The 72,089-nt window shown below is 35.7% G+C and overlaps 3 protein-coding genes across 3 annotated transcripts in view; 1 reads left to right on the top strand and 2 right to left on the bottom strand.

Annotated features, from left to right (window-relative positions):
• Nucleotides 1-14,489: 14,489 nt before the first annotated feature.
• On the top strand, nt 14,490-26,527 carry tmem175 (transmembrane protein 175). The gene is made up of 10 exons (XM_056458282.1): nt 14,490-15,000; nt 15,200-15,238; nt 17,369-17,466; nt 17,565-17,616; nt 17,701-17,736; nt 17,870-17,953; nt 18,039-18,203; nt 21,191-21,272; nt 23,941-24,076; nt 24,154-26,527. The coding sequence occupies exons 1-10, from the start codon at nt 14,800-14,802 to the stop codon at nt 24,821-24,823; spliced, it is 1,563 nt and encodes a 520-aa protein (XP_056314257.1). The 5' UTR covers nt 14,490-14,799; the 3' UTR covers nt 24,824-26,527.
• A 1,298-nt stretch (nt 26,528-27,825) lies between these two features.
• Nucleotides 27,826-63,886, bottom strand: cds1 (CDP-diacylglycerol synthase (phosphatidate cytidylyltransferase) 1). The gene is made up of 13 exons (XM_056458281.1): nt 63,580-63,886; nt 47,300-47,448; nt 45,821-45,917; nt 43,087-43,184; nt 42,570-42,709; nt 39,723-39,781; nt 38,348-38,430; nt 37,379-37,466; nt 37,185-37,253; nt 35,680-35,832; nt 33,683-33,802; nt 33,474-33,577; nt 27,826-31,401 (listed from the first exon to the last, which is right to left on the bottom strand). Exons 1-13 carry the CDS (start codon nt 63,640-63,642, stop codon nt 31,266-31,268), a joined length of 1,359 nt encoding a protein of 452 aa, XP_056314256.1. The 5' UTR covers nt 63,643-63,886; the 3' UTR covers nt 27,826-31,265.
• A 6,599-nt stretch (nt 63,887-70,485) lies between these two features.
• The window catches only part of LOC130229462 (WD repeat and FYVE domain-containing protein 3-like), a 46,396-nt gene continuing 44,792 nt past the window's right edge, over nt 70,486-72,089 (bottom strand). The window contains 1 exon segment of the mRNA XM_056458280.1: nt 70,486-72,089. This exon segment is cut by the window's right edge and continues 2,272 nt beyond it. The gene's annotated coding sequence lies outside the window, so the exon portion shown is untranslated.

Genomic DNA, 72,089 nt, shown 5'->3' with positions numbered 1-72,089 from the left:
AACTCAAATTAGGTTACTGATCCAAGCCAATAAAATAAATACATTAGTGACCCTGGAGCACAAACCAGTTGCTCAAGAATATTTTTAGCAATAGCCAGAAATACATTTTATGTATCGTTGATTTTTCTTTTATGAAAACAATCATTAGAACATTAAGTAAAGAAGATCATGTTTCTTGATTTTTATTTGCAAATTTCTACTGTAAATCGATCAAAACTCAGTTTTTGCAACTCGCATGTTAAATAACTTATTTAGACAGCTTTAAAGGCAATTTTGAACCTTCAGATTGTAGATGTAGAACCTTACAGATTGTAGAACCTTCAGATTGTAGACGATTGTAGTTCAAATAATTTTATCTCAGCCAAATATTGTCCTATCCTAACAGATCCTACATCAATGGAAAGAGTGAAACCAGAATGCTGGACAGAGTGACACAGCATTAACCTGTTTCAGCTCATTTTTTCTACCTGAATTTTAGGTGCATGCCTACAATTTAGCTTTAATCTAATTAAACACACCTGCTCAAACTAATTAAGTCTTTCAGACTTGTTTGAAACCTATAGGTAGGTGTGTTGGAGCAGGGTTGTAACTAAATCCAGGACCTGAGTTTGACACAGCTGCTCTAATACTGATCTAAAAGATCACACAGATGATGATAAAAGATGAAAAGGTAACATTCTGCTGTTATAGTGTTTTGTATAAACTACAGTACTAGTGCACAAACATTTTTTTCAATACACATGCGTTCCACCCTCCTGGCCAAAACAGTATTGCTGATAGTGAGAATGCACATTAATGTGTAGACAATTAATGTATGTCTATATCTTTCCCGCAGTACTGCAGCAAAATGTGAAGTCCAGCTACTCCCAGCAGAAAGACCCTGAATGACACCATGAGAAAATACATTAGACAAACTGTTACTTCAATATTATCCAAAGTGTGAAATATGTTTTGTGCGCCCACTTATCCTAGTTTAATGTGCAGACAACTTCAAAAGATTAAAATTACGTTTTTCTCTAGAAAAAAAGCCAGCACTAAAAATAATAATCATTTGATTTCTATTTTAAAATGTGTCCTGACTGTTTCTTTTCAGATTTAATTTAGATTGTTGTTATAGATATTTTGTATACATTTATAATGAGTGACATAACCCTAACTCTGTCACATGTAAAGTATGTCTTCTCATGCACAACAACATTGGCACTACTATAAATTACACTGTAGTATGTGGTCCTGCATCTTTACATAAGCGATTAGCACAGTTTGTTTATTATGTAGGTAAAGTACAGTATATTACTCTTTTTTTATAATCACAATTAACTTGTTTTCAGTGTAAATATGCAACCATACAGTATCCTGATGCATCTAAATTCTATTGACTATTAGTGTAAATAGTGTATATAGTGTAAATAGTGTATATTAGTGTAAATAGTGTATATAGTGTAAATAGTGTATATTAGTGTAAATAGCATCTACCTTCTTATAAACACAATGTAAATAGCATCTGTTGTAATATACAGACAAATCTGAGGGTTTAATGGTTTATCTATGTTAAATTCATGTTTCTTGTTTCTAAGCAAATTCAAATAAAAGGTGAACAATTATTTGTACTGGTCTTATTTCTAAAATAATACAGAGCTCTAAAGGATGAGGTTTTAACTTTTCTTTCGTGAGCAGTTTTTCTAAGGGTTTTAAATATTGTTTATATCTATATCAGAATTATAGAATATTGATGGAAATAAAAAATTGTCATATCATCCAGCCCCACTACAAAATATGCAGATTTCATATTTGGCCCAGGCGGGTAATTAAATAACATCTCTCAAACATGAAGGGAAAAAAATCTGTTTTGAAAGTACCTGATACACTCGGTGACTCGACTAGCACTGAAGCAAATCCAGTCAACGGTCCTTCAGTCGTTGATGGCCCTGGAACGGGCTCAGTGTCCTGATTTTCTGTCATGGCTATAAATAGATGCACAATGTGGTTATCTGTACATTATGATATATTCATAATATAAAGACTTATAAAAATAACAAACATTTATACAATAATAGTTATACAAAATACAACTGATATTTGATCATACTTTCATGAACCATTTCAGCTTCTCTCACAAAGACAAAGAGAGTCATTTTGACAGTTCAACATAAAACTGTACTCTACAAACTAAGGCTGAACAATAACTCACTATCAGATTATCTAACAAGATGTTTTTCAATAACAGTGATATAGGATTTTAAATATATATCTGATATTTCAACATAGTAGGTAGGATACATTAAAACATTTGACAGTCAATTGGTGCAATCGTAGACTTAAAGAATTGAGTTTTCTTTAAAAAAATGTTCATTGTCTGTGTTTTTGGCAGTCTTTCAGAGGCTTTTTGACCCCCTTTTGTGGTCTTAATTTGTCCTATAAGCAGCAAAAAGGACTAGTCTTCACTAAACCACTAAAAAGAGCAAATTTAATTACAGTCCTCAAAACTATTTTACATGACAAGACAACATCATTCATCACAAGCTATGTGAATGTCTAGGTTTGGTTTTCACTGATCAGTGTGCAGTATTCCATCAATATTATCAGTATATACAACAGAATCAGCGAGCTCCACTCTTATTTTATTACTAAAGTAAATGATCATATTTTCTAGTGCTATAGGGACCTGCATATGTGTAAAAAACATTTAATGTTATCTGCTGTTAAAATGGTCACGAGTCATTTTTGATGCTTAAGTCAACAGGAGGATTAAATATTGTTTATATCAATATCAGAATTATATTATTTTAACAGAAACTTAGAAATATATTGTGATAAAGATTTTGGACATATTGTCCAGACCCACAAATAGAATTTTTTTTTTCTAAAACATGGAGGGAAAAAATCTATTTTGAAAGTACCTGATACACTCGATGACTCGACTGGCATTGAAGCAAATTCAGTCAACGGTCCTTCAGTCATTGATGGCTCTGGAACAGGCTCTGTGTCTTGATTTTCTGTCATAGCTGTAAATAAATGCACAATGTGGTTATCTGTACATTATGATATATTCATAATATAAAGACTTATAAAAATAACATTTATACAATAATGGTTAAACAAAATTCGAGTAATATTTGATCATACTTTCATTAACCATTTCAGCTTCTCTCACAAAGACAAAGAGAGTCATTTTGACAGTTGAACATAAAACTGTACTCTACAAACTAAGGCTGAACAATAATTCATTATCAGATTATCTAACAAGATGTTTTTCAATAACAGTGATATAGGATTTTAAATATATATCTGATATTTCAACATAGTAGGATACATTAAAGCATTTGACAGTCAATTGGTGCAATCGTAGACTTAAAGAATTGAGTTTTCTTTAAAAAAATATTAATTGTCTGTGTTTTTGGCAGTCTTTCAGAGGCTTTTTGACCCCCTTTTGTGGTCTTAGTTTGTCCTAAATGCGTCAAAAAGGACCAGCCTTCACTAAACCACAAAAAAAGAGCAAATTTAATTACAATCCTCAAATCTATTTTGCATGACGAAACAACTTAATCATTCATCTCAAACTAGGCTATGTCCAGGTATTTAATTAGTGGGCATCACTTGCAGAGGTGTAAAAAATAGCGTGACAGTAGCGCAAGAGAGTTACATTTTGTTTATCAATATCGGAATTGGGAAATTCCTACTATTCAGTGGCATTTGTGTCTGCAAGGCATTATATGGTACAGAATAATTAAAAATGAAATAAAAAAAGTCTTTAAAGCTTGTCTGATTATCCCATTTACACAACAGGACACAATGGCAAGTGCTCAAAATTAAATTAAATTTAAACTAATTACTCCAATTTTAGTGACAGTAGCTGAATTGCCATGTCCCAGGTCATGTATGCTCATGTTACTAATATAACTTAGAAAAATCTACTAAATACTGGATTTTTTTTTTATCTTGTATTGTCACATATATATAATGCATCTCACCGAACGCATTTTTTTAATAATTAAAAAATATTAATAAAATCTGTATTTAAATGTGTGTCCCTGAAATGAATGTCCCCGTTATTTTAATTATTATCCCTATAAAAAGCCCCCCGACTGCTCCTCTAGTCACATGATTCTCAGGAATTCCACGTCCACCCTGTTACCTATTTTATAGGGGAAACAATACTTTTTTTGGTAATTTTGAGAAATACAGTTAGTAAACGTGTTTCAAATCTTCCTCGGGTCATCATGTGCTAGCTCGTTGTTCACCATATAAGTAGTAATGCCTGAGTTTTGCAAAAAATGTCACTCCTGTTACTGTCCACCTTGTTACTGTTTTGCACTGCGTCCATTGTAAGTCTCCCAAACGAACAACAACAACAACAACAATAATAATAATAAAAATAAAATAAATAATAATAGTTTCTTCTTTAGCAGATCATGATAGTAGAATATCTGAAAGATTGCGTGAAACTGAAGATTAATCTTGCTTAAATTCAGCTTTACTCACAAAACAACTAATGTTTTTTCTTTAAACTACATTCAATAAAATGACAGTTATATAATATTGCAATAACATGTAATAATTTCACTATTTTCCCTGTACAATCTGTATAAAATGTAAATATTGCTGTTCAATAACCATAAGTTTGTTCTTGATAATCGAATGAGGGTGTAATAATGTAAATATTACAGTAACTACTTTAAACACCTTTAAAAGATACGAGAATGTTCTGTAACAGGGGGACATTTGTCCTGTGTTTCATGTGAAAACTCAGTAAAAAAGGCTAAACCGTAATATCCTGAGCTGGACCTCAATATTTTTTATAGTTTAATTAGTACTCCTTCAACTCAAATGATAAAATCTTGTAAGATTGTATATTTTTTCAGGGACATATACTAACCTGAAACAGCACCGAATAGTAGGAATGACCCAATTAACGTTAGGCCTAAATTATATCGAGCAGAATTATAAAATGATTTTAATATGTATAAAATACTATTTCAAATACCAGTAATTCTTCCAACTGATGTTGAAGCTGGTCCGACAATTGGAGGTTCAGTTGCTGAAGAATTCATAAGTGGAAATTTTTCAAAAAACAAGTCAAAGATTTAACTGTGTTGTAAAAACTCTGGAGGTCTGTCGAGATACAACTGACTTTCTTGCTAGTTCAACAACAACTGAGAAAATGCCTTCGCGCGTTCTAATATATGGAATTAGTTCTATAAGCTGTGACGTCACGGCCCACAGACAAATGTTTATATTTGATTTTCATGAGAAAGATGTTGATAAAAGTCACATTTCTGTGTTAAATCTCTTACATTTAGGCAAGTTTTAAACAAACAAATGCAAATGGACCTAAAGGAGACTCGATATCTTCCCTTTCAATGCTCATTTAAAGATTATTTTAAAACCCTTAAAGGACTTTCAACTTTACGATGTGGATGTCATAATTACAAGACTTTGTTATAGTTTGACTGTTAAATATACGGCACACAGTAATCATTTTAAAACAATTATGTTATTTGATGTTCGGAATTTAAAATCAATTTTAAAACTATTTGCAAAAAGAAACGTGGGAGGTCTAGAAAAAAATCAAATAAAAAATGATTAAGTAAATAATTAAATAAATAAATATTATTATTATTTTAAGTATTAATTAACCCCATAATGGTTTATTCCAATTTAAATGCATAATCGCGCCCAGCAGCAGGAATGAGGGAAAATATTCAGTCAGCAGTCTAAAATTCTTAATAATTATTTTTCAGTTTTGACAATAACATTGTTCTAAAGTTGTTATCATTTTAGAATTTATCATTCAATTTAAATTAATGAAAATAATAATAACAAATTATTATTATTCATCTCTCCGCCAAAGCGGTTAACCTTGGTTAAATCTAGAGAGGATACAGCTGCGGATACGCACGTCAATATATCATAATTTTTGTAAGACTGTATAGCCATATTTAATATTTTACAGTACTGTGACGGTTGGGTTTAGGGTTGGGGTAGGTGTAGACGATAATAAAATACAATTTATTGGGTACTTTAATAAATAAATCTCGTTAACTTCCGGCCGCAACCGTATCTGATCTATCAACAACCGCCAAAGCGGTTAACCATGGGAAAATGGAGGGAAAGCAACAGGTGGACAAAGGGCACAGAAAAATAAAGCGTTTAAAGAGGAAAAGAAGCGAAATGTTGCTAAATTATCATTCTGTCCAGCGCTTCATGTACAGGTCAGTTGTTCATCTGTAAATAGGCCTACTGTAGTTTTTCTCTCTTTATATCTAACATATAGCTAATATCTGCTGAAGTATGCAGTAGCGCCCACACTGTCATCACATAAAATACTACACGTTGATATTAATAATTGTAAAGTTACATGAGTGTTTCAAGACAGATAAAATATTCACATTAAATACTTTGGAAGGTATAGCAGGGCAATGGAGCTGTAGTGTATAACATATTAATGACAAATGCAATCACGTTTAATGATTTTCCTTAAAAAAACAGCCTCATTAGTAATTATTGAACTGATGTAGAGGTTTTAGGAAATTTTGTTGGCCAATTTATGAGGTTTAAAGCTTGTAAAAGTAGCACTAAGTTAGCTCTGGTGGTGCCGTAAACACATTAGATACAGCCAGGGGGCTGACATGCAGGCAGAAGCAAAATAGGATCATTTGTCTTAACATCTTGAATAAAATGTATTGTTTGTTAAATGTTGGCTTTAAGCTATTTTATGATTAATAAGTAAATACATGTTTGGTTAAATATGTGTACGTATATCTAATATATGCATCTAAATACAATATGTAAGTGCTCTTATGTCTTTCTTTCTTGTCTCCTATCTCAGAAAACTGATGTGCTGCTGTCCTATAAGATTCAGACGGCCAACAAGCATCAAAAGATCCGACTGGATGAGATTGAGGTGTTGATCCTGTGATCCTGTCGATACTGTGAGGAGACCAGCTGAGGCTGAAGCCTTCAAGATGGAGCAGCTCTCAGAGACATAGAAGTGAGTAACACATTGAGGCCTTGTTTCCACCTGCCATTGTCAAGAATGGTCTGCTGAGATGCTGTATTGCTTATTACTTGTGAATGAATTTTATTGAAATAATCTTCTATGTGTGTATCTCTACATTACTTTCACGGAAGCGCTCGTTACAATCCAGCGGCACTACTAAATTAATAATTTTTGAGCAAGTGGGAAAGTAGTTCATGTGTTTGTTACAATACAGTGAAGAATAAAATCCTTGTGTTTTGATGCTCTTTCTGACAACACACCCTCTAACGGATGCAGAGGAGTATGTGATTGTTTGTGGTCATTCAAACATAATAACTTAGTCTTTACTTAGCTTTCTAAAAAGAAAGCAGATCACTACAAAATGTTTAAAACTCTTTAATAAAATGTGGTTTGATAGGGATTTAGTTGTCTTAATTTATTAATGCACATTTACATAGATTTTTTAAACATTGGAATCGCAAAAATACACACCGGCTACTTTATTAGGTACACCTGTCCAACTGCTCGTTAACAGAAATTTTGAATCAGCCAATCAGATGGCAGCAACTCAATGCATTTAGGCATGTAGACATAGTCAAGACGATCTGCTGCAGTTCAAACAGAGTATCAGAATGTGGAAGAAAGGTGATTTAAGTGACTTTGAACGTGGCATGGTTGTTGGTGCTAGACAGGCTGAGTATTGTCTGTAACTGCTGATATACTGGAATTTTCACAAAGAACTATTTCTAGGGTTTACAGAGAATGGTCCGAAATAGAGAAAAATATCAAGTGAGCAGTGGTTCTGTGGGCACAAATGCCTTGTTGATGCCAGAGGAGAATGGCCAGACTGGTTCGAGCTGATTGAAAGGCAACAGTAACTTAAATAACCACTCGTTACAACCGAGGTAAGCAGAAGAGCATCTTTGAACACACAACATGTCAAACCTTTGCTTTTTTAAATAAGTTACTTTTTTAAATGATTATTTTCATCAGTTTAAAAGAAGTGGGTACAGACTCTGAGTGTTAAGCCCTCTCAATTATTTTGAATAATTTTTAAATATTTTTTGACTGCAGCTTGTCAGACTGTATGAAAGTGATCCTCATGTCACGCTGTGATCTCAGGTGTCATAAAGTCACACCAAACGTCAGTCAGTCCATGACATCATCTATCCATGACCCGTTCATTAGCCTGCATTTTGAAATTATACCTCAAAACAAATATAAAAACAATCTGTAGCGTGAATATTGCAAACATTATTTTGATAATAAATAAATAAATAACATTTCGACATTTCATTGAGGTGGTTTAAAGTTCACCTAAAACATCTCTGTCTAAATAATAAATATCAAAAATAAAACTTAAGTGTGAATAAATGATGAATGACTTCAGTTTTGGGTGAACTATCCTTTTAGCATAATGATCAGGATGTGAAGAGACTTTCAACAACAATCTGCTCCTGATTATGGAAACATTCTTAGAATGTTTAAGCTAGCTGTGTAGTCTTTACCCATCTTAAGACAGGCATTTTGACACTGAATTCTCTCTATTTTTCTTTGGAATAAGATCACTTGACAACATTTAAGAAGATTAAATGGGCCCCTTTAAAAAAACAAAACTCACAATTCTCTGTAATTTTGCTCCGCCATAATACATACACTCATTCATAGACCCTCCTGTCAATAAGATTAGAAAAGTGGTGGAGAAAATGAACAGATGTAAACAACACCAGGTGTAAACAAGAGTGTGTGTCTTTCTTCTACTTATTATGTGATAGCTACTTACTGTTATTATGTAAAGAAATAAACAGAGGCCTGAGGAATTAATTCTGTCCTCTGCTCCTCTCTGTCAGGATAAAGAAAGTGTTGATGGCGCAGAAGGCTGAGGCCTATCAGCAGTATGGGGACTATCCTCATCCTGGAGGCTCTGCCAAAGGTCTGACGTCTGATTTCAAGGCAAATAAGGTAAAATCTTATAGAAGATCATACAGATTATGAAAACATCAACCTGCAGTCATGACACGCTTCCCACACCATTCTTCAAAATGGCGTTTAACTGTCTAGAAATGGATCTCCTAAAAGTGGTAAATGCTTTACTTTTTCAGGGACTTTTCCAAACTCACTAAAAACTGCAGTTATTAAACCCCTCTTGAAAAAGAGCAACATGGATAACACCCTATTGAGCAACTACAGGCCAATTTCAAATCTCCCTTTTATTGACAAATCATTGAAAAGGTAGTTTTTAACCAGGTTAACAAGTTCTTAAACTCCAAGGGATGTTTAGACAATTTTCATTTTATAGGTGCCTATAGGTCAAGGTGGGCACCCATGACATGTGAAGTTTCGCAAGGTTCAGTTTGGCACCTCAACCTTTATATGCTCCCACTGAACCAAATAATGAGAAAAAAAACAATCTCCTACCACAGCTATGCTGATGACACTCAGATCTACTTAGCCTTATTGCCCAATGACCACAGCCCCATTGACACCCTCTGTCAATGCATTGATGAAATGAACAGTCGGATGTGCCAAAACATTCTTCAGTTAAACAAAGAGAAAACTGAAGTCACCGCATTTGGGAACAGAGATGAGGTTCTCAAGGTGAATGCGTACCTTGGCTCTAGGGGTCAAACAGCAAAATAAGGTCAAGAATCTTGGTTAAATTCTGGAGTCAGATCTGAATTTCAGTAGTCATGTCAAAGCAGTAAGTAAATCAGCATACTATCATGTCAAAAACATTGCAAGAATGAGATGCTTTGTTCCCAGTGAGGACTTAAAGAAACTTGTTAATGCTTTTATCACCAGCGGCTCCTCCTGAGGACACTCATCCACTGAGGAGACTAGGGCTGCAGGACGGAGGACAGGAAGACCAGCCGCACTCCTCAGGTGTCGCTCCTCCAGAGAAGTGTCCCAGGTGCAGCTGTAGGTGTGATCCAGCTTAGCCGCCGCTGCGCGCTCCTCAATGGAAAAGACACGCTTCAGCAAGAAGTCCTTGATTGATTGATTGATTGATTTTATTTGACAATTCTAACAAAAATATGCAAACAAGTCCAGTTAGACCAATTCATACATTATTTCAAAAAACTGTCGAGGATAAAGTACACAAAAAAGCCACAGGCTTATTTCCATTGTGGTCCTCGATATTTTTTAAAATTAACGAGCAAATCATAAATGGAATGCAAACATCATCAGCTCAGCAACTCGGCACAATAAAATCCTCAACATCAAATATAAAACAACCATTTTAAAATCACTCTCAATTTGCATCTCTTTAAAAATCGTGGGCAAAGCATTTCCAAACAGCAGAGCTAGTACACAAAAAAGAATTTCTACCTGATTCACTCTTAAATCTATATGGATAAATATCCCTGCTACGTGCTCTTGTAGAATGACAATGTACCTCACTAACTAAAACGTAATAATTAAGAAAATATTTTGGCACCATTTTCTTTAAAATCTTAAAAACCATCACTAATTTTAAAAATTTTACCCTATTCTCAACTTTTAAAATATTACTTTGGCTATAATGTTCATTATTTAAATATGTCAGTGGAGGTACTTTCATAACAATTTTACACAACTTATTTTGGGCCATCTGCAATTTATTTTTCATTTTTTTAGAACTACCGCTGTACCAAAAAGCTGCAGCATAGTCAAAGTATGGCTGCACTAATGCACTTGCTAAAATTTTTAAAGTTTGGGTATCTAGGAACTCAGCCTGTCTTGCTAAAAACCTAATTATAGAACAAGTTTTTGAATGAACTACAACAGCCATCTTTTCACCTGTCAAATTACTATCTAAAACACAACCCAAATATTTCACTTCCTGTTTTGGAGTAATAATTTGATCCCCTACTTTTATCTCTGACCCGACACATTTTCTTAGTTTCGCAGCTGAATCAAATAAAATAAATTCTGTTTTACCCAAATGTAAGGACAATTTATTAAGGCAAAACCATTCAGAGACTTCCTCAATTTGTTTACTCATTTCATTTTCAATAAATTCCCTCCTCTCATGAGACCTTAAGGTGTGCGTGAGGAGTCCTGGTCCTGGTAATCACAAACAACTTCCCAAGGTAGACAGACTGATGAAAGTTAGCCAACTGGAGGTTTGCTGTGGCGTTTTCCTTACACTCTCCCATTAGTGTCTGAAAAAACGAATAATAAAAAATAACTGCAGTGAACTGAACAGCACCACAGCAGCTGTAAAGTTTAACAGTAGTAGAATCTGCAGTACAACTGAAGTAACATTAAATAAACTGAGAGGGCCCGTACAGACAATTACTGCAGTTTAAAAAAAAGAATACTGCACTTTTTAGTTGTACTGCAGTTGTACTGTAGTAGTAATTAAGTTGTATTACAGTAGATGTACTGCAGTTGGTTGTATTGTAGTACTTCAGTTGTAATGCAGTAATACTGCAAAATACGTAACACGTTTTTTTCGTGTCCAAAAAACTGCACTTTTCAGAAGTTAACTAAAGCTGCAGTATCTCTTTAAATAACTGCAGTATTCTTTTTAAAAAAACTGCAGTAATGTTTTGTAAGGGATATTACCTGCATACAACCTCCAACAAGGCCTGGAGATCATACAGGGACTGCTGGAGAAGCTGAACCGGCCTGCTCTGCTAGAGAACGAGCAGCCTGATGGACGTGTGTTCAGCACAAAGGTCAGATCTGGGTCCAGCACTCCTCCTTGAATAATGGTGGACATCAGTGGAAAGCCACTACCCAAGGAGCCCACAAGAATGAAGCCCAGGCACTGAACCATCCTGTAGTAGCAGATGGAGGATCAAGGGCACGTATGTACATACTCTATATATTGTATATACTGTAGTTATAGAGTAAGATTGTAATACATCTAATTTGACTTTTTATTAAGTTTTCATCACATTGCTGGGTGTTTTGGTGATTGTCTGTGCTGTTGACATTCGACTCTTGAGTTGTTGGGTTTATTTAGAAGGTTTTCTGTATGTTGGCATGCATTCAGCAAGTTTTTTTATAGGTGTTTTCTTGCTTGTTGCTGGTCTCCTTTGAGTGGTTTTGGCACATTAGTGGTTGTTAGTGTTGGCTGTTGGGTTAGGGTAGGTTAGGGTCCCTCACACGGTTTGCAGCTTGACGTGCTGTGAGAGCTTGTGTTCATAAGTGATACTTCACAGCTACCGGTAGGGTCACCCCTAGTGGACAGGTCTCAGCTGAGATGCCTGAACTGATGCTCCAGACAGAAGACGTCACCTGAATGACTGGAAGAAACTTCAAAATGACTTCGTAAGTGTAGTGTAGCAGACACCGATGCTAGCTAGAGTTAGCTCTTCTCTGGAACACGCACACACACACACACACACACACACACACACACACACACACACACACACACACGCACACAAAAACGAATAAATCTTGCCTAAAATGTTTTGGTAAAATATTTATTAAAGACCTTAATTAAAGAAAAATTTTTATTTAAAACAAAAAGTTTTCAATCAGAAATGGGTGAGACTACATTCACCAAATGAAATGATTTGATTATTTAGTCTAACTTGCAATACTTACGGAGGGAAAAATACAATTAAATGACCACTTAAAAGTGATTATTGATTATCCTGAATTGAATTAATGCAAATTATTGAGAAAAATTCCATGTTTAATGTTATAATTTTGTCTGAGAAATTACCACGGAAAGAAGATTTCAGGTTATTATTGTGTTATATGTGAAAAGAAGCAAGTAAATATTTACAAAAACATCTACAATACAAATAAATACTTACAGATTTAAATGACACAAAAGTGTGTAAATGATGACAAAATGATTTTGTGTGTGTGAACTCTCCCTTTATTTTAAGAAATGAAGTTTATTGTACTTTATTTCATTATGTATCTTTAAAAGAATGAAAATAATCCTCAAAATAAGAATCTGAAACTTCCAGTAGGTGGTAGTAATGTCTAATGAGTGAGACGATTCGCTCTAACAACTGAATCATTCAACAAAGAAGCAAACCGCTGTCTGGACTGTTTAAAACAAGGAAAATACACACAAAAGATCTTCTGTGGCTTTAAAGGTCATTTTTAAATACAATTCTCAGCACTTTCTTCATTTTTAAACAAGAAAAAAGTACATCTGACCTATTTACAACATGTGCGATCTCAAATGAGCACAAGATCTGAGTTCAGAGTTTTCATCTAGGAATTATTATTGACCTCGTGACCTAGATATTACTGTTACTATATTACTACTGACCTATTGTGTGTGTGCGTGCGTGTGTGTGTGTGACACCCAGTGTTTTATAATTAATACAAAACATTTAAAAATCCAGTTTTCGGAGTCGAGCAGTCAGATGAACTTTTGTTAGAATCAATTGGAAATGGATTAGATTGGATTTAAGACACTTCAGATTTCTCTCTAATAAAATAAAAATATTCTGACTGAATTTCTCCAGATGTAGATGCTCAAAGACATCTTCCTTGTGCTTGATTGTTCATGAGGCAGTTATCAGTACAGCAACACAAATGCTCTTGTGTGCAGGAAGAAGCTCCTCAGACAGGAAGTGGAGAGCAGGACTTTGGGACAGCCTGCTGCTGCTGAGCTTCTAGAGCTCCTGCAGTCCAGATACTGGATCTCTGCTCAGCTGCACTCAACTCAACAGTGACGCAGCACCAGGCGGGTCCTCATTCACTGTCACTCTGTGCTTTTGACAAATAAAAGCGTTTAGTTTCCTTTGAATAAACCTGTTTCTCACATAGCCTACTACATGCCAGGGGCAGATTTTTTCATCCATGTTTGAAATTTTGTGTTATAAAAGTTATTTTAAACCTAAAGAAGACGATTTACTTGCAGATGACTTGCATATTCTTGACAAGCTTGAGTTTGATCCAGAATGGCTGGCCATCTCGACAGCGACAGACAACCTTCAGAAACCATCCCACAGTTTCTGGAACCCTACGCTGGACAACAGACTACACACAGCAGATACAAAACACATGACATTGATCACATTTGCTCATTTTATCATAACGTTCTCATGCCATGTTGACAAAATCGGCTTAAAGGAATAGTTCACTCAAAAGTGAACATTACCCCAAAATCAAGCCAGACTCAGGGTAAATGAATGTTTATAGGATAATGTAGATTTTTGGGTGAACTTTCCCTTTGGCTTGTTCATGACAGTGTAGGTAACACATCTACATGGCATGCACAATGCCATGACAAGGCAAAACAAAGGCAGGTTACTGTATTAATCTGAATCGAGGTCACAAAAGTCAATATTTTAGCTGAAAGACTTTTTATAAATGACTTCATCGTCACTTTTGTTCAATTTAAATATCCTTGTTAAATTATTAATTTAAAAAAGTATTAATTTAAAAAAGTTATTTTTCTTATAAAAAGGTAGGTTATTATTAGTGTTAAAATCACAGAAATTATGAAATTATTTACACTTATGTCACATTTTATTATTGCTTAAAGTACTAAACATTTTATGTATAACTGTCTGACAAATCAATCACGCAAAAGTATTGCTTACCTTATCATTACGAAAAGGAATACTCAAACCATCCTAAACATGCATCAGGTAGAAGTTCATTTCAGTTTGTCCTTTTAAATAACACTATGTTATGTGCATCGAAAACGTTTTAACAAAAAGTAATTTCCAGTCGACGAATCAAATCAACTAATGCATTCAAAAGATCCGACTCAAATGAATCATTCGCTTAAGAATCAGACATCGCTAACTTCCGGTCAGCTGACACTACGTCGTCGGTGTTTGCAAACAAAACTACTGTGTGTTCATGCCTGCTCCGTCCACTGACAGACAGCTCTCTCCACAGCGGTCATGGGGGAAAACGACGAAAGCGAGATAATCGAGCATCACGACGACGAGGAGATGGAGAAGAGACGGCCGCTGCGGACTCACGCGCAGTCGTTTCTGGAGAGCGTGGCGTCGTCGGTGAAGGAGGGACACAGCAGCACTCAGTCCTCACACCGCCTGCTCGCCTACAGTGATGCGCTCATCTCCATCATTGCCACTGTCATGGTGAGGAAAACTCACACTCAGCCTCTGGGACATCTTCTTTATAATAAACGTAAACTGTCGTCCACGTGACCGGGCGCATAATGACAATTCCTTGTTATTCCCTAGACTCACTTGTTTTTTGAGCTCCATTCAAAAGCTTTTCCTATGAAGTACATGTATGATTATGAATTTTAAGAACAGCCTGCTTTTTTGTTTACAGATTTTGCCCGTTGCACATACTAAAATTCAGGAAGATGAGGTAAACCTATCTTCATATCATCTTAAAGTGACAGTTCAACCTGAAAAAGAGAATTGAGTCATCATTTACACACTTTTATGTTGAGCAAAACCTTTGTGACTGTGTGAACACAGAACAGATGTGTTTTTGATCTTCAGTTGCATATGTATATGCAGTATGTGTTACTTGCAGAAAAGAAAGTCGTATGAATTTAAATCAGTGTTTCTCAACCGGGTGTTGGGGGGGAGGATCATTATTCTTTAATGGGCCAGCACACACCCACAAGATGACTTGTAAATTATTTTAAATAAACAGATAAGATATTAGCTAAAACCGATGGAAATCGATATTAACTGTAGCCTGAAATCTCATTAACTGCTATAATTTATTCACTTAGCATCTTTATTTTTTTAGGAACTTAATTTTTGTATGTTTATGCAGCTCTAGTAGTATAAAAGCACAAATATGTCAGATTTTTTCATTAGAATATACAAAAAGCACTCTTTTTGACTTGAAGAATTTGAAGAATGTTCAAATCCGAAGATATAAGCAGTTTTAAATAGTGACATAGATTGTGTCCATTGTTGTCAGACTAATGATGTCATACACCCTCGGTACTTTAATATGCGGTGTGACAGAAAGACTGAAATGTGTTTAGTATGATAAAACTGCATGTTATCAGCGAAACCAGAGGAATACTTTAGCTCATCAATGAACATCATTTCTCCAGGAATCCTTTAGGATGTATTCCACACGTTCATGGCGTCATCAAAATACTGCTTTGTTTGTTGTGAATACACGCTGTATCTGAATACAGTTAGCCTTAAACCATCTTGTGAAACGGTATTCATATCGCAATATTTATGACAAAGAAATAAAATTTCCCAATATCAAATTTTCCAGTATCGTGCAGCCCTATATCACAGGCTCACTGTAGTGATTCAGCAAAAACACGGTTTGAAAAGATTGAACAAACTTATTATATTAAATTTGTTTACTGTGCACAAAAAATAGTATTGCAGTTTTATTTAAATATATTCCACTTAGTTTTTGTAAGTACATTTGAAAGGTCCCATGAAGTACTAAAATGTGCTCTTTTTTTTTTTTTCTTCAATGTTTGACGTAATCTCACCTTGTTAATCTCAAGCGTTTCTTTTTTATTACAGCTCTGCCAGTGAGAGTGGTCAAGATTTGATTAGATATTGAAGTATGAGGTGATGTGAAAAAAAAAAAACGTTGATTGACTAACTGTGCGTTCACACCAAAGGTGGCGAAAGCATCAAAGTTTGCTCTGGCCGCCCTGGCGACACTTTCTGCCTTCACAGCTCCGGTGGCGAGAGCGTCAAAATTCACTAATTTGATCTTGTATTTAAAGGAGCTGGTGCAGCATATCAGCAAATCTGTTACATTCCCACATAAAACATGCTTTCTAGCGTGAAAATGTTGCAAGCTTTTTCTCAGATTTATTTAACAATGCAAGATTAAGTTGTTGCGTGTAGTATGGCTTTGCTCCACTTATCCAATATGTGTCCTTCTCTCTGAAATATTCTGAAATTGTTATAGTTAGCATGAGATTCCCACTTTATTTTAAAGGAAAAAAAAAAATTATATATATATATATATATATATATATATATATATATATATATATATATATATATATATATATATATATATATATATGTATATATATATATATATATATATATATATATATATATATATACATATACATATATATATATATATATATATACATATATATATATGTATATGTATATACCATTAATGCACATCAGAAACTCGCCAGTAACTTTTTATGGTTTGTCTCAGTAGAAACATGGTAAATAATTGGAAATACAGCAACCGCATTAATCAATGTTTATATCAGTTCTATATCTTCTAAATGCAAATGTTGGCATTGTTTTGAAACACACTAGCTAATAGATATCCTTAAAACTAACAGACTGAAACTAACATCTAAAATCTTTAATTTTAATTTCACGGGACCTTTAAAAGTAAGCAGTTTTGCATTAGTATCAGAGACAGCCGGCATCATTGAGGTTGAGAAGTGCAGATGTAGAATGACTCATAGGTAGATAAATATATTTTTTAAGCGTGAGTGGATGACTGTTTATCTCCTGTATTCAGGAACTGAAACAGAGTATTCAGGCTTTGCTCACCACTAAGATTGCCGTCTACTTGATGACATTTTTGATAGTCACTGTTGCCTGGGCTGCTCATATCCGGTGAGAGCACTCAATCTCTACAGTGTCAAATATTACCTTTATTTAACTACTCCTTTGGTTTATTTGCACAGAGATTTCATTTAAACATTTGCCTTTAGGTTGTTTCAAGTCATCGAGCGCATCGATGACACTCTTGCACTGCTTAACTTGGTGAGAGCACCAACAAAACATATCTATTCATCTTGACAGTCAGAATAATAAAAGTGTATAACGACTTGAACATTTTTCTTTCAGGCATGTATGATGCTTATAACCTTTCTCCCATACACAGTGAGTAATAATCCTATCACGCATGCTTTGGAAGATTACTTGTTCTTTTTAATATATCAATATTCAAGAAGAATCCTAAGCTTTCAGCTGTTTGTGATTTACTTTCTATGTTTTATTCGTTGTCATCTCATAGTTCTCTCTGATGGCCACATTTCCGAACAATATTCTTGGGATCTTGCTGTTCTGTGCTTGTGTGATGGTGATTGGTTTAATCCAGGTGAGATCATTTGCATTGTCAGAGTTTTGAGTCGATGCCCTTTCCGTGATCTGGAACACTGTAACGATTTTCTCTGTGTCCTCAGGCCTTGATTGTCTTGTATGGATTCAGCCATCCTTTCCTCCTCAACGACCAGATCCAGATGTCTGACAATCAGGCCTATTACAAGCAGCACATCCTCAAAGTCATCATGAGGGTCCCTATCATGTGCCTCTTTTCCAGCATCTTTTCATTCATCTTCTTCCAGCTGGTTGGTGAATTTACTTATTTACACAAAATGCATATTATAGTTCATATTCATACAGTATATACATATATAGACTGACTGGCCAAAAAAAGTTGCTGGTTGTATTTGATTGGAAATATGAGGCGACATGAAAAAAACGTTGATCTATTTAGGCGGAAGAGACAAACTAAAAGCGTTACATGTTTATATCGGTTTTATGTCTTCTAAACGTGAAGTTTGTCATTGTTTTGTACCACACTAGCTTATAAATATCTTTGAAGACTAACATACTGATACTAACATCTAAAACAATATTTAAATGTGACTGGAACTTTAAGTTGACAAATATTTAAAAGGATAGTTCACCCAAAAATGGATTTTCTAGTTCAGAAACTACTGAGTTTCTGTATTCTGTTGAACAAAAAAAAAAAGATATTTAAAAAATTACTGACACCCATTGGATTCTATTGTATTTGTTTTCTATTATAGAAGTCATTAGCCGCATTTCCACTGTCGGGTCAGTGCGAGCTAGGACTTTACATAGGCCGGACCATGCCAATAGCCCAGAAGTATGAGCAGTGAGGCCGAAATCATGTCGCGAATCCACTGTCTGGCTAGTAGCTCGCAGCGCGTCATGCAAACCCCGCCCCCAGAACGTCTCTCGAATCAAACGTCACACAACCCCACCCAGTTCAGCGGGAATCAGGCAGACAGATAAAGAACACCATCGCATCATCACAAAACGATTAAAATGAAGACAACCAAAACAAACAAATGACACGTTACTCTACAGCATTACATTATATCTATATGCACAGGCCTATGTATTTTCATTCATTATATTTGTTGACTCGCTGACAGACTATTGGCATTGTACATCAAGTGTTTCGAGTATTTATTTCATGTGATTTTATTATTTCCCATATTTGTAATTCTTTAAATGATTTCAATAGGGCTTAGGCTATTTTATCTAGATATGACACTATTGTGTTGAGCCTACAAAACTGGACACTTAATTAAAATTTTATGTCTTTCTGTTGTATCTCCAAAATAAAGAAAGAAAGAAACCCAGCCTTTCACCCGGTCTCTCGTACACATACATCTAATTGTGCATGTTTCATGCAGAAACACGCCTTTTAAACTTGACAAAACTCTGGACAACTGAAAGTTACTGGAGACTGTCTTTAATATAGTGTAAAGATTATTGTGCGTTATTAAAACATCAAGGAGAATGCAGCAAAGAAATACCACTTTAAAATAAAGCTACATTTTTATTTATGCTACACCCTTGCTCTTAAAAGGGAAACATAAGGGCAATCATAAGCAAAAAGACCCCTAGCCTATAAGGGGTTTTATGAAATAGCCTTAAACCTTAAATCTTAAACTGACCAGCTCTTTCTTTTTCTTTCCCTTATTTATGTATTTATTGGCACATGTACTCGTGTGCGATCGGAAAACTAGTGTTATGGCAGCATGCCATCTTTACCAGACTTGGGCAAACTCCGCCTCTGCATTCACTCCGCCACAAAGCTCCAGCTGGCCCTCTTTGGCCCAAGGTATTTCTGCAGGCCGAAAAAGATGTCGGGCTGCTTTTGCCCGATCAGGCCCTGGAAATAACTGGAAACGCGACCCTAGCTCGCCCTGGCACGCTCTCTTTAGGCTCGATAGTGGAAACGTGGATAATGGGTACCAGCAACCAGCATTCTTCAGAATATCTTCTTTTGTAATCTACTGAAGAAAAAACTTTCAACGAAAATGTTTAAAACCACATGAGGGAGAACAAATGATCCATTTTCATTTTGGGGTGAACTATCCCTTTAAATCTGTAAATGGATCTTTATTGCACTATTATGTTCGTCTTAAAATATATTTTAATGAATTTGATTGGAGCAATGCATGCTAATACTTAAAGAAGCATTGCTTATTATCTGCAGTGTCTATGCAGCTGCACAGAAAAACGCATACTCAAAAATATACATTTACAATATACAAAAAACATTATCTAAAAAATAAAAAGAAACTCTTAATTGTGTAAAAATGTTACACAACTGATTTGTCCCAAGTATGATAAGTGGAACTCCACATTACCTATAATTAGGGCCAGACAGAATCTGTGGACATTTTTTGCTATTTCTGCGCAGAATTTTGTAAAAATATCTGGATTTATGTGGAATGATTTTAAGAATATCTTCACATTTATTCATTCATTTTCTTTTCGGCTTAGTCCCTTTATTAATCTGGGGTCGCCACAGCGGAATAAACTGCCAACTTATCCAGCATATGTTTTATGCAGCGGATGCCCTTCCAGCTGCAACCCATCTCTATGAAACATCCATTCACACTCACACACTACGGACAATTTAGCCTACCCGATTCACCTATAGTGCATGTCTTTGGAAAAGACAAATACTAAAAATACCAATACTAACATATATATATATATATATATATATATATATATATATATATATATATATATTATATATATATATATATATATATATATATATATATATATATTATATTATATTATATTATATATATTTTTTTTTTTTCATGGGACCTTTAATGATAGACATAGTACTTTATAATGCTTCAATCTGTTCGCTGTCTTTTAAACTCATTTAAATCAAGCATATTTGATGATTTTTATATTTTCAATTGTCAACAGTTGTTCTTTTTAGACTGTAATGTAATGATAAAGGTTTATTGTCCAGCCATTTTATCACTTTATTATACCATGATTATATACTGTTATAAGATATGAAAACTAATCATTGTATGTAGATATTGTATAGTAGCACCATAAGTGAACAACGGCATTATAAATTTGAAATGTTGTGAATTACATTTTACAGCTTCTTTATATGATTTTTATACTGTAGAATCAAGAGGCTTTGCAAGGATTTGCTTACTTCAATTCTAATAACAACTATATTTTGAGCAACTAATCAATCAATCAGTCAATAAACTTTTCTTTCTCTCTTTTTTAATATATTTTTCCCTGGTAGTCCTACGTCCTTTTGGCTATTGTCATATTCATGCCCTACATCTCTCAGTGTTTAAAATGGATCCGGAGTAAAGCCATTGGTGGTAAGAGCACATTGTTCCTACACTTCACTTTCTATTCTTATATTAGATAAATGTGAAATATGAGATTTATACAGATCTGAAAGCTGAATCAATAAAAATGTTAAATTAGGACAATATCTGGCCAAGACACAATTTTTGGAAAATCTGAATGTTCCAAAAAATGCTGTAATGGCAAATCATTTTCTTCGTCTTCACAGATATGTGAAGACTGAAATTGAATAAAGTCAGACAAAGTTTGTCTTTCAATTGCTTTAATTCTCTGGAGAATGATCAGTTTACACACAGACAGACTGTGAGCAAAAGGATCCCAAGGATGGGCTCACAGGCGTTTTTAAGGACAATGTTACGATGTTTTAGATAAGAATTTCTGCTAAGACTTTATTTTGCTGGCCCCTATTGCACATTTCTGTTGACTAAGAGGTGCATTGCAATTACATGCCGATTAACTCTTATTTGAGTATTAGTAGACTGTCTGCTTAATATGTGCTGACACTGCTCCTTCAACAGACATTTAACAGACTATAAGAAACTTTGCAAGTACATGTCAATTTACACCAACTCTAATCTTAGCCCAAACCCTAATAGTCTACTTATAATCTAATAAGAATTAGTTGGCATGAAGATGCAGTGTAACTTAAATTCAACAAAATGTGTTAAAGGGACCATCAAAATAAAGTGATACGGAATTTCTCTACAGCTCCTTAACACATGGCTGTAACAGCGCAATGATTATAATGCATTTGATCTTTACTTTAGCAAAACCTTAATCAACTTATAATATCAATATATAATTGTCAATCATCAATACAGGACCATCAATATTAAACATTTCCATCCCAATACTTAGCGATGCAAATTACTTATGGAAAATCAAGTTTTGATAGATTTACAGAATTCATTTTATTAATAATAAAGCAGCAAGACTTGAAGAGTTTCAGATGCAAAAGCCGCTAAACGCCACTTTCGCTAAAAATGCACTAATGAAATCGCTTCAAATATTTTTGCTTCAAATCATCTAAATCTAAATAAGTTGACCCATTCAGAAATAACAGTTTGTTTGCAAAAGCCGCCAAAATGTCCTGAGAACCAATCAGAAGGCTTGAATGGAATCATATGTTTTCAACATAACGGCGCAATGATACGCCGGCTTTTATGAGGAGACCGCTTTATTCAGCTTTCGATGTAGATTTTAAAAGATGGAGTATGATGAACAGGATGAGCCTGTCTGACTGTCAGTGAATGGCAAATGAAGACGTCCCTTACCTCAAAACTCTGCATTATAAGAAAAAGAAAACACACTGGACAGTCGGAAGTGTAGAACGCATTCAAAACATGTTTTGCACAGCGACGCTACTTTGGATCAGTCCGATTTACTATACATTAAATGGCAACTGCGTTTCAGGAAAGATAAAGTTAGGATGCCGTTCTTTTATCCCACATGGATGCTATGAGGATAAACAAGATAAAAAAAAGACCAGACCTTGAATATGGTGAGAATGAACGAATGACAGCTTCTAAAAGTATCTGAGAGACATCCCCTTTTTGCCCAGTAGGCCTACCTTGTGTTTATTTGCTAATTTAAGCTATTGTTAAAAGATAAATAGAAAGTATAAAACTATACATCATTTATATTACTTCATATTACAGTACCTATACGTCCAATAAGCTTTTTACATTAATGGACAATGCACATGCAGATTCTGATGTCTCCTGGTTTATCAGGGGTTACCACAGCAGAATGAACCATCACTTACTTGACCGAGTTTTTTGTTTTTTTAATTTTAGGTGGTTTGTGTACTGTGTTTTATGTTTGGTAAAATATTTTCTAATGGCATCTTCATTTTCAACTAATTACACTGTCTTGTTCCAATAGGTGGATTTAGAGGGTAAAAAGCAGAAGTGGATTTAGCTGGTTTAGACGCAAAAGAAAATCTACATTATTAAAAACCAAAGAATTGTCTAAAGTGACATTTTAGAAAAAAAGTTATTTTCTTTAGTAGCTAATAACCTTTTCATTATCTTTAAAATGAAACTGGGTTTTGGATCTGAATTCTACATTTGTAGAAGTTATTTTATCCATGCGGTTAAAGGTCAGTTTTACTTACAATAGAAATAACAAATGTCATATTTTATACAATACAGGATGGTACAGAATTTAAAAGGGCAGCATTTCTTTCATTTAAAATATATTTACAGATTTGTAACACTGTATTTCATGTCATTTTAAATAAATCATTGCTGATTAGAAGCTTTATAAACAATCATATAGATGCCAATCTTATGAATGGTGGTTGTTCTCACAGAATAATGACTCTTATTGTAAAAGACTGAAAGAACTTATTCTGTGAAAACAACCTTCAGTATGACTGTAGATGATAATGTAGATGTACATTCTTCTCATTACATGCCTACTTGCCACAAAAATAAACAATTAGACACAAAACATTGATCTAAGCTGTAATTATGAACACTCTTTAATTAAATGTAAAGCGGACAGAAACAAAAAAACAGATATATGATGCCAAACAGTACTCAGATGAGTCTGCGTGATCAGTTCCAGCGATTGTTTAGGGAACACACTTTGAAATGTTGTGATTGACCAATCAGAATCAGTTATTCTGGAGAGCTGTGGGATAATCAGCATTATTCACTATCATTTTGAATTCAGGTCAGACGGACGACAGTCCCGATTCAATGCCCTTCTACACTTACCACCCCAGTGAGCCGCTGAGTAAAGAGCGAGTAGAGGCGTTCAGTGATGGAGTGTACGCTATCGTAGCCACGCTGCTCATCTTAGACATTTGGTTTGTCTTCTTGATCATTTGCCAAAAGTTCTTTTAAACATGACAAGCAGATTAGTAATAAACGTCTTCCTCCACAGTGAAGGCAATGTGCCTGATCCGTCAGTGGTGAAGAAGAAGTTTGACAACAGCCTCATCGCTGCTCTTCAAGAGTACGGTCCTGAGTATCTGGCCTACTTTGGCTCCTTCGTCACCGTGGGGCTGCTTTGGTTTGTTCATCACTCTCTCTTCCTCCACGTGACCAAGGCCACTCGTCTCATGGGCCTCTTCAACACGTTCTCCCTGGCCTTTGTAGGTGGCCTGCCTCTCGCCTACCAGCTCACACACGAGTCTCCCAGAGGCTCCCGAAACGAGCTGGAGGCCGTGCAGATCAGCTGCGTCATCATTTTTTTCGCCAGTCTCTTCCAGTTAGCAATATGGGTGACGGCACTTTTTACGGAGCGCGAGACGTTGCACCCGTACGTGCGATACGGAGGTCGAGAGCACGCCTTTATGCTGGCCAAGCTATCGCTGTATCCCTGTGTAGCACTCGGGACCTTCTTCATCACCTGCATCCTGAGCCGCTTCAGCGCGCCGATCTTTCACATGATGGAAATCTGCATACCGTTTGCTTTTCTTTTACTGAGGCTGCTGGTGCGTGTGGCGCTGGCGCTGCTCAGATGGCTCTTCTGCTCTGCCAGGAACGATTTAGAACGTATTCCAGTTGAAGAAGAGGAATCACGGTTGCCCATTAATGATATTGTGACTTAGCAGTGAATGGAGAAGAAGAAAACACCTCAACGTTTAATCTAAGATCAAGGTCAAGCTAGCTTTCTAGCGCAGTTATTTATGATTAATGCTGCAACTGACAGCTTCTTGCTGTATAAACCATCCATATCAGTCAAATCTCTCTGTGGATGTCTTTGACTGAATGATGTCCCAATTCAGAGGCTGCACACTTTTAAGGATGCTGACTTATAAAGGATTAACCAAAGACTAGATTTATCGAGATGGTTCAGTTTTATTACTTTGAAAGGGAGAAACTGAAATGTGCAGTATGGTGAAAAAAAATCCCACCTTCAGAGTAACACAGCCAATCACCAGCTGCTAAATCTGTCACTTCAGCTGCTGTTAGAAGCTCTGAAACACGCACTTAAATGTTCACGCAAAAAAATGTAGTTTTCTCGACATTTACACATATTCGAGTGGTTCTAAACTTAGAAAAAAAATCCATAGTAGGAATATAAAAATGTAAAAGTAAATACTGAGGATGTTACCAGCTGTTTCAGTCCAAAAACATGAATTAAATTTCCATGCGTATACTGGAACATCGCTTAGACGTTTTGTGAATATTGCAGTGTTTCCATCCTTTGAGTCAAAGAAAACTAAAATCATTACCTCATGATAAACAGAGGCCAAATATATATATATATATATATATATATATACATATACATATATACACACACACACTTACAGTTGAAGTCAGAATTATTAGCCCGCCGTTGATTTATTTTTCTTTTTTAAATATTTCCCAAATGATGTTTAACAGAGCAAGCACATTTTCACAGTATGTCTGATAATATTTGTTCTTCTGGAGAAAGTCTTATTTGTTTTATTGAGGCTATAAAAAAAGTTTAACATTTTTTTAAAAACATTAAGGTCAATATTATTAGCACCTTTAAGCTATATTTGTTGGATAGTCTACAAAACAAACCATTGTTATACAATAACTTGCCTAATTACCCTAACCTGCCTAATTAACCTAGTTAAGCCTTTAAATGTCACTTTAAGCTGTATAGAAGTGTCTTGAAAAATATCTAGTCAAATATTATTTACTGTCATCATGGCAAAGATAAAATAAATCAGTTATTAGAAATGAGTTATAAGTTTAAGATTAGAGAGAAGTTATAAGTTAAAACTGTTATGTTTATGAATGTATTGGAATAAGTCTGAAACAGGAATGGGGGGGGTGTGGGAAGAATAAATAAACTGGAGGGTTAATAATTCAGGAGGGGGGCTAATAATTATGACTTCAACTGTATGTATGTATGTATGTATGTGTGTGTGTGTGTGTGTGTATATATATATATATACAGTATATGTATGTGTTTGTGTGTGCATATATATATATATATATATATATATATATATGTATGTATGTATGTATGTATGTGTTTATGTGTGTATGTATGTATATGTATATATATATTTATATAATATGCACATCTTGGCATTTCCATCAGGCATTTTTTGTGCGATAATCCAAAATGCACATAAAATAGCTGAATGGAAACAGCTAATGCTACAGAAGAAATAAACTGAAACAGGTTTGGAACAAGTAAAAGACGAATAAATGACGAGAGAACTGACATTTTTGGGTGAACTACTCTTTTAAGACACCCTTTTGTACATGCAAATTTGCTGGACCAACCAGAAATGTATGCTTTAAGAGGCAGTTCATGTGAGCTTATATTGCCAATATATATATATATATATATATATATATATATATATATATATATATATATATATATATATATATATATATATACATATATATATATATATACAGCCTATATAAATTGTATGCCTGATTTTGTTACCGATTTGGTTAGGGCTACAAATCTGCACAGTTAATTGTGCAGATTTGTAATTAAACACATCTGATCACAAACTAACTTAGTCCTTCAGGCCTGTTTGAAAACTTCAGGTAAGTGTGGTGAAGCAGGGTTGAAACCAAACGTGCAGGGCTGCGGTTCTCTAGGAACTGAGTTTGATACTCTTCTATCAAGGCCACATTTGAAAGAGTTTCATAATATTTTAGATTTCATCATCACTTTTGACACATTTCATCTTGAATTGCAGTCTTTGAAGGGTGCAGCCTCTGAATTGGGACACACTGATTGGTTTCACTTTTTAAAGCGGTGGTCCATGGACTGTGGAAGAGGGGTTTTTTCTTACATGCACTAAAAGGTTTATTTATATATTTTTATTTGATCCTCTTAAGTCCTGTTAAAACAAAGGAAGATAACTATAACAATTAAAATACATTTCTAAAAAGAGTTTTAAAATGTAGCCAATTTATCTCCAGCAGAAACATTCACAGCCAATCAGAATCCGTCCTGCTTTATTAAGCACATTTAAAGCGGCACACCACCAACTGACAGTGTGCCTATAATAAACAGAATGTTATCATGAGTCAATGTGGATGCTAATGTAGTTCGAGTTATCTTACTGTGAATGGGGCCTTTACAGTTTTCATTAGCATCGTCTTTACGTGTTTATGTTGATAATTAATAAGAACTACATGGAGATTTTACAGTTTTTCAGTATTACTGTTATTTTGGTGCATTAATCTGATTTGTGTTTAACCTCATGTAATGACAACATGATCACAGCCTACTTTTCTGTCTTGAACTCTTTTTCTGTTGGAGCTGTGACAAATGCTTTGTAGAGTGCCGCTTGTGTAATGTTTTGTAGAAATCATTTAATGCAACAATGAAACTGTGGATACACCTTAGACACTTTAACATCATCTTGATGGAGCATGTGAAGGAAATCAAGATGCATAAGCCATTATCAGAGCTGTTTTTCTATATTGTTGTTGTTTGTTAGTATTTAATCTGTGATATGACTAAACTGACTCAAACATTGTATGTATATGATTGCACTTCAACATTTTTAAGTTGTCAAATGTCAAGTTCTGTTTGTCAGATGAGATGGTACTGATTTAAAACAAACACTCAATTTTGGAAATAAACTGATTGAAATCATAAGTCAAAAGTGAAGTTTATTCACCAAATAGCATTGCAATAATAGTAATTCTCTTTTTTTTTCCTCAGTATTGCCCATTATTTGTCACTGAAAACTTAATATTAAGTTTTTATTTAAATTGAACATCAGACATAGACATAAATAAATGTTCCCATATTAAAAAACAAATCATGATGACCCATGTAATTAAACCCCATTATCTGCCACGCTACAATATAATATATTGGGCAATGTTATAAATTAAATCATCCAAACCTAAATTACTAATAATAAACATTTCTGACATCCACAAAACAGGCTATTAGCTTTTTGGTCTGACAGGATTCAGATGACTACAAACACAACATTCTACACACAGCAGATGTGAAGAAAAGAAAAGATGTAAACCTGTTGCGAACGGGAATGAATCAAGTCATATTTCAGTTTCAACTGGTCCCAAACTTAAACGGTTATTGCAAATTGACTTGCTGGAGCTTAATTCAAAATAGAAATAAGATGATAATGTGTGCTGATAACCAGGACTAAAGGTTATTCCTCCTCATATAAGTGCTGATACAGTCTTTAAAATCTTCTGTTTTGTAAGGTCTTGGAATTAAATGCGGTGTGATGTTGCTGTTTTTTTCACAGCAAGATTGACAGTACTTTGGTACACGTTTGTTTGGTAAATATTGAGAAAGATCCAAATTGACATGAAAATTCATGTTTGAAAAGCAGCTAAAATCAAGATCACAGAAAGAACATTTTAAAAATGAAAGCAAAAGCATATAAACAGCCTACTGTTCAAATCCTTCTCAAATATAGTTTCTCTCTTCAAAGCACCAGTGTTGATTTATTAATATGAAATCACGAAAATTAATGGAGAGCTGAATCTTTCAACAGTGCAACTAAAACCAATGGTCAGAAAGGGGAACACAGCAAATCACCCCAACCCCTAAAAACTATCATCTCAAGTATTTGTTCACCCAGAGAGGGGTTTAGTCATGCCGGATTTAAGAAAATAAGACATGTCTAGGTCTTTTTTGCATATTTCATAACACCCTATAATATAGAATTTAAGCCTTATTTATATATTACTTCAATAACTGTATAATCTCCATATATATGATCTAGTATATCTTATCTATGTACAATAACACACGTGATGATATGTACAGATGGAAATGAGTTATTCTAGCGCTCACGCAAACACACTCAGTAATGTGGAAGGGAAAGAGTGCATGGCTATTTCAGGCAGTAACAGTAGGACTTACAGACATGCTTCTGTTTAGCTCTGCTATGCTTGGAGTAGGACACACATAGAAGTTCAAGAGATAGTTCAACCTAAAATGAAAGTCAGCATTTACTCATCTTCCAGTTGTTTCAAACCGGACTGATTTTCTTTCTTCTGTTGAACACAAAAGAAGATAATCTGAAGCATGTTGGGAAAAATGCTTTTTTCTACTATGCATGTCAGTGGCTGCTGGTTTCCAACATTCTTCAGAATATCTTATTTTGTGTTCAACAGAAGAAAGAACCACTCGAGGGTAAGTAAATGAGGAAATGTTCATTTTTGGCTGAACTATCCCTTTAAGACGAGACACATCAGGCAAAAATAGTTCATCCATTTCCAACTTTAAGAAGTTGGGCTTTTTGGGTTTGTATAAAGTGATTGTTAAGTGTAATAGTGAGAAACATAAATACAATATACACTTTCCAGTGCTTCTTCTTTCATGGCATTTTCTGGATTTGTGTCTTCAGATTTCAATTATACTTTATAAATTTAAAGTATCTTCTCTAAAAATTTGGAGATATAAATTGTTGTAGACATAAATCTCCACTTCAGCAACACCTCCAGTATATACACCAAACTTGACAATTTTATGTGAGTTTTTTTCTGCAGCATCTTTAGAATTATGTAGTGAGTAAATATGAACCTGACTTCAACTATTGTTCAGATTTGAACAGAAATGTATGCAAATTAGTGCATATTTAATTAAATAATCCATCATTTGCATATTTAAATGTAGCATTAAAATACGAAATTATTAAAATAATAAAAATGTAATGTAAAAAATGCTGATACTGCAAAAATGCTTTTCCTACATGATGGTTTGTCTTTTTCCTAATCCAAATATTAAAAATCTCTTAAATCAAGAAGCATTTTCTAAGAGTTTTTCCTTAAAACAAGCTGAATAATCTGCTAGAGGAGTATTTAAAATAATCTTGTTATCAGTTTGAAATATTATTGGACTGGACCCACTGGCAGATTCTTTTATTTAAGGAAAAACTTCATTTTGATTCATTATTTCTGAAAACAAAACAATTTTTGTATTAGTCTAGAACAGGGGTGCTCAAACCTTTTCTTAGCGAATATATACTAAACCCAATATTTCCCACCAAACCGCCATGGGTAATTTCCTAATTTATCAACAAATATTTCAAAATAACTAGAAAACGTTGCTTTAAATCATATTAACAAATGCAGTATCATTTTAACATTTTATAATGAACTTATCACAGTAAAAACATAAACAATCCCATTTATAACACCATGGAGTTCAATGCTGAAAACACAAGTCGACCTGCTCCTGCCTTTGCCTTGATTTGCTTGCTCGCGTTTTGTCAAGTGACAGTTATTACATTTTAAAAGTCTGAGTCTTTTACAACATTTAACTGAAACACGTCATTTCAGTACGTTTTTTTCTGTAGCTCAGCATAAAGAAACAAAGGGCTACGTTAAAATTAAAATAACATAATCTCTGTCACAACCACTCGCCACAACCACTCTCCCAACATTCTCTCTCTCTTTTCAAATGGGATGGTGGGCCAAATCAAAGGTTAGCATGTGCTAACTTTGGCTCGCAGGCCCTACTTTGGGCATCATTGGTCTAGAAAATGCTTCTTGATTTAAGAATGTTTCTATATTTGGGCTAGAAACAAGACAAACTCAAAGTAAGAAAAGCATTTTTGCATCATGTAATTAATCAACTGGAGAATTATGTTGATCATTAGTTTTTACTACCAATAGTTTTAGTAATAACTTGAATATTTCTTACCAAATTCACCTGCAGTGTCTTGCCTTAAACATTTAAATGTCACCCATGACAATTACAGCATCTTAAAAACCTGAAGCTGCCACCATAAGCCAGAATCACCATCAAAATCCATGATGTCAGTCTGCTGTAGTGTTATACTTTAACTTACCACGGGATTGGATGTTTGTTTTAAATGTTTGTTGATGTGTTTTTAATCTGAAACAGTGGCTCTGAACGCGTCGCCCTCTTGTGGTCGTTTTCCCTCCAGTGTTTGTTATGCTTCTGTTAGGTTGAATGTGCGGGTTTGGTTTGCGCTGGACGTCACTCTCTTGTCCATGAGCTGCTGCGGAGGGTTAGGAGTGTGTGATCACAGTCATAGGCGAATGCTAACAGAGTTCAACAGCACTTGAGCTGTTTTCATGTCATTGGGCTTCCTCTACAGCAGGTGGCAGCAGGCCCTTTTCTCGCAAGTGGTAGCGCAGTGTGTTGAAGATGCCGAGCTGCTGCTCTGGTTGCAGGACGAGTAACTGCTGTAAGACCTTACTGGGGTTCGGCCCCCTGAAGGACAAAATAAATAAATTAATGATAAATAATCAAGTATGCTTTAGGATGTAGGATGGCCAAACATGGAAGTGCGGATAAAATGTAGAACAATTATTATTTTTGCAACATATCAGAAGTAAAAATGCCCAAAAAACCTTATGAGCTTTTTAAAAATATATTATGAATATTTCATCATCTCACATCGCAATTAAAACCTTAAAATAATTGAACATCATAAAAACAGGATACAATTAATGTCAAATAACATTTCCATATGTAAAAATATATTAAAGCATTTTTTCTTTCAGAAAATGAGAATTGCTCAAAATAACTAATGTTTTAATTGTTGTGATTGACAAATAAAGAGTTATTACACTAAATGCTGCTTTCTGAAGGTAAAACATTGCTATTGTGTTGCCTAAAAATGAATATTAAAATATCTGTTTGCATTTTTAAATTGTTTGTATTTCTTCAGTTAAAGAGGGTTATACAATCGTAATAGTTTGACTTATCAAAATAAGCATGCATCATGTTATTTATGAAATTACAGCTGACTGACAAGTTTAAACATGTTTTAGTTTAAGGTTAAAGCCCAATGTCATTTTTGGGCCACGTGTCTAACATATTGTAATTTAAAGGGTCATGAAACCCCCCCTCTTTCAGTTCAAGTCTACCTCAGTATTTAAAAAAAAAAGCTCAGAGATGGGCATAGAGCACTGTGAGCAGAGGGAGGAGTGGGCATGCGGCAGAGCAGGGGAAAAAATTACTAAATTAAAATGCAAAGAAATAAACATGAAATAATTGAACGCCCTGCTACATACACAAGATATTATTCATAATTTCATGTAATATATAGGCTACACATAACCACAATTTGTTCAATCATCATAAAGATAATTGTGTTTAAATGCCGGTTTTAAGAAACTTCTTAAGAGACTCACCTTTTTAGCATAGCTTTTAACCTAGGATGATCATTTTGTTAACTTTCTTATTCTATCTCATGGTTCATATTCTTATTGTTTTATTGCACCTTTTTTATTGTTGTGCTGTTTCTGCTATTGTTGGTATTTTGCCTTGTATTGGTAGTATTTTGCCTTGCAGCACTTTGTGTCTAAGAAAACAAATAAAATGTATTATTATAATTATAATTATTATTATTATTATAAACATTATGAATGAGGAGGACTTCTCTCCTCCTGAATCCCCAGGTCTAAATGTAGACACAGTGGATAGTAGTGCAGCAGGTCTCTTTCCCTGTCTATTCCAACCATTCACCCTGCCGGTAATCTGGAGGATTTTAAACATAGTTGAACACAGCAGCATGGATAGAGGTGATGTGTCTGAATGGTAACGAACTCCACTGATAAAAGACAAAGTTCGCCATTCTCCAATTCTCATACAGCTCTCTTGACAAATATGCTTGCTGCACACAAACAGCTTGGCTGTATCGATAGCCCGGACAGCATCGCTGGGAAAGCTATGCAACAAATCTCGTGGATCACGGTAACAAACACATAAGACCCTTCATTAATGGCTAAATACTGCGTGCTGTGCGCGGCTGCGGTCTCACAGCTTAGAAGGTCTCTCATCGGAAACACATGCTGTCAAGAATAATTAGGAAGCATGGTTTTCTCACAGGATAAGAAATCTCAGTTATGAATAATAATGCGAAACCGACGCATCATCACTCCACTAGCAAATGCGCACTACATCACTGATTTTGATTCCGCCTCAAAAATGATTTTAAACACGGAAGATGAAATTAGCTGACACAAGGTTTATCCACAATTTAAGCTAAGAGGTGCTAACGTTGTCTTAGTTCAACACACACAAATCTGTTCAAATCTTTAAATAAGTACTCGAGGACTGCTGGAACCTTTAAATAGATTTTAATTCAACTATTCAAATTAAGATGTATAAACCAGCAGAAAAGAAACTGCTACAGGTCTGGAACCAGTTAAGTTTTGTGTGTTTGTGTGTGTGAGTGTGTGTGTGTGTGTGTGTTTGTACTACCCTTGTAATGACGAGCAGATCCATATATTAAATGTATTTGGCGGCTGATGTTAAGTGTGACCTGATTTCCTCACCTGATAAAACTTGTTATGTAAACATGAACGAATGTCGCCATCAGATACTGACAGTCAAAACGATCCATTATTCCACCGTGACCAGGAATGGTGTCTGCAAAGTCCTACAAAATAAAATAATCAAATCACAAGCTCACAGTGTAACTGTCCCTCCACGCAGGTAAAGTCTGCATGAAGCTGATACACAATTCTTCTGAATGGGAACTAACTTTGATCTTGAAAGCTCGTTTGAAGCCGCTGGCAAAGAATCCACCAAATGGCCCGATCAGAGAGGCGAATGAAGAGAGCGCAATACTGTGGATCTGAAACGGGTAAAGGTTCACCGTTTTCTGCAGACAGAAGAAAGGCGCAGACATCATTAGCAGCCAGTATAACATAAAGAAGCATCACTGTTTGAAAATTAGGATCAACCCCTGACAGCAAAACAGCACCAAATGTTGAGTCCCTCACATCTCATTAAACAGCCAAGACTAATTTATTGTAATTATTAGTATATTTGATTGATTTTCACGGTTTGTTCTCAAAGAGTTTATTTATTCATCTGCCTATTTTTAAACTATTACCATATCAGGATATTAATATAACATTTTACACCTGACCTTTATATACACATTTAATCAAGCATTGTTTTAAAAATATAAAGTTAAAATTCAATAATTAATCCAAAACTAATTCTACAGATTTTATTCTGTTCATTGCTATGGTTAACACATCAATAGCTCACTTTCAGGACAGAATAATGGAAAGAAAATTTTGTGCATTCACATATTATCTACTTTACACCAAGGGATTTTCTCTGTCACAAGCTGATTGCTGAAGCTGAAACGGCGATGCTGAACTACAAGACCAAACCATTTTCAATTCAATTCAAGATTATTTGTATATAGCACTTCTCTTAATAATTATTGTTTCAAAGCAGCTTTACAAAACATTATTGCATTACAATCAAAATCTGAAAAGCGAAGGTTATTAGTTACTATAACATTCTTGGTAACAATAAATTGAATTAACTACTAAGTTCGAATAAGTATATAGGTGATGTCTATGTGTAGATGTTCAATGAAGTGTATTTTCCTTTTCAATAGGAGACCTTCATCATAAGAGAGGTCACAAGCTGCTAGACACATCTGCTTAGTTGTGCCTTTACTGAATGAGCAATGTGCTACGTCCAACAGATCACACTATTATGTAGGTATGTCCCGAACAGGTTTTCTTGCCCTCGAGTCCAAATCAGTCATTTGATTTTGAGTATCTACCGATACCGAAACTCGATCCGATACTTCTATAATACATAAAAAAAGAATTAAAAAAGCGAAGAAACAGATTCATGATGTTCCTTATTTTTATTTAATTCACTCCGAGCACTTCTGTGAGGTAGCTTGAACAATCAAGAACATAATCAAATAACATCAATTCTTCACGTTTGAACTTTAGTGCAACAGTAAATATTAAAAATCTGATATAAAAACAAATAACTTATTAACTAAAATACCCAGCAGGCAATCCCAAGTTTACATATCTCACAGTTTGCTATGGCAATGTTGTCATCAACTTTAGAATACCTCCAGTCCGCAGATATACTCGCACTTTCTGCTTCAAGCTGCTTCTGATTTTTTTAGCTGCGCCATTAAGAAATTGGGTTGAACACTCTAGAACCCTGATATATATTCGAGTCCTGATCAGGAGGTAATGTCCGATTTCGATCGAGTCTGAAACCGCTTGATCAGGCCCGATTTCCGATCACGTGATCGGATCTGGACATCCCTACTATTATGTCTTTTCCTTTTCACTCTTTTATAACCTGTTTAACACATTTGAATCCGTTTTTATCTGTTTTAATCATTTTTAATTCTTGTTTCTTTAATTCTTGTCTGAGTAAAGCACTTTGGATTACCTCTGTGTATGAAATGTATATGTAAATAAAATTGCCTTACCTGGACAAAAAACAAAAACATTTAGCTTTTTTACACTTGAGAAATTGGCTTAAAAGTATAATGCCTAGTACCATAATAGATACTTCTATATCTATTTCATTTTGTCATGTTGTCACATTTAAGATTATCAATAAATCATGACCCCCCTCGCAAAGAACCCCTCAGTTCCACTATTACCATTTGTCTGATGCACATTCCTCCCAGTTATTACACATGAATCAGAGCTTTATCAGTCTATGAGCTGTTGAAGTTTTACCGTGTCCAGTACTTACCCATCTTAGTGCATTCTGCACCACTGCGGGAAGTGTGTATTCCTGGATCATGAATAGATTTGAGGGCTCACACTCTACTGCAAAGCGGTTTGTCTCACTGTCATATTCCACAGGACAAACAAAGTACTGGTACTGAGAGAGCAGGTACGCAAACTGGAATAAAAGGAACACATCAAAGTTTGAGTTGACAGGTCATGAAGATAGTCAAGCGGTAAAATGACATTTAGGACAAACTTATTAAATCTTCTTGTATTAATAACTACTGGCAGGATTTACTAAAAGCAATGATAGGTGTGGCTGACATTACTGCATATGACTGAGAATTCAACCTGTTATCTGTCTCTGGCCTATTTTCATTTTAAGTTATCCAAACTTAAAGGTTTATAATTCATGAACGTTTCAAAACACAGACATAAAGCTGAGCTTTTTACAGGAGAAATCTGCAGATAAGCTTTAGAGTAAAAACATGTTAAAGATTAAAGGAAATATAAACTTAAGAAAGTCAAGTTTAAAATGTACTAAATGTTTTTACTTAAAATAGATATTTATTTTTACTTGTGTAGATGTTATGAAGGCGGCACAGTGGCTCAATGGTAAGCACTGTCGCCTCACAGTAAGGTCACTGGTTCGAGCCCCGGCTGGGTCTGTTGCTGTTTCTGTGTGGAGTTTGCATGTTCTCCCTGTGTTGGCTTGGGTTTCTTCTGGGTGCTCCGGTTTCCCCCACAGTCCAAAGACATGCACTATAGGTGAATTGAATAAACTAAACTGGCCGTAGTGTATGTGTGTGAATGCAAGTGTGTATAGGTGTTTCCCAGTACTGGGTTGCAGTCGGAAGGGCATCTGCTGTGTGAAACATATGCTGGATAATTTTGCGGTTCATTCGGCTGTGACGACCTCTGAAATAGAGACTAAGCCGAAGGAAAATGAATGAATGTATAAGATATTATGAAATCTAAAACTGCTATAAAATCAAAGCCGAAGTCTAACCAAATCTGAAGTTGATTTCACAAAAAAATTAGGTTCCCATCAATCAATGTCCTTTTTTTTTTATCAGTATTCTGTAATATTCTCTCGCAAATTGATAAATTTCGATCCCAATATCACTTCGATCACAAAACACAACCAATATGTAACTGTGAGTGTCAGACCTTACTGAAGTTACGTGACTTGAAAGGATAAAAAAATAATTAATAAATAAAAAATAAATGATTTAAAGTTTGTGGATATTAATGGTTAAATTAAGCAATGACCATGATGTTTATCAATTTACTGGTATTTGCAGCATTACTTAACATCCTACAAAATCCTACTTAACACTGCACTTGGTATATTGGATTGGTTTTTATGTAAATGAGCTGGTAGCATCAGTGTTTAAAATTTGATCATTCTCAACAGAAACATCCACCGAATTTTCCACTGCCAGCTGCCAGCTGAGCATTGTAATCTCACACAAATTTGCATAAATCTAGCATTTGATGTTGCCTAAAGATCTATATATGACTTACAAAAAAACTTAAGACCACTGTTGCAAAGAATCCCCCAATGAATCCTTCCCAGGTCTTCTTTGGGGAGAGCTACAAGAAAGTGAAGAGGTTTGAGAAATTTGTGGATTAACTGAATAATTGTGCATTAAATAATAAAAGAAAACAAATGTTTGTTATGAGATGAAACATCTATCATGTAACTTTCACAAATTCACCTTAATCAGTGGAGTTCTTCCAAAAAAGAAGCCAAACAGGTAAGCCATGATGTCATTGCAGATCACAATAGAGATGGGAACAATAAACCTTGGAGAACAAAAGACAGTTTTATTTTACAAACACGTATTGTAGCACAGAGAAAAACTGTGCAGTAATCAGTGATGAATTAATGAGAGAGTTCACTCAAAAATACACATTTTCTCTTTAAATACTTTCTTTAATTACATTTATTAGTTTGATCTTCGTAACAAATTCAGATATTTCAGATGAAATACAAGTCCTTGGTTACCCTCCATGTCAGCAAGGGTCATGAAACATCCAGAAAGGTACCCAAAATATCATCAGAACAGTCCATGTGTCATCAGTGGTTAATTCCTAATGTAATGAAGATACAAGAATACGTTCTAATAATTTCTACTCTTATGCAGCATTTTGATGGAAGCACTGTCACATTGCTGACATTTATTGCTGACATCAGTAAAAAAGGCAAGTCAAACTGTTGAAATCTTCAAACATGGACATTTTGTGGATTCTCATAGCTTTAAACTAAGGTTGAAGCACTGATGGCACATGGACAGTTTTGACAATGTTCTGGATACCCTGCATTTGAGGGTACGAGAGCTTTCAAATGTGATCTAAAATATCTTAACTTGTGTCCCGAAGATTTAAAAAATAAAAGGTCCTTAAAGAAATTACCAGAACTTACATTTTTGGGGGAAATGCCCCTTTAAGAAAAATGGGAGAAGAGTAAGTTGATATTAGCTTCTTTTTAAGTACTTTAATGAATTATTTTACAGAATGTACATTATGATTAGGTTAACTACAATGTGATTTTTTGATCTTCTTGAGCATCCAGGAATCACATTATTATCATGTGGAACATCAGGAAAGTGAGGAATGCAGATGTAGAAACTCAAGTAGGATAGAGGTGAAGCCTCGGACAGGTCTGTCAGGTCAGGTGGGCTTACCAGATCATTCCCTCAAACAGGTTCTGAATAACCAGATGTGACTGAGTCACCACAATCAACAAGGTCACATGGGTCCAAGCAAACTGGAATGGCAAGCACAAACACACACACACACACACATACACACACACAAAAGATGGGCACCCACACACACACACAAACACAGAGTGAACGACTGAAATGTTGTCTAGTCACTGAAACAATAATGTGAATGCAAAGTGAATTATCACAATCACAGCCTTATTACTGTGCTCACACAATGTATTCTCAAATATTAATTCAGAAATATGCACTAAATATGTGTATCAAATAAATGTTCTAAATGCTTGACAGATAATTGTTCAAATTCATGTGCAATGGGTGACCACACTCACAAAGGAAATGACATTTTGCTGAGATCAGTAGTTTTATTAGTCAGTTTATGCCTATTATTAGACATTTTCAGCTCTTGTGGATGGACCCAACCCTAAAGCCTAACACTCAAGCTTCTGGTTAATAAATAACCAGAAACGTGCATCAAAACAAAGTCTATATATCCTGTAGGATGTATCAGTGATAGCAAGGCATCAGATGGGTCATGTTTGAATGTTTTATAAAGGTATTCATTTGAGGCTTGTGTCAATAACAAGCAACATTATTGCTTCCATTGCTATTGTTATAACACAAAGCATGTGTCTAGTTTTCAGATGACTTTCAATACACCAACTCTGTAGTGTAATAATAAAAGCAGTCCATTTCATTTTGATAGAGGACTTCTTTGTGCATTATATTGTAAATGACTATAAAAAGTGCTGTTTTGCAGAGGTTTCAAAATAGAAATATATCCTTTAAAACTGTTCACTGTTTCCATAAAAAAGTAGCACAACTGTTTTCAACACCGATAATGACAAGTGTTTCTTGAGCACCAAATCAGCTAATTAAACTGACAGGATCCTTCTAAAGGACTTGCTGTGACACAGAAGATTGGAGTAAGAATGCTGAAACTTTAGCTTTGCCATCACAGAAATAAATTATATTTCAAAATATACTAAAATTGATTAAAAATTGCAAATACATTTTGCCTATGTAAGCAATTTTTAAAAAATGTTTTTAAATGTATATCCAAAATAGAAATACTCTACAAAAATCATCTAAATGAAATGACTTCATAAAACCCCCCATTTCAGCACCAGACCAAAATATAATGTATTATATCTTCTGCCTTGCATACAATGTAAATGAATTCCATGCACTGACAAATTATAACACAATTTGCAACACTTTCACAATGTCCAATGTAGTGGAGTTTCCAATCACCCAGCACATGAAATGCACATGACTGTGAATGCAGTGGATTAGTTTAGTTCTGGCTGGCACATAAATAACTGATACACACCATATAAAACTGCAGACGGTAATGTTTCTTCACTAAACTCAGTACAAACATGCAGAAACCTGTAAAAAGCAAATAACATGCAGTTAGTTTACTAGAAAGTATCAACCTTATCAGAGTGATTATAATATTCATTTTGGTTTTGGAAAATGTCCATATCACTATTACAGTGTGACAGCATTACACAACGTTATAAGATTTGGTTTTTCATACATTCACAATACACTGGATCAAATACACCAAGTTCTTATACTATATATTCTGCTTTACATAAGTATCACTAATGAACAGGGGTCTTGACCATGAAGAGGAGATGGATAGAAAGCCAGGTTTAGTAAAGGAAATGACTGCAGAGAGGGACACCTGCGACTGAATGCATGCTGTGCATTGATGGCCATAGCAGAGGCACATGCGCCTTTTGTCCTGAGTGTGAACACACATTTACATCTACTACTGCAGAAGTGTCTATTGTGGCTTATCCCAACAAGCTGAAGTTCGTACTCCTAGAGTGATGCTTTAAAGTAGGGGTCCACAACCTCTAGTGTCACAGCCTAGTACCGCCACTAGAACGCAAAATGAATCTACATGGAAACCCCCTTTTGCGTTTGCCCTTTAGGAAGCAACATTCATAATTGTGCATATCCCACAATGGACACGAAGTGTGTGCCGCACAATGTTCTAAACATTATTGTTTTTTAATGAGCGTATGCACACCAGTGCCGCCATATGGTGTCTGTTTGCGTTGCTTGGCAATGTATAGAAAACAATAGGCCACGCCGACCCGCTTATTGTCTTATTCACACTTTGTAGCTGCCTTTCACTCTAGGTGGCGATTGAAGTCGCTAGTGGCCGTTCCCACTCTGAGATTGCTTAGGTAACCTTTACAGTGTGATGATATTCACTAACAGCGAATGAGCTTTCTTGCAGCTGAAAATATACATTGTGGAGGTAAAACACTAAATATAAATTAATAAATAAAATGCTTAATTACAAAGATGACCAAGAAAAATTAATGTGTACTTTGTCATTGCAGCTATTTATTTATAGCAAACACCGTTTTTTGTTGGTCTACAGCATGGAGATACAACCGGTCGCTGTTGCTTGTGTAGCTGAAGGTCCCCGGAAGTGACTAGCTCTCCATTGAAATGTAGTCGCATGTCGATTTGTCTCCACGTGTTGCTTATTGTGTGAATGTGGGTTAAGATTCCTCTAATACAGCATGAGTAAAAAAAACAAACATCTCTCTGAAGTATTGTTTAAGGGAAACAAGCTCAGCGCTGATGGTGAGTTTTTTTAGTTTGTGTTTCATGCATTTGTGATATAGATGTACAGTATATATATGTTCTATATACACTCACCGGCCACTTTATTAGGTACAACTTCATGTTAACGCAAATTTCTAATCAGCCAATCACATGGCAGCAACTCAATGCATTTAGGCAAGTAGAGATGGTCAAGACGATTTGCTGTAGTTTAAACTGAGCGTCAGAATGGGGAAGAAAGGTGATTAAGGTGACTGAATGTGGCATGGTGCCACTCCTGTCAGCTAAGAACAGAAAACTGAGGCTACAATTCGCACAGGCTCACCAAAATTGAACAATAGAAGATTGGAAACATGTTGCCTGGTCTGATGAGTCTTAATTTCTGCTGCGACATTCGAATGGTAGTGTCAGAATTTTGCATCAACATCATGAAAGCATGGATCCATCCTGCCTAGTATCAACAGTTCAGGCTGGTGGTGGTGTAATGATGTGGGGGATATTTTCTTGGCACACTTTGGGCCCATTAGTAAAATTGAGCATCGTGTTACTGCCACAGCCTACCTGAGTATTGTTGCTGACCATGTCCATCAATTTATGACCACAATGTACCCATCTTCTGATGGCTACTTTCAGCAGGATAACGTGTCATGACATAAAAGCGCAAATCATCTCAGACTGGTTTCTTGAACATGACAATGAGTTCACTGTACTCAAATGGCCTCCACAGTCACCTTAATCCAATAGAGCACCTTTGCCATGTAGAGGAACAAAAGATTCGCATCATGGATGTGCAGCGGACAAATCTGCAGCAACTGCATGGTGCTATCATGTCAATATGGACCAATATCTCTGAGGAATATTTCCAGTACCTTGTTGACTACGCCACGAAGGATTTAGGCAGTTCTGAAGGCAAAAGGGGCCCAACCCAGTACTATTAAGGTGTACCTAATAAAGTGGCCAGTGAGTGTATGTTTGTGATAATGTCAATCTAAATAGTAAATATACAATGACACCCAATGCTGCCATTCCCCACCATACATTTTGGTGAATGTATGCAATTTCAAAAATGTTCATTGTTTTATAATCTGACCCAAAAGTTCCCAAGTTCTGTTTAACAAAGACAATTTTTAAACAACATTGGTTTGTTCTGTATCAACAAAAATACAGTAACTTGTTAAGGGGGCAATTAATATTGACCATAGCAGTTCTTTTTATTATTTAATACACGTATTTTTTATTTCAGCAAAACTAAATAAAATAAACTTTTTTTATAAATATAACAAAATATTATAGGAAATGCTATGAACAATGTCCTAGCCTTGTTACATAACTTTAATATAAATATTTGATAATAAATAATCCATTTCACAGGAAGGTTAATAATTCTATCTTCAGTTATACTGTACGTCAAAATGACCAAGCAAACAATTAAATCTAATCAAGTAATTTCATTAAGCACACTGCTTTGAATACCATTCAATATGTAATAAATTATGCAAAAAAGCTAATTGTGGACTGTGGGCTTTTGACCTATCATCATAAAAACGTCTCCTTGGAGTGTTTTATGAAGGCAGTCAGTCACACTCACCTGCCAAATACACTGCAAAAGAAATAAAGCGATGATAACGCACAAGGAACTGCAACGGTTCCTCTCTTTGGACGAGCGCACCAAAATAATCAGCCACCGTCTCTCCATAAAAGAAGTAGTTCACACAAATCAAGAAGTACCTGAAAAACAAGGTGCATAACTGTCAAGATCTGAATATTTGAGTGAAAGGTGCGTAAAGTATTTAATGGTAATAACACATGGCCGTTTACAGCCATGCTGTGAGCTTGTTTTGTTTGGACAAAGCCTGCAGTTGGGGTGTACTTTATGCTAGGTTCCAACATGGAAGTGCACTTTGCTCAAGTCCAGTTAATCACTACTTTATCTATGACAAAAGGTGACTGGAAAAACGTGAGAGAGAGAGAGAGGGTGTGTGTTTGTTTGTAGTTCAGTGAGCCTACATGAATGTAAAGTACATGAATATAAGAGAAGGGGGAAGGGTGGATAGATGGGGAAAGAGTTACTAGGTGAAAGAGGAGCTAGTCTGTGTTTTACTTACCAGCTAAGAGTCCTAAACCACGGCAGCTCATAGGAATGATAAACTCTGTAGCCTATGGTTATAATTTCATGAAAACATTTGATCTGAACACCCATAACCTATAAAGAAATACAAACAAAATATAAGTTAGTCAGTGTTGTAAGAATTGGGCGTCTTCCTAAAATCACTGTTATGATTCAAATGAACTTTTAACCAAAAATATTTATGTAACGTTGAGTCAGGAGAGCTTATAAATAGGGATGTGCAAGAGCAGGAGACTCATCGACTAAATGCTGCTGCTATATGAAGACAAATTTATTCATTTGTTTGTTTGTTTGTTTTGTTTTATGGTTTTAAAAAAGCTAACAGATTGCTTTGGGATAGTTCACCCAAAACTGAAAACTCTGCCATCATTTCCTCATCCTACACTTGTTCCAAACCTGTTTGAGTTTCTTTCTTTTTTCTTTTGAACACAAGGAAGATGTACTGAAAAATGTTGAAAACCTGTAACCAACTGACTTCCAAAATATTTGTTTGTCCTATTATGGATGTCAATGGTGACAGGTTTCCAGTCTCGTTTTAAATAGCTTCTTTTGTGTTCAGCAGAAGAAAGAAACTCAAACAGGTTTGAAACAAGGGTTAGTAAATATCATTAACAGACAGATTTTTCACTTTTGGGTGAACTATCCCTTAGTTTAACTAACTAAATTTTACATTGATTCCAATCTGAAAGACTCACTTTCCTTTGGCTTATTCTATGCTTTATCAGGGTTTGTCACAGTGGAATGAACTGCCAATTACTTTGGAAAATGTTTTACACAGCAGATGCCCTTCCAGTCGCAATCCAGCACTGAGACTACAACCCTCAGTGCTGGGGAACACCAGCACAATCTTCCATTTATACAATATGGCTAATTTACTTTATCCAATTTACCTATTCACCTTATTCTCCGCGTACGAGTGGGCGCAGCCATTTGAATTATTTTGGCTCGAAACTTCCGGTCTCATTTACTTCCATTCATTTTTAAACGTTAAAAACAGCTCATTTTGCTGCTTGGTGTTGCAAACTGATATTTTCTTATTATATTATTCTACTTTGTCTGTATTGTCATGCAAACACTTGTTTGTGGAGTAAGTAGTTTGACCGTTTTCTGCCGATTATTATTCCTAGTAATTTCTCCCATAGGCAACTGAATCAGAAGTTCTAAAACAATCGCAAAAAACGCGCACACTTCCGAATTGAAGAATAAGGTCAATATCGTATGTTTTTGGACTGTGGTGGGAAACCAGAGCATGTGGAGAAAACACACACAAACAAACATGCATCTATGCAGAAAGGATTCCTGGTGCAGACAGGACTTAAACCAGCGACCTTCTTGCTTTGACACAACTATGCAAACCACTTAGCCACCTTCCCACTCAAATGTAAAATGTTATGACTGAAACTTAGTTGATGATAACAGTCACTAAATAAAAATTCATTTAGATATAATAGACTTAAATGTATAGCTGCCATTCCACAACAATTTTTTCTAATGATTTGTCACCTGTCATGTGAAAACGGATGAGTAAGTGGTTGCTTTGCTGAACAATACAATACAAAAGTCTTGTCATCGATCCCAGTTGTAAGAACAACATATAATAACTTGACTTCTAGCTGATCATTTGGAGAAGTGGCAGAAGGTAGATTTTTCAGATGAATCATCTGTTGAACTGCATCCCAATCATCACAAATACTGCAGAAGACCTATTGGAACCCGCATGGACCCAAGAGTCTCACAGAAATCAGTCAAGTTTGGTGAAGGAAAAATCGTGGTTTGGGGTTACATTCAGTATGGGCACGTGAGAGAGATCTACAGAGTGGATGGCAACATCAACAGCCTGAGGTATCAAGACATTTGTGCTGTCCATTACATTACAAACCACAGGAGAGAGCAAATTCTTTAGCAGGATAGCGCAGGAAAGCAAAGAAGGTCAAGGTGCTCCAGGATTGTTCAGACCAGTTACCAGACATGAACATTATTGAGCATGTCTAGGGTAAGAAGAAAGAGGAGGCATTTGAGGATGAATCTAAAGAGTCTTGATGAACTCTGGGAGTCCTGCAAGAACACTTTCTTTGCCGTTCCAGATGACTTTATTAATAAGTTATTTGAGTCATTGCAGAGATGTATGGCATGCAGTCGTCCAAGCTCCTGGGAGTCATACATAATATTAATTATTTTTCCATTGCACCATGACTTTGGTATAGTATATTTTCTATACTGTACATTATTTCTGCTAAGTAATATTAAATAAAAAATCAAGGCATGATTATATTTTATTTTGATAAAATAAGAGTAATCTAGAGACCTTTGCCTTTCTGATATCAAATGATCAACTAGAAGTCAAGTTATTATTTGTTGTTCCTAAAACTTGGATTGGCAACAAGACTTTTCACAAGTAGTGTACATTTGCAAGTGCCGACTTATATTAATTCAATTTTATTTGAGCAATTCTGTTCATAATGTGATTTATATTCGATTCCTAGCTTCTGTAAGGCTATTTTGATAGGTTTACTAGTCGAGTCAGTTATATCACAAATTTGTTTAATAGTTAATTAAAGTAGCCGCTGTACACATCCCTACTTATAAATGTGCTGAAAAAAATGTAGCCCAAAGGATAGAGTCAATCTTTGGTCTAGGAACAATGGTCAGAGCCATGCTAACACTCATACTAATTATGTTTGTGTGGTAAATATATAGCTTGTAGTACTTACCACTATTATAAGCATAATGGGTCCCAAATAGATGATAAGGAAGAAGCCGATGATCATTGTCAATGACAATATCCCTCTTATCCACCAGTTCTTCCATCTGTTGACATCAAGATATATTTTACAAAATAATACAAATCTATTTGACAAAGTAAGACAGGAATGCACCAATATGATATTCATTACCTGTAATTGCACCAATACTGCCTTTTTACCATCAGTTTGGGAATTGGCCAGATAATTGTAATGTTCTATAATTATTTTGCTGCTGAACTATCCAAAAACCTAGTTTATATTTAAAATTATGATTATATATTTTTAAATCAGTAATTTTTTTATATAATGGAGAATTAAATATTTAACTGACTGTGTGATGTGTTACAGATTTCACATGATAACAGATCTATCACCAGTTTTAAACACACAGCCATTCTACACGATATATACAATAAACACAGGTATTGCATCAGTATTGGCCGACACACACAATTCATAATGCCTAATTCAATGAAAACTACAGATATGTAGAAAATCTTTCAAAGCAGTTTCTATGCAGAGATGGTAGTGAAAGCAGTAAAAAATATGCAGTATGGAATGTAGTTAATGATGGCTTAGTGTTTTTCCTCATTGTTAAAATGTGGGTGTGTTGAAATGAATGACATGGCATGTGCAGAATGATCTAGTCTGTAACAAAAACATCTTCCATTTGATTTAAGCTTCCCTGTTGATCATTTAACATGTATTTATGATGTTCTGAGGCCAAAACCAATGGGGCAGATTATTATGCCATTAATGTAACAAACAAGGCTCCATGAGAGATGTGGATTCTTAGTTTTCTGCCCCACAGAGTAATAAACTGTGTGCAGGTGCCACAACTCTCGCATGCCACTGAAAAGAATGAGAGGGAATTTGTCAATGGAGAGGATGAGAAAGGGAGGGGGAGGAGAGAAAGTGCAGCATCATCACAAAGTGTGTTTGGTAGCCAGACGCCAGCATTCAGGCATGTCACCTGTTTTGGACCAGCGCCTCTGCGGTTTTTTAAACAGGCTGCAGCAAATCCCACCAACAGAGCAGCAAAACTGACAAGGATTACGAGCGTTCCTAATAAAGATCCTGTTTAATCTCCTGGAGAACTTTTCAACCCTTTGACTGACCCCCTAACCTCATCTGCATATCAAATATCTCCAGAGTCTGTCTTATTGATCAGAATCAAAGGAAAGTGCTGAGCAATACAACATGATTAACCAGATCAAATTTACAAGTCACTGTTTTCTAGCCCTCATGTGTGGATGGAACTGCTTAAAGAGATTATTGAAGCGTTGGTTTTCTAGTAAAAACAGGTTGAACCAGTCTGCGTAAGACCTCAGAGACTCATAGATTCCCATGTGCAATGAACTGGAGCCTAAACATCCGTACAGGTACGAAACGCAGACATGGAGGGTTTGGGGAGTTGCTCATGAGCTCAGAGTCACTGGTGGGTACCTGGATGATAAGCCCTCCAGAGCTTTGTTGAGACACTGTGGAGTGTTGTCTGTGGAAGGTGGCGCGTCTGGCGTCTCCGCTTTGGAGTCACCCACCATTTCTCCATCTCCTTCATCAGGAAAAGCAAGCCTGTCGTCTCCATCTGCTTCCTGTAGAGTGCAAAAAGAAACAAAGTACTTGATTAATTCACTCACTCCAGAGCAGATTATTATATTCGTTCATTCACTCATTTTCTTTTCAGCGTAGTCCCTTTATTAATCCGGGGTCGCCACAGCGGAATGAATCGCCAACTTATCCAGCATATGTTTTACACAGCGGATGCCCTTCCAGCCGCAACCCATCACTGGGAAACATCCATACACTACGGAAAATTTAGCCTACCCAATTCACCAACTGTTTACCACATGTCTTTGGACTGGTGGGGGAAACCGGAGCAACTGGAGGAAACCCACGCCAACACTGGGAACGCCAACTAACCCAGCCGAGGCTCGAACCAGCAACCTTCTTGCTGTGAGGCGAACGTGCAACCGCGTCACCCTGAGATTATTATATGCGATTTACAATACAAAACACACATCATGACACAAAATTAATTCATTTGCTCTTTAGAGTTGCTTAAAATACTTTTTTTTCTACTGAATTTCATCTCAGTCCATTTTAATGAAAACTGGTTCATCTGGTGATCATAACAGCAATAACTCCAGCAGATATTGTTAGGCATGCAAGGCCAGCTCTCATATATTGAAGAAAAATCAGAATGTCAAAAACGGATTGCCAAAATAACTATACATTTCAAATCAGAAATAATACATGACCATATCGCAGTCAAATATTGCCTATTCTCAAAAACCATAGATCAAAGAAAAGCTTATTAATATATTAAATCTCACTTATCAATTATGGTTTAGTCATGGTCACATATCTTACATGGACTGTCCCGGAAAGGTTGTTTTGATTTTTAATTCATTTATTCATTTTCCTTTGGCTTAGTCCCTTTATTAATCAGGGGTCACCACAGCAGAATGAACCGCCAACTTATCTAGCATATGTTTTACACAGCGGATGCCCTTCCAGCTGCAGCCCAGTACTGGGAAACATCCATTCAAACTCATTCACACTGTTACGTCCCAGGACGTATTTGTTTCTGTTGTTTTTTTTTCTTTCTTTCTCTGCTACACCCTAGTAGAAGCTAATGACCATCACCTGCTGCCACTTATGAACCACTCCGTGATTGGAGGACGAGAAAAGCAATGGGCATTTAAACAGCAGTTCTCCACTAGAACAGTGTGTTTTTGTGTGTGTGTGGAGGCTTTGTTTTTGTGAGGCTTTATAAATATATATTTAGTTTAATTCTTTAAGTATCATTTGTTGATTAGGAACTTTAATTTGTTTAAGTTCTGTTGATGCTGTTGATCATCTGAAATAGCATTTGCCTCGAACTCTTTTTGATTGCAAGTTAATTTTTGTTTTCAATACTACTTTGTTATCCACTCTTTATTCTGTTAATTTGGGATTGGGTTAGTAGGGAGGGGGTGCCATTTTTCTTTTTGTAACCATTTTCTCTTGTTTAAGTTAGTAAGGGAGTGAGAGTATTTTTGATGTATTTTTCTTTTCCTTGATAGATTATTCAGTTCTTCCCTTTCTCTCAGTTAGAGAACGTTTGTTTGTTGTTTTGGCTTGAACCCCCTCTTGAAGCCTTTCTTTTGGAACCCTCCCTTAATCCTTTAGTAAATATTGTTAATCTTTATTCCATTTGCATTTTCTTTATTTAGTCCTTTGAGAAGTTGCTCATGTGACCTCATTGCTGACACAAACACACAAAATTCCACTAATATTCTGTTGCGTTCCTGTGTCCCCCTTGACAGAGTTGAGGGGAACGTAACGCACACACATACACTACAGCCTATTTAATTTAGTCAATTCACCTATATCACATCTTTGGATTGTGGGGGAAAACGGAGCACCAAAAGGAAACCCACGCCAACACATGGAGAACAATCAAACTCCACACAGAAATGCCAACTGGCCTAGCTGGGGCTCGAACCAGTGACCTTCTTGCTGTCAGGTGACAGTGCTAACCACTGAACCACCATGTTGCCCTGTTTTACTTTTTAATGTGGTGTATATTTCAGGTTGGTTTATAGCCAAAGCTCATTTGCTGTGATATGCACAGGTTTAAGAACAATGACTTTCTATTGGAATAGTGAATTTCGAAGTGAAACTGAGGCTGCAGTGACTTTGCACTCTGTAATTTAGAAGTCAGTTTAGCAGCCATATACTGTGCTGCAGTGCTGATGTTTTTTTGTAGACATGGTTCTTAACAAAACACCCAATATGGTTTTTCTATTGGCTAATAGAATATTATAGAAATTTGTCTCTGCCTAAATACTCCCTCACGTTCCTTTGGCTTATTCTCTGCTTTATCTGGGGATAAGCAGAATAAATCACCAATTACTCTGGCAGAGTACAACCCTCAGTGCTGGGAAACACCCACACACTCTCCCATTCACACACTATGGCTAATTTAGTTTTTATAAATTTCACCTTGCTTGTCTATAGACTGTGGGGGAAACCGGAGCAACCAGACGAAACCCACACAGTCACAAGGAGAACATGCAAACTCCACACAGAAAGGCCACCTGGTCCAGCCGAGACTAAAACCAGTGACCTTCTTGCTTTGAAGCAAAGATGAAAACCACTTCGCCACCATGCTGCCTCTACCTAAAAACCTAAGTTCAATCATCAGAATACAAATCTAATTAAATGTAATTGAACTACACCATGATTGTGTGATTTTAACATCACCACGACTACGCTTCCAACTTTATCAATCCAAAGAGAAATGCAGCCCTTCAGGGAAATCACTGATTTACTAGTCAAAGTAATGGAGACTGACGGTCAACAGGGTATTAGCCAGCATATCTTATGCAAATACTAGACAAATGCTTTAGAAGAAAATCAATCGGGCTTAAGGACATGGCACCTGAGTAGGTGCAGTACAGTAGAATGAATATATCCTTCTGCTTGGCTGAAGGTGAAAAGAGGCTGCATTCTCATCTTTCAGTCTTGACCTGCGCAACCATGAGCAAAAGAACAAAATAAAATATGGCTGGAACGGTACCAGAAAAAGCTAATAGTTCAAGAGATAGAGAACATACTAAAAGAGAAGGTGGACCATCTTCATACCACAAGTATTCTACACATAATATAATATAATATAATATAATATAATATAATATAATATAATATAATATAATATAATATAATATAATATAATATAATATAATATAATATAATATAATTACAAATAGTGTCTTATTGAAATTTGTACATACTAGGGATGTGACGAGATCTCGGGTTACAAGATTTCTCGTTGAGGTGAAAAGTTGTCTCGTGTGTTGTGATGTTATGATGGAGCTTGAGGGAGAATTTAGCACTAAAGATTGAATGCAGGATTAGATTTCAACCGCACATCAAGTTCTTTGCACACACCTGGCAACCTGGGGTGCCTCTGTGTTGACCGTCACTCGTTTGTTTGGCCGGGTGTCACGTAACCATTTGTTTTACTGGAGTTCAAGGGTTGCCGCATCCAAAAGCAGAGGCTGCTACAACTTCTTCTATTAAATTATTTCATTAACCGGTTCGTAACAATGCGATGTCATAATCGTCATAAACACAAATGGAATTAAGACATGTAGAGTATTATTGAAGTGCATTATTGAGTGCAGTACAGACATGTAAACGCTGTATCAAACTTTTACCATCGTGTAGGACTTTTAGCTGCGATAGGATAGATACTCACACGTGGCAGTTTGACACCACAGACTCGATAGGTCCAGAGAATAAAGGACCACAAACACGAACATCTCCCCCGAGTGCACACATACAAAGTGAACTCCTGGAGACACACTCCAGTCATCATCATCATCATCATCACTGAACACATGTTAAAAATGTCAATTTATGGAAAGAAGTTCGATTTCTCATGTGAAATTGTACAAGGGAGAAGTCAGCCAGTAGATTTTATAGCTAAATAGTTTGCAGTGTTTGCATGTCCTTAAAAGCAAAGAATTTATTAAAATAGAAGTTAAATAGCATTTATTACAAGTTGACTTAAAAAAGCACATAAATAGTTTTGCATTTTGTGATTTTTTTCAGTTGAATAAAATACTATTTTCCATTTATATATTTCAACAATGAAGATTTCTTAAAAAGTGTAAAAATCTCGTCTCATTCTCATGAACTAAATCTCGTTTCTCGTCTCGTGGAGTAATCGTCTCGTCTCACCCCCAGTACATACAATAAGTTTATATTCAGCAGTAAAGTGCACTCACTTAAAAAGTTATAGCATTCTGACCACGCGACCAAAAGTGGAAAGAATCTTCTAGACAATCTTGTTAAGAAAGTTGCGGCTATTTTGTCTTATTTAAAGTACTTTGTGGTTTGCAATACAAGTGTAAGTGTTGGAAAAAAGGATGTGACAGCAATGTTTCTGTGTCATGAACTAAACGCACCCACTCTCTGCTTGCGTTGTGCCATTCATTTGGTCACGCTGAAAATCGGTCAGCATTGCATAGTAGCACTGTTTTGTTTCGCTTCTGTTTTTTATACCATTTGACATTTTCCTCATAGAACAGAAAAGGTCACACATTTTTACAATTCATCATGGCTCAAGTGCAACTTTAAACAATCACAACCTCCTCAAATTAGAGAAGAGCTTGTGAGTCAGAATTAGGCATAATTCTGACGATATGATAACCTTGGATAAAAATATCACGGTTTCACGGTATTATGATTACTGCTCTAAAATATATCCCTTTTAAATGTCTGAATAAAAAACAAACACTTTTTTCCTCCTTTAAACGCAATATATTTTATTTTAAGAAACTTTTAAAGTATTTTGGAATAGTAAACATGTCAGGCTAAATAATTCAAATAAATTATTGACTTCTGTTTTCATTTGTTTCAAAAATCAGATTTTTTTCACAATTTAAAATGGCATCTTTGGATATATTTTCTGCTGGAAATACTGTTGTAATTAAAAAGTAAATAAAAAAAACGTACACATACCTTAGGAACGATATTACAGAAAATTTTGGCGGTTTTAAAACCTTGACTTCTCCAAACCGCGGTATACCTTGAAAACGGTTATTGTCCCATGCCTAGTCAGAATCATCATTAATAATCACCGATATCATCATAATAAAGGAGTGGTGCTGGCTAATAAGAATCAGTCATCTGCAATTTAGAAGCCTCTACATGTGGTTTCAGCAGCAATGGCCCACATCCTGGCAAGCCTGATGTGTAATTGTCTCCTAATCTACAATAAATCTGTAATCTAAATTTAAATGCAATGCTGGCGCTCTAGTTCACAAAGAAGCTGATCCATGACTTTCACCCTGAAGAACAAAACATTGCAAGTTAAAGAACAAGATGCCAACAGCAGCTTGACTTAAAGCACAGCATACGCAAGTAAAAATGACCACAGCAAACAAACTACAACCTGATAAGGTATGAAGTATTATTGCATTTTTGCATAGCCATTATGTCCCCTAGGGCATTCACAAAATAAATAAGAAATACTTTAAAGGCTATTCCACATACAATCAAAACAATATGCTACTTACTGTCAAACAGAATTTCAGATCATAATGTCTTTGTGTAATATAGAGTGCACTTTTTTGTTGATGGCAGCTTAAAGACGCCTTATGTTTGGAAAATGTAGTGGCATGCATTGTTCATATGTGATTTTTTTTAACAGACTTCAACAGAGTGTAAAAATCTTGGTGGTTCTGTGGGTCTCATCTATCAAATTTGATCTTTATTTTGTATTTTCTATTAGATTGGAGTCAGGTGATGGCTGGGCCACTCTACGGTTACTTTTCTTTCTCTGAAAGCATTTGAGAGTTTCCTTGGCTGTGTTTTGGATCATTGTCTTGCTGAAATGTCCACCCTGGTTTCATCTTCATCATCCTGCTAATGTAGATGTTGGACTGAAGCAGCTTATATTCATTTACACTGATGAAGGGCAGAGGGTTGCTGAATAACTACTGAGAGATTTTAGCTGCTGTCTGGGCTTTCACTGCCTTTCTATACCTTCCTTTCTTCATGTGTCATTTTATTTTATTAGACATAACTTCATTTGTTAACCAATTAACTAGAAAAGAACTAATTAGAAATATGCAATTTCTTTGCAAAAATTGATTTATTTGGTTGTTACCAACATCTGGTAAAAATTTCAAGTCAACAGCATGTTATAAATATGTTTTCTGAGAGTAATTGTTACATATTCAATACATATTTCCCCCATTGTATATCTTTACTATTGTAGAGGGGGAAATGAGTTTTCAATCAATAAAAGAAACCACTAGCAAAGTTCATTAATTTGATTTCTATTATTAAATACATTCTAAGTAAACTCACCAAACTAAGTGTCTGTTAAATGCAGAAGTATCATAAATAAAATGACACATTGTCTCTGGCTTCACTGAGAGTATGAAGCTTTTTTGAGTTTCATGTTTGGCTGGAGCTTCAGTTAGACCCTTTAATGATGACCTAATTTGGCCATGCAAGAACAAGAACAATTTCCAAAATTAGCCAAATGGACTGAAGCTCCATGTAAGAAGCTGTGCTGAGGAGGTAATTGGGAGCAAGTTGCTCTGAGTAGAGAGGTCACTCATGTCCGAAACAAGGCTCAGATTAAGGCTGGTAAAAGAAACCTCTGCTAACTATTTAATGAAGACAACCGCAAACCCCCAGAAAACATTTGTGGAAATGTACAGGCCTGGGAAAGACTGGTTTCTGCTATTAGCAAAATATAGTATAAATCAGTGTGATTTTGTGCAGTGACTAAATGAAAGAAAGTTATTTTTAAAAGCTAAAAGACGCGAGGCCAACAAATAAACTGAAACGTTATCCTCTTCATACTCTGCCAGGACTAAAGACAGCTTTAGAAGAGAGAGTTTCCTAACACTACAGATGAGTGGACCTATTATCAGCCTTTGAGTTTCACTAAATGGCAGCCAAGTAGCGTACTCCAATCCATTCAAGAAAAACAAACTGATAAACATGTGCTGATAAAAACGTACATTATTTCTATACTGAATTAATACTATAATAAATACTTAATATTAAATTAGTAGCACCTAAAATAATCCAATAATATTAATTAGTAGTAGTAGTAATTCAATATATAAATATTTTATGAACATTTGTTATTGTTGTTGTTTTAACATTGCTTAAGATATCTAAGCATGGTCAGTCTTAAGTTATTATGCTAAGTAAAAGTCCAGTTTAAGTCATGTTTTGACATGGTTTTGGAAGGGAATGTTTGTCTCCTTTATTTTAATCAAGCAAGGAAGATCTATGATAGTCCTCTTTATGAAGGAGGAGAAATGGCTGTGTGCACTACAGTATGTGCCCTTGAGAGCTCTGTGCTCCACACATACACACACGCACGCACGCACGCACGCACGCACGCACGCACGCACGCACGCACGCACGCACGCACGCACACACACACACGCACACACACGCACACACACACACACACACACACACACACACACACACACACACACACACACGTCTCCTCCTGCCCATAAGAGCCCTAGAAGTGAAGGGATAAGCAGACTAGCCTGCTGATTAGCTGCTCCATAAATGAGACTACACTAATCCCTGAGAGAGAAAGAGGGAAAAGCCCCAGTCCAGCTACACCCTAGAAAGCCTACTGGCACACACGCCAAAACACAAACAAACAAAGACATCAGGCCTGCAGGCTTGCTCACTGCATCGTTCACTCAGTTTGCACCTGCAGAGTCAGTATCTGTAACACAACGTGCTGAATGGACAGAGATCATATATCCATTGAACGGAGGAAACCAAAAAAAAACTGTCAAATCATCACTTTGGCTGTCTATTAAATCCTCCTCAAGTGCGGCAAGGGTGAAAATAAAGTGTCAGTAAATTACAGCATCCTCTGCAGACTTTTTTTCTGGAGACAAGTGACAGCTTGGCCCAGTTTTCACTGTCGCTTTAAATACTTTACAGCAGTGAGGGGGGAAAAACGGCTGATCAGGAATTTACACTGTTGCAGCAAATACCAAAACGGACAGCGCTCACTGCTACTGTCAGACTGGAGGACAGTGGATGCAGCAGAATTACTGACGCACAGTTTACAGTATTCTGCGATAATTAGTCCACTGTTGCATTGTGGGAAAATAAACAGCACTGTTGCTCACCGTCACTACTATATGGTTAGCAGGACACAGCACATAAAATGTCTATATAGCAAAAGGAAGCAAACTTACTAGTGTATCTATGTGTCTTACTAGCACATTATACACTACAGTAGATATTTACAGAGACATTGTATATTCAATTACAAATACACACATGTTCCAATTAGTTCATTCATTCATACATTCTCTTTTTGGCTTAGTCCCTTCATTAATCAGGGGTCGCCACAGCGGAATGAACCGCCAACTTATCCAGCATATGCTTTACACAGCGGATGCCTTTCCAGCTGCAATCCAGTACTGGGAAACACCCACACACTACGGCCAATTTAGTTTATTCAATTCACCTATAGCGCATGTGTTTGGACTGTGGGGGAAACCTGTATGAAACCCACGCGAACACACGGAGAATGTGCAAACTACACACAGAAACTGACCCAGCCAGGGCTCGAACCAGTGACCTTCTTGCTGTGAGGCGACAGTGCTAACCACTGAGCCACTTTAAATTAGTGTTATTGATAAATATTGAAACTGAAATACTTAATGTGAAACAATCTTGCTTGCTTGGTTAGTATCGATACTGGCTTTGCTCTCTTGCTCTCTCTTCTCAGCAGAAGAGAGTTGAATAATTAATAGTAATATTATGATTTAATACTTTTGTTTTAATCAGAAAATAAGATGTGATTGCACTAATTTAGTCTGTTTGTAATTTATTGCCTTTTGGACTGACATACCGGGTATAAGCATTATATTCTTTCATTATTCTTTTCCCCTTTTTAATTCATTACTTTTTTGTTGTGGAATTTGTTCCCCAACGTATCGAAAATAGTATCAAATATCGATATTTTTCAAGGTATCGTATCAAAGTCAGAAATTCTGCTATTGTGACAACACTAAATATATTTGCTATAATTTTATGTTCAAATATGACCATAATGATTCTAATCTATTTGAACATACATATTTGTAATTCCAGTAATTGAAAGAATATGTGTAAATAGACACTTTTGCTATGTTTCGAAATACATGTTGTGTATATGATATATAGGCGGTTCATTCCGCTGTGGTGACCCTGGATCAATAAAGAGACTAAGCCGAAAAGAAAATGAATGAATGAGTATATGACATATAGGCGGCACTATGGCTCAGTGGTTAGTACTGTCGTGTCACAGCAAGATCGCTGGTTCGAGTCCTGGCTGAACCAGTTGCCATTTATGTGTGGAGTTTGCATGTTCTCCCCGTGTTGGCTTGAGTTTCCTTTGGGAGCTCCGGTTTCCCCACATTTTAAAGACATGTGGTATAGGTGAATTGAATAAACTAAATTGGCCATAGTGTATGATCGCATGTGTGAATGTGAGAGTATGTGGGTGCCAGTACTGGGTTGAAGCTGAAATGGCATCCTTATATGTGAAATCTGAATATGAACTTTTATATCATGCACATGTAATCTGCATGTATTGCCATATATACGATTTCTATATTGGGGGATTACCTGCTGTCTGGTTTGCAAGTCCCACACAAGAACCTTTTCAGCCTATATTTTTAAGGTATTGGCTGTTTATTATTTTTCTACATAGCCAGGCCTAAACCAAACTTTGTAATTAAAATCACATAAATGATATGATCATAGATGTTGAGTAACCAGCTTCCAGTGGTAAACTGCAGAAGTAGGACATGAACCCGAGTATAGTGAGATAAAAATGAATTTATCACTGGGGCCAGGCTGCAGGATGAGGTTATGACGGTCCACTGAACTCCAAAGACTGCTGAGCAGAGCACCACACTAAAGCCAACAGAGAGTGAGGCTAATGACGCTACTCTTCTCACCAAGAAGAAAACAAGATATTAACAATAAACCATGAGGTTGAGCTCTGTAGATGACCTCTGTCATCAGTGAAAGTGCAGAGCTGTAAATACCATGAGTGATGGAGAGGCTGACCTTGATAGAGGACTGGCTGAGATGGACAGGCAAAGCTCTGGGCCATGAGACATCGCTTATAAAGGTCTTATAAGGTCGCTGCTTTCCAGAACTATAACACAATGTTCTTTTAAAGCCTTTGTGGGTTGACTAAATTTGCTATGTTTATTTCTATTAACTGATTTATTTCACAGTTATGATAAACAACATCATTTTGCCAGACATGCCATTGTTCTCAATATTATGTTTTTCAGATGAAGCTGAACTTCAGTTTGTACACTGTAAAACATATCTGTTGATTAACAGTTTCTGTCTATTTTGTATATGATTCACAGGTGTTTTCTGTTTATTTACAGCTGTGAAATGCATTTTGGGACCTTGGTCTCTATTTTGTCGGATTTTGATGTTGAAAATTCAACTCTACTGTTTAACAAAGTGACTTTTACTGACATTTTAGTAGTTTAAAATATAATGTATTAAAAATAATACATAGATAAATAAGTCTGTAAAATAACAGAGAACGTACTGGCAGTTTATTACAAGGTTTTTTGTAGGGTAATATACAACACCAACCCGGACAACATCACTTTAAACTATTAAAAAAGTCAATACAAATCACTTTTGTGACTTTTTCAAGGTTCAAAGTTGTTGAATAAAGTTGAAGAAAGATCAAGGTCCTATAATGCAATTCAAAGTCATAAATAATAAATAAAACTACTAATTTAAGTTCAGTGTTTTACAGTGTAGACTGATTGTTTTTGTTAGCTGATTCTCATTGCTTACTTAATTCTTGAGTAGTGATCAATTGTTATTCTGTGGTGGCAAATAGCTTTAATATTCAATATATTTAATATGTTAAGGTTTTTTATGCCATGTTTTAATTTTTTACTTCTTTGCATATAAAGGAAAAAACAATTGCCATTACAGAAACTAATAAAAACAGCCTCTAAATGTTTTGATTGTGTTTCTGCACAATAAATAGTTGAAAGGGTTTCTTCTTATTAAAGGTGCCACAGGATGAAAATCTTGATATCCTATAGGAGTGTAACATTCATACATTCATTCATTTTCCTTTGGCTTAATCTCTAATTCAGAGGTTGCCACAGAGGAATGAACAGCTAACTATTCCAGCATATGTTTTACACAGCGGATGCCCTTCCAGCCACAACCCATTACTGGGAAAAACCCATACACACGCATTCATGCATTACAGCCAATTACGTTGATTAAAGTCAATTCACCTATAGCACATGTCTTTGGACTGTGGGGAGAAACCGAAGCACCCAGAGGAAACCCACGCCAACATGGGGAGAACATGCAAACTCCATACAGAAACGTAAACTGGCCTAGCCAGGACTCGAACCAGCGACCTTCTAGCTGGGAGGCAACAGTGCTAACCACTAAGCCACCGTGCCACCAAGGAGTGTAATAAATAATAACATTCAAAATGTGCACTGATACATATCGCTGATGTAAACAATATGATTTACGATTCTGAGCTTCTTTTCTAAGAGTCAGCGTACTACAAAGTGGAAGCAAATGGTCAGAATTGAACCAAACAAGATTACAAAAAGTAAATAAATTCAATGAATTAACTTTCACAGATTCTTTATTTATATTAAAAATAACAATTTGAGCTAGCAAAAGAAACATTGTAAATTTTGATTTCACGTGGACTCTAACCTATATTCTACACTTCAGTTGAAATAATTGTCATTTGACAAGACATCGACTCATGACATCACACTTGAGAGCATTAGAAAGATGAGCTGAGAGCAGTATCAGAGGAGAGCTCATTAATATTCACAACTCAACCCTTCCAAATAAGGTAAAAACAGAGCTTTCATTCTAGGGCCAATTTCTAGGTTTGTAAATGGACTTATAAATTCTGGAAATTTTTTTTGCACTTACCAAAGTCACATCATTAGACACAGATTTTCACCAGTTCACAGGCTTATGTAATGCAATATACATATAACTTAAGCCAGTATATACAATTATGGACCAGACGCAGGCATATGGAAGTAATTAAAGTTAGCAATCTGATTAGAATTTAGCATTGCTCTTCCCAGGTAAATTACCTGACCCAGCCCGTAAAGTCGTTCATAACAAAACACAGAGTGAAAGAGTGCACAGTCTACCAGCAGTGGCCCAATGTGACTAAAATCAATAGAATACTGTATAATCCACAAGCGTGAGTAACTTACACATGAACTGCTATAGCACGAAATATACACGAGTAAACCTCTGAACGCATGTAAATAAACAGTACAACTAAACAGTAAATCATCTTGAAAAAAATCCCCTATTTAAAAGACATTATGAGTAGCTATTTATTCATTCATTTTTTCTTTAGCTTAGTCTCTATTTCAGAGGTCGCCACAACCTATGGAATGAACCGCCAACTATTCCAGCCTATATTTTACACTAGCTATACTGTAATTTTATTAAATGGTTTAATTGTTTTATTTATGACTTTAAAAGCCTTATGTTGAGTAATTTTATTCATTGACATCTTATTTTTTTAAAGGAATTTAGTTGTATTATTTTGCAAAATAATCTAAATATTTTTTGTTATTAAAATATAATCACAGAGGAATTCTGTAGAAAACTATTTTTATTTTATTTTTTAAATGTGAACAAACAATATGTCAATTAGGGTGCTCGTTGTTTTGAGAAATGTGTACAGCATGGTACTCTGTTTAATGAAAGTTATATTTTCTTACAAAAAAAAAAGTGTAGCTTTGTTTTAATGAAGCTAAAATGTTGGCTTACTGATCTATGTTTGATTCCAAAACTCTGCATTTAAATTATTAAAAGATTCAGCTAAAGTTAAGTTACCTAAGTAATTACAATACTTTTCAGACAGAGTAATTAGTAAAGCATTTTAAATACAACACTGGTGATGTAATTAGTAATCACTTTATTACAGTAACTTACGCAGCACTGTTAACAGTAATATACACAGCAAAGTCTGACCTGATGTCAGAACACCATGCCACACTTTTTGTTTGCTTATGTAAAGTTTTGGGTTAAAGACCCATGATGCTTTTGGCCCTACTGTCATTGCAAATACTATACACACAGACTCTCAAGGAGAACTTTATCAAGAAAAACTCAGCTCAACAGCATAAAGTAGGAATGTCCTGTTAAAGTATTATTCAATCCCAATCCAAGCCACTTAACACTGAGTATTGTCTGATTTTGTTTTATTTTTTGAGTGTTTAGCTTTTAGGTTCGATCTCAGGTTGGTCAGTCCACTCACAAACTGCATTCTCCTTTTTTGACAAAACGAAATTAGGCTAAATAAAGAATCCGTCTTCATATAGCCAACTGACTGATTGGTCAAAAATGCCTCGATCTGCCTTAATACTGACATTTGAGATTGGCCCGGGGCATCCATAGAGTGAAGACAAGACAAGATCACACACAGATCTCCTTCAAAAGCCTTGTCTGTGACTAAACACATTTGTAACTGTAATTACTGAGTCATGAGTTTCTCATTTGCTGGACGACTGTGGTGTCACTCCCTTCTTAACTTGTTCTCTATGCTGCCAAGTGTTTTGTTGTCATACGGTACATGATCTATGCCAATGTCATCAACGTTACATTATCTGAACCAAGGCATATTTCTATGTTCATTCATTTTTCAACTGAACATTTTGAACTGATAAAATCTAATATTACACTGAGTTGACCCAAAAGGTATTTTTCAGCTCTTAAAAAAATATTTCACAATATGCACATTCTTTCCATCCTGAAAAAAAACACCGGAGCTCTAGTCTTGTTACAAATTCATTGGGACCCGATGTGTTTCACAATGAATAAATGTTGGGTAACACTTTGGAATGGGGAGTAATTCTCACTTTAACTATTAGTTTGCATATTGACCGTTTCATTCATTCTCTTTTTTGGCTTAGTCCCTTTATTAATCAGGGATCGCCACAGCGGAATGAATCGGCAACTTATCCAGCATATGTTTTACGCCCTTCCGGCTGCAACCCAACACTGGGAAACACCCATACTCTCTTGCATTCACACACATACACTACAGCCAATTTAGCTTACCCAATTCACCTGTACTACATGTCTTTGGACTGTGAGGGAAACTGGAGCACCCGGAGGAAACCCACGCTAACACAGGGAGAACATGCAAACTCCACACAGAAATGCCAACTGACCCTGCATGGGCTCAAACCAGCGACCATCTTGCTGTGAGGCGATTGTGCTACCCACTGCGCCACTGTGACACCCATATTGACTGTTTATTAATAATTATACTAACATTAACATTAGAGCTGCACGCTATAGGAAAAATCGAACATTGCAATATTTTTTTATTCTGCGATATGCATTGCAATATGAACACAATTTCACCAGATGACTTGAATAACTAATTGGAATGAATTGATCATTTTAGATTGACTGGGGTGATTCTGTAGGGGAGTGCGTAAAATATTAGAAACAACCTACAAGCTAGATAAATAGATAAATTAAGAAAAAAATACTAATTAAATAAACAGCATTTTATTGTTTTCCAGAGGAGTCGAACTGTATTCAGGTATACAGTAATTGAATAATCAAAGGTAAAATAATACTGCATAGTCTTTGTTGTATAAAAATTCTATCAAATTAATCGTTATTAAATTAAAAACAGTATAATTTCACATTTAAAAGCTTCACGCAGTCACAGACCTTTAAAAAAACACTTGCTAAATGATCAGTTATAGTCCAGACTCAACTATTGCGAATGATCACATATTCATATGTAATATCGATGCTTAAACGATATAATGTGCAGCCCTAATTAACATATCGCTTCTTCATGACCACATTTTACACCCCATAATCCTATTCCATACCTACACTTAAACGGATAGTTCATTTAAACACGTAATCATTCACTTATTCTCCACTTGTTTCAAACCTGTACCAGTTTCTATCACAAAAAAGTATTTTGAAACCCTTGTTAATCCCCTCTCTCGCATAGTACTTTTTCCCATAGTGCAATGGGGACCATAACGTTTTTGGTTAACAACTTTTTTTCAAAATGTCTTATTTTGTGTTTAGCAGAAAAAAGAAAACTCATTCAAGTTTAGAACAACTTGTCGGTGAGTACATTTCAGGTTTTGGGTGAACACTCCTTTTATTGGCAACACACATTTTACCATCCTACCTATTAATAAGGTGTACATTAATACATTTAAAAATGAAAACTAAAAATGTTGTTTAAACACAGTCAAAACAAAAAACTTGGATAACCTCACTCACTTTCCTTCTGCTTAGTCCCTGCTTTATTAGGGGCAGCCACAGCGGAATGAACCACCACTTGCTATGGCATATGTTTTATGCAGGGGATGCCCTACCAGCCTCTACTTGGATACCCTTAGAATAATTAATCCAAAAATAACAATGTCCTCACTAACTAACTCTCCTCTCTTTCCAAACTGCACAACTCTCTTTCTTTATATGGCACTTCATTCATCTTCCTCTGTATGCAATGAAAATGAATGAAGATCGCTCCTGTCATTCTGTCAACTTCTGCTTTGGTGTACCACAGTAAAGAGTCATGCTTGTTTCTAACAACATATGGGTGATTAAATAATAACTTTTTATTATAATTTTGGGAATAGCAATTTATTTATCACATAGTTCAAGAACTCGAATTTAAATAGACTAATGGGAAGCATCTCTATGACAAACTCAGACCGCTCTCTGCGTTTACAGCAACGTTATTTATGACAAACGTATGTTAACCTATGTTATACGATGGCTTAAGCGTTCAGAATGTTCCAGACGAGTCTACGATGCCCAAAAATGCTGTCTATGTAGGTTGCTCACTAGGTTTTGCGACACAGCCACTGACTCTGGCTTTGCAGAGTGTTTGGCTCAGCAACTTCACATTAGGCAAGCGACAGTTTAAAGATGAAATCAAACGAAAGAGCAGTCCCGTAACACGAATGTCACCACAAACAATCCCAACATTACCTTTAGCGAGTTGTTTTTATGCAATATCAGCTCAGGTTAAAGCGGTCTGACTGGTCGCTCGTTAGCTGCTTAGCTTAGAAGGTCATTCGCAGTCGACTGAGGGAAATAAAGCCTCCTGGATGAACTGAGAAAATTACCTTGTCACTGATGTTTTCAGCGCTGTCCGGGTCTCCCCCTCCTCGCCGTCTCAGCTCCGTCATTTTGTGTTATTTCAGTCTAAATAATACATAGATAATGTCGGAGGTCCGCGTTAAATGAAGCAGAGCGCGGGCATGTGTCACTCTTGGTAATCCGGTTAATTTAACCGACCATCAAAGTGTCTCTCGCGGCAGGTGGAGGGACAGAAAGCCTGCGTGCCGTACATTTGTTTATGCCCGCAGAACTACTGCTGTTTTGTTAGTTAAGTGAGAGACCAACCTCTCTCTTTCTCTCTCTTTACCTCTCTCACTCACCCAGTGACTCAACATATAAAAGAGGAAACACTGCTCCACTCTGCGGCTGGAGCTCGAAGTCAGCGGAATCCGTCGCTGTTTCTTTTCCTCAAGACTCTGTCATCATGACCAACTGCTGAGTTTATTAACGAACCTACAATGTGAAGGAAGACAAGTGCATAAACAAGTAGTTATTTTCCATGACGTTTCTATACGGAAGATTTCTAAAACTCAAAAAGACGACACACAATGAGCTTTTTGAAAAGAAAAATTGTACTTTCTTCAGGAAAACATGCTTCTGAAGGGCAGTACTGAATGGAAACAAATTAAATAAAACAAGAAAGATGTTTATTTTTATATATATAATTGTTTTTTCGGGGTTTTCGCCTTTATTTGAGAGGACAGTAGAGAGTATTGACAGGAACACATGGGGAGCAGAGAGAGGGGAAGGATCGACATAGGACTGCGAGGCGGAATCAAACTCGGGTCGCCGTGAGCACCACTACACCACTGGCGCCGACAAAAATGTGTATTTAATTCTGTTTAAAAGTTTAAACCTCTTCTTATTTCATTTAGATACATTTTTGTTCCCCAAATATCCTTCGTGTCAAAAGATGGATGTCAAAAAACAAAGCCACTGTTGAAAACTGGTAAAATAAGTAAGCTGGAGGATATTTCTGTGGAACAGCAGATGGTTTAACTGATCTGGACAAACACTAACTCATTAACATTAACAACTAGGGGTCCCACTTTATGTTATGGCTGTAATTACTATGTAATAAAGCATATGGTACAATGAACATAAGTACATGCTTTTACATTGCAGGCCTTTAAAAGTATTTGCATGTAATCACACGTGTAATTCATTTCTGTAATTAGGCCTACTTTTATAATTACAGTGTTAACACATCATAATTGTGTTGACTTTTATAATTACAAGTATTGATCCAACACTTTAAACCTACTCATTGTTTTTGAGTGTGTGTATATATACACAGTATATACTGTAGGGGTTGGACAATGAGACTGAAACAGTGGCCAACTTAGTGTTGGAGGATTCATGGTTAAATTTGACCAGCCTTGTGGCCAATTTTTACTGATTGCACATTCCACCAGTAAGAGCAGAGTGTGAAGGTTTAATTAGCAGAGTAATAGCACAGTTTTGCTTAAAATATTGCAATGCACACAACATTATAGATGACATATCTGCAGCTAACACATGTGATCAAGAAAGCAAGTCTTTGTGATGTATCAAGAGCCACAGTATCCAGGGTAATGTCAGCATACCACCAAGAAGATGAACCACATAAAACAGAGTAAATGTGGACCCGGGGTTTAATGTGCACCTTAACTCTCCTGTTTCCAACAAAACTGTTCATCAGGAGCTCCACATGGTCAATTTACATGGCCGGGCTGCTATAGCCAAAACCTTTTGTCACTCGCACCAATGCCAAATGTTGGTTTTAATAGTGTCGCAAGTGAAAATCATGGGCTGTGGAAAAATTAATTTTCTCTGAGGAGTCCATCTTCACTGCCTTTGCTATAGCCGAGAGAGTTATGGTGTGGAGAAACCCCAAAGAAGCATACAACCCAGACTGTTGCATGCTCAGAGTGAAGCATGAGATGGTTTGGGCTGCAACATCATGGCATTCCCTTGGCCCAATACTTATGCTAGATGGCCATGTCACTGCCAAGGACCATAGATATATGTATATATACACACACTAGATATCGCACATGAACCCTGAGCATGCGTCAATAGCGCACCCTTATTTGTACAGTGCTCCAAGGACAACAGTCATTCAACCACACTTAGTGAAGACTAAAGCCAATCTGAAGATGCTATGAACGATACAATGTAAATGAAATATGACAAAAAGATGCTGCGGTGCTAGAAACTTGTATTATTGTCGGCTAAGTGAACGAGTCGTTCATAACGCCGATTCATTCACAAACATATCGCTCCCTATGTTAGAATAAGAATTGAAAGCAGGAGAAGGGGCGATTTTCAAGGACACGGATTAGATCAAATTAAACAGCGAGGGAGGATAATACATTTGCATGCACACAAACACATGCTCTTTGTTGGCAATGCCCATGTGATCACTTATCCATCGATGTAGAAAAGTGATGTAAAATTATCATTTTCGTAATTAAAAAAAAATTTGCATACTGACCGCCGGGAAAACTCCCGATCATAGATATATGCATATAAGTGTACAAATCTTTGGCTATGGATGGCTAGTCCTCCACTGCACCTTGGTCCCACATTCATTTCAAAGGAGCTCTACCCTGTACTAGAATTACAGCTCTATTGACGCATTCCTTCCAATAGACAACAACAGTGTAGGCGACATCTAATGTAAATATCTATGGCCAAGGACTACTGAACCATTCTGGAGGACCATGTGGACTCAATGATTCAAACATTGTATCCTGAAGGCGACGCCATGTATCAGGATGATAATACACCAATACACACAGCAAGACTGGTGACAGTGTGTTTGATAAACAAAGTGAAGTTGAACATGTCAAATTGCCTGCACAATCACCAGATCTAAATATTATTGAGCCACTTTGGCGTGTTTTGGAGGAGCGAGTCAGAAAACGTCTTCCTCCACTAGAATCACATAGTGACTTGGCCACTATTCTGAAGATAAATGCCTCAAAAGCCATCTGGCTATTGTGCAGGACTTGTATCTGTCATCCCCAAGATGAAACTTGGCCGCAAAAGGAGACCCTACACCACACTAATGAATTATTGGGGTCTAAAACCAGACATTTCAGTTTCATTGACAAGGTTTCATTTTCAATTTAATTACAATTTTCAATTTTTCCATTTCAGAGTGAATGATTTAACCTATTCTCGTGTTTCATTCCGAATCAAATTGTATTTTCCTTGTACATCAAACTAAATTGTAACCGAATTGAAGGAATCAAATCTAATTAGAACAGTGACTTGAAGCCACCTACTGGTAGTTTTAGTTTCTATTCATAAACATAATTATTGTCCCAGTGTTTCCATTGTCCTTGAGCTGATTCTGAGGTAAACTTGGCCTATAATGTGTGAGTAGGTTGCTGCTGCATTCGCTGCATTTTTCTTTTCCTTTAATGGATTATAGGAAATTGTGCTTCACGTTTACAGCAGATGTATACTTGAAATAAGAGTGGATACACTCTCAGAAAAAAAAAGGTGCACGGTGGTACAAATAATGTTCCTTGTAAAAGTTGTACCTTATTTGGTACAGAAAAGACCTCTTATGATACTGTTCTGTACCTTTTATGGTGCAATTGAAATGAAGGTACATAATTGTTCTAATGAAACAGGTACATAAGTGTTGGACAACTCCTTTATTACAATATCTATGAAAATAAGTAGTACTGGAAAAGCAAAGTGATTTTATGAACAATTTCAATATTAAAAGATGAATCATCATTTAAAACCATATGAAAAGTTTAAAGAAACTCATAAACATTAATTAATAAGTTCTATAAAACAAAACAAAAGGGAAAACATAACAATAGGTATTATAAACTAAACATGTAAGGCATTTTTAATAAACATTTGGGAAGCATTATTGATATTCGCACCTTTTGACATTTGCTTTCCACTACGCACGTGAGCTGGCAAAAGTCCTGCACATGCAAAGTGTTGATGCAGACATTTTACTATTGTAAAGGTAATCAAGCATTGTGCATATCTCATTACAATACATTTGCACAGCTCTATTTCTAATTTAGTAAATTAAAATAGCAAATTAAATTAACTTTAGATGATTACAAAGGTTTGGTGAGATTAAAATTGGAGAAAAAAATGTTTTATATAGTAGATGGGAGAATGTATTTCTGTAACTTTTTGTGAAAAGTTGTAAATGTAAAATGTGCATTTACACAAAAAGAAACTTTTTTAAAAACATGGTTTAAAAATGTATTTGATCTATATTCGATATATATTTACTGAAAATAAATTGACACATTTTGGATATACATAGCAAAACACCTTTAAATAGCTCTTGAAGGAACACATTTGACACTGTTGATGTACAAAGTGTCTTGTCACTGTGGTGGTACATTCATGGATCAGATTTGTACCTTTGATGAAGGTACAATATTGTCTCTGCAGGTTTTAAAAACCAAAGGTACATTTTGGTTTCCCATGGTACAATTCAATTACAAACTGCAATGGTACAACTTTGTTTCTTTGTGTTAAGGTACAATTCTGTTGCATAAAAAAGTACTGCTCCAGTGACAAGAGTTTGCACCTTCTTTGGTACAACATTGTACCATTTTTTCTGAGAGTGTAGGTATAAAGTAGTAAATGAATGAGTGAAATCAGTCACTCAAAATGGCACTACAAAATTCAGACCTTCAATATCATCGAATAGGCCTAGATAGGGAGCCATGACAAATTTATTATTCTAGTTATGTTAAGAGGCTTTAAGCTTTTTCTTCTGTTACCATTAAATGAGATTGATGGCTGAATAGCCGTCTCAACAATCATTCCCTCTTCCAGTGTTTTTCCCCATACAGTCAAAGTGAACATAACAAAGGCAATCATTCTGACTAACACTTCATTTACAGTAAGTCATGCAGGGGGCAGAAGTTATGAGAGTGATTTTATTGTTGGCTGAATTATACATTTAACCTCTTCTTTAGATGGGAGATTAATACAATTAATTAGTTCCATTAGATTACCTATAGTGGATTAAAAATCAATAAAGACTTAGGTATATAGTACCTCCAGCTTATTATCATTTTAATTTACTGTATGCAACAAGAAATGTCAAGATGCTTTATTATATTTTATGCTGCAATTACATCAATTCTGATGTGGTTTCTTAAAGTTGTTTTTTCATTCTGTTTTAACAAAGATTATTCTAATAATATACTATCGCAAACAGATGCGTCACTCAAGATTACACAATTATCACTCATTTACGTACTCAAGATGACACTCAATGACTTACTCAACACCCATATACATATATGTTCCACTCTGTAATATGTTTCTCTGACAAACGAGTGTTCGGCACTTTCCAGGAAACCAGTCATCAAACACTGGGCTTTGCAGTTGCTGTTTTCAGCTTCTTTAAAACCATAAACACAACAGCTTGACCACATCTCAACTTTGATGTTATGTGTGTAAGTCAGAGATGTAAAGTGTTTTTAAACCTCATCTTTAGTTTTCATTGCATCATTTAAAGACAAAAATCGGTCATTTATTCACACTTTTTTTACCTGTTCCAAACCAGTTTGGCTTTATTTCTTCTGTTGAAGAATAAATGTTAGAACTTGTAACTATTGAGCGGTCTTTAAAATATTTTCTTTTGTATTCAGAAAAAAGTATCCCACAGAGTTTGGAAGCACTTGAGGGTCACTAAGTGGTGAGTAAATTTCATTTTTGGGTGACCTTTAAGTCCCAAGACTATTACGTGAAACAGTCAATCTTTTCTTGTAACTGTATAATAAAAAATAATGTTTCTGTATTCATAAAACCAATCTACTTTACTAAACAGATGAAAGTCTAAAATCTTGAGAGTAATCCTGACAATGCAACATTCAAAAAAAACATTCAGTTATGTCCCCCAAACTTACTGTGACACTTATTCATTTTGCTTTATGTAAAAATATTTTGTAACACTTTAATTGAAAAGGTGTTCAAAATACTGTCATGAAAGCTTTATAATAATGATATGACAGAAGTCATGAATATGAACTATATTATGTCAGCTGTCATTAAGTATCATTGGCTCAGTTATGCCATTTTAAATGGAAATATGACATTGTGTGAAATGTCTTTGTCAAATTGACATTTGAGTCTTTGTCATGACAACTTTAACATTACCAAGATAACCTAACATCATCAATCGGTCTTAAACATGATGGTCATGAGGTTATTAAAATCATGTCCTGATTTTTAGAGCAGCGTCATTAATATTTGTCTTGACTACAGTGGTACAAACTCAAGTTGTTGCTTAAATATATTTAAATATTAATGGCACTAATCTAAGTTTATTTGACAGAGTATTGACACTTAATTTGAGATTTAAAAAAAATGAATAGCTTAATTATAATGACCTCATGAAAGTCATGTTTATGACAGATTTATGACAAGATATGTTGTCTTGGTAATGTCAAGTTGTCATTAAGACATCCAACATCTGCTTTAAAATGACACAAGTGAGATGATGACATTTAATGACTGTTGTCATAAGCATGCATAAAACCTCCTTTATATTCATATCCGTGTTATGTCATGATTATAAAGGCGTCTTATGACCATCCTCTTCAAGTAAAGTGTTCCATATTATTTTTTAGATCAAAGTTTATTGTATGATTTTAGCTAGTGAAAAAAGCAGCTCGTGATGAGCTTTGATTCGTAGTGTGCCTTCTCATCAGCACTTGCTCCTGGTGGCTGTCAGTGTATTGTAAACGTACAAAACAAATATTTGTACTTTTAATTACATTAGCAGTTAATTATTAGTGAAATGTTAAATGTTTTTCTTTCAGTCAACCATATAGCTGCCTATTTTATTTACAGCAAGTTCTTGGCCTACTACATTTCCCCTTTGTGCATTAAACTGAAAGAAAAAACTCATTTGAAGACTCCGGTGGTGGTAAACAGCAAGTATTTAATTGAAATTAAATTAAAAAGTATGAGTACCATATCTATTGCGTCATAATAACAGGTTATTTATGGGGGAAGGGGGTTTCATGTCACTGTTTTCCAACACAAATATACAATGGACATTCAGCTACCACAGTTTTGCACACTAGATACTGTAGTAATGCAGTCTATCACAAGACCACCAAACAGGGACAATCAGTTCTGCGATCGGTCCTCAACATCCATACATACAATATAAAAGTCAATCCAGAGTCGTGGGACATGTTCTCTGTATATCCGTCTAAAACTGTACACAAAACCTTCAGGATCGACTCGTAATGCCAAACAAATAAAAACTGAGCCAAAAAAGGAGAGAAAACTCATAAAACATAATGCCAAAACATGTACAATACACTGACACAGAAAGTCAGCGGTGTTAGACATGCAACAAGTAACCAAACTTGCTGAGAAATAACAAAAGTCAGAATCGTAAAAAAAAGAAAACCTTATAATTGCATAAATACTTTGTACAGTTCATCTCACTGTAAAGAAACGCAGCCTTTCAAAACATAAAAACGCATCTGATAAAACAGGGAATCCTCCATTTCTTTATCTCGTCTACACGCGAAGGTGCAAAAATAATTTCCGATTGATAAAGCCATTTGATCTATGAGCTGCTTGTCGACAGCAAAATCCCAACAGCTTCATGATGTTACGATTGCACGCTGATTTACAGTACATTAATAAAGAAGAACTCAGCTATATAACGAGTGCATATTAGGCTGTCATACAACGGTGAATAAAACAACTGCAAATGTAACAAAATCTTCATCTTTTTTTCTAAAACTTGTGAGTGTCAGACCACGTAAGGAAAGAAAGAGAAAAAATATCTCTCTATTAATCAAAGCAGCACTTTTAATAAGAGTATTGCCCACAGTATCGAATCAATAAATGAAAAACAACAAACGCTCTCTTTCGCAGACTTGTCTCATCTTAAATATAGAGAAACTAGGCGTACAGTCCGTCAAATCCCTTTTTCTTTACACACTATAACGTTCAAGCTACGGCTATTCATCGAATGTGTGTGAAGCGAAAACATCAGTAACTATTGCTTCGTAATCTACAGACATTTACACCGGTGCAACATCGCAAATGGTTAAAACTGAGTTTTGAAGAGTAAAAATAATAAAATGCACGTTCTTAATAAAAAACAAAGCCTTAAACTAAGATTTAAGACGTCCTGTTCATATGCTTATGAATGACAGATTAAGAATCAACACAAAGCTTTGCAAAACATGATCAAAACTTGATTCATATTATAGTCTTTCAGTACATTTTTAAATATTGGTGAAATCTCTCTCTAAAACATTCTAATAGACAGGTGGTGAAACCATTTAAAGTCTGCATAAACTGGAAGTTGGTGAGACTTTTATTTCAGTATGTTGATGTACTTTCAACTGAAATGGAATATTGAGTAAGGGGCGGGGCTTTCTATTGCGCATCATTCACTAATGGCAAATTAGCGGTAAGAGGGGCGTGTTTAAGAATATTGTGACTGAAGCTGCCAAAATAACGTCAATAGAGAAGAACCACCACTCCAAACGTGGAG

The sequence above is a fragment of the Danio aesculapii genome, chromosome 5 (genome assembly GCF_903798145.1).
Source record: "Danio aesculapii chromosome 5, fDanAes4.1, whole genome shotgun sequence".
In the NCBI taxonomy this organism is placed as follows: domain Eukaryota; kingdom Metazoa; phylum Chordata; class Actinopteri; order Cypriniformes; family Danionidae; genus Danio; species Danio aesculapii.
The sequence above is the reverse complement of the archived record's forward strand: the minus strand, read 5'-3'. Positions and strand labels throughout refer to the sequence as shown.

Bases quoted from the DNA above. Each gene is read 5' to 3' on its own strand.
- tmem175 (XM_056458282.1), top strand. From the start codon at position 14,800: ATGGGGGAAAACGACGAAAGCGAGATAATCGAGCATCACGACGACGAG. The intron at 17,617-17,700 runs GTGAGAGCACCA...TTTTTCTTTCAG, and splicing joins CTCTTGCACTGCTTAACTTG to GCATGTATGATGCTTATAAC. The intron at 17,954-18,038 runs GTGAGATCATTT...CTGTGTCCTCAG, and splicing joins TGGTGATTGGTTTAATCCAG to GCCTTGATTGTCTTGTATGG.
- cds1 (XM_056458281.1), bottom strand. From the start codon at position 63,642: ATGACGGAGCTGAGACGGCGAGGAGGGGGAGACCCGGACAGCGCTGAA. The intron at 38,431-39,722 runs GTGTGTATCAGT...TTGCCATTCCAG, and splicing joins ACCGTCTGCAGTTTTATATG to TTTGCTTGGACCCATGTGAC. The intron at 37,254-37,378 runs GTGAATTTGTGA...ACTTTCTTGTAG, and splicing joins GAAGAACTCCACTGATTAAG to CTCTCCCCAAAGAAGACCTG.